The 71,585-nt window shown below is 52.0% G+C and overlaps 1 protein-coding gene across 1 annotated transcript; it reads left to right on the top strand.

Moving 5' to 3' along the window:
- The first annotated feature begins 32,178 nt into the window (after window positions 1-32,178).
- Window positions 32,179-45,032, top strand: LOC142071808 (class I histocompatibility antigen, F10 alpha chain-like). The gene is made up of 7 exons (XM_075127358.1): window positions 32,179-32,213; window positions 33,765-34,075; window positions 35,505-35,780; window positions 38,019-38,117; window positions 38,535-38,567; window positions 41,860-41,901; window positions 42,469-45,032. Exons 1-7 carry the CDS (start codon window positions 32,179-32,181, stop codon window positions 42,471-42,473), a joined length of 801 nt encoding a protein of 266 aa, XP_074983459.1. The 3' UTR covers window positions 42,474-45,032.
- The last annotated feature ends 26,553 nt before the right edge of the window (window positions 45,033-71,585 follow it).

Consider the following 71,585-nt stretch of genomic DNA (forward strand, 5'->3'; position numbering starts at 1 on the left):
ATATCAGGGTTGGAAGGGACCTCAAGAGGTCATCCAGTCCACTCCCTTGCTCAAAGCAGGACCAAACCCCAATTTTTACCCTAGATCTCGAAATGGCCCCCTCAAGGATTGAACTCACAACCCCGGGTTTAGCAAATGCTCAAACCACTGAGCTACCCCTCAGCTGTTGGCAACCAGGACAGACGGTGCTAATCCAGCGCCATGCAGGCCAGCTGCAGTAATCCCCAGGGGGTGCCCTGAGACCCCAGGGCAAAGGCCTCCAGCACCCCAGGCCCTGGGTTGAGGTGACCCTGGAACCAGGCCCCCTGGAGTAACATTGTGCCCAGTGAGTTCTCACCCCCAGGGCTCTGGCCCCAGAGGCCCACGCTTTGGGCTTCTCCTCAGCCAGGCAAACTTGCTTCTTCAGTCTCAGTTACTTTCTGTCCTGACGGCGATTCCTGCCTGTTTTCTGGCAGCCCCACAGGCTGCTAGGTGGGGAAGGAAGAGGGTGTTTCCGTTTGGGCCCTATTCTCAGTCCCTTCCTCGCAGACACTGTGGGCTGCCAGAGTTGCTGAGCCAATCTCCTCAGGCGCTCGGGGTGGGATGGGACATGGGGCAGATTCTCCAGTGACCCCTCGGCGACACTCAAGGAGCAACTCGAATGGGCTTTGCAGGACATTGAGGCTTTCTCAGCAAAAGCGGGGTTTCCTGCGAGGAGGGGCTAGCGAGGGAGGAAACGGGGTGGCCCTTGGGGTCCCAGCACTGCCCGAGAGGCTCCCATCTCTTCTCAGGGGAGGGGGCCAGAGAGGGGACAAAAGGCTAAGGAAACCTTAGCACCTGGGGAGGCTTTTGAAGAAAAGGGCTCAGCCGGAGTCTCCACGCTCCCTCGGCACTGCCAGCCTCCCCCGGGGACAGACTGTTCCAGGGCAGCTGCCCGAGGGAAATACTCAATCCCAACAGGCTTTGACCGTGTTCTTTCCAGACCCCCAGGGAGCACCCTTCCTCAGCCCCGCTCCATGCCCTGCTGATGGCAGCCGTGAAGGGTCTGACAACACCCACCCTGCAGAGATTTAGAGCCGCAGAGGAAGAGCTGAGGGCCATCGTATCTCTCCACGGAGACAAGATGGAGAGAGTAAGAGACTCCCGCAATGGGGCAGGGGGATGCTGCGCAGAGAGGGGGATGGGAGAAGTTCCTCTCCTCGGAAACCATTCCTGGGACACTGGCATGGGATTGGAAGGTTGGCTCAGCCCCTTGCCATTCATCGCTTGGCCACGGGGATAGGCGACATTCAAGCCCTTCTCCAAAGACCGCCTGCACGTGGCGCGGAAGTGCAGACTTAGTCCCTTCCTGGGCTTTGGCTTTCCTGGAAACGCTGAGACTAATCAATGAACAGAATCCTCAGCCTGAACTTCCTCCCCAACCTGCCTGTTCCTAGGGTTTCCTGCAGGTCATCCCTGTCTCTGTCCGAGTTCCTTCTTTCCAACAGTTCCCAGCGGGAAGTTAACAAATGGCCCCTCAATCAGCAGATTGATTTGTGCAGGGCTCTAACTCCTGCTAGCAGAACAGGTCAACAGAATCCAGCCACCCACCTTGGAGCTTCTGCTCCTTGTTCGAGAGAGGAAAGAGCAATGACCAATTCCTCACGGAAGAGTCCTAGGGGGTGGCTTGTCCCTTTAGGGTCTGCTCCCTGTGTTGCAAACTCTGCAGCAGGAGCCTGAAAGCCTGGCCCTATGGACTTGGGCTCCCAGGGCTGGCACTGAGGGGCCACAACAGCAATGCAGACTCTTCTGGGCTGGGGCTGGAACTTGATCTCTGAAGCCTGGGGAGGAGGGTGGCTTCAGAGCCTGGGCTCCAGCCCAAGTCACCTTGTCTGCACTGCTCTTCTAAGTGCCATAGCATGAATCCGAGATTAGAGACTGGGGACTTCGGAGACTGGGGCCGGGAGCTGGCTAGCCCCACCCAACTAGCCCTGCCTCCCATCTCTGCCATGGGCTCTGGGATACATCGGTCGAACCAGCTGGGTCTGGAGCAGTGCTTCTCAACCTGTGGCCCGGTCAGCACAGAGCTGCGCCCCTTTGGGACATCCTCAGGGACAAACAGGTCGGATTGGATGTGCCCCACTGTGGAACCTAGGTTGAGAACCACTGGTCTGGAGGAGCGGATTGTGCAAGAAAGAGCTAAAAGGAAGTTGCAGAGATGGAGGAAAGGCTCCTGGAGGGAAGCCCTTGAGAGCGGGGCTGAGAGCCGTTTGCTACGGCAGGGAAGGCCCTGGGACATCAGGAGAGTTAGGACTGTGCGCACTCTAAGGTTTTGTGCGTGTTTTTGAGCTTGAAGGTGCTAACCCAGACCTCAGGAAGACTGGGGTTCCTGGACTTGTCAAAGGCTCTTAGGGAGCAGCCAAGATAGGCAACCGAGGTCAGAGGAGGCTTGCAGGGCTGCCAGGAGGGTTTCCCTGGGAGGAGGCCACTCATCGATAAATCTATCCCTCAACTTTCTGGCATTCTTCCAGGTTGGAGACGTCGTGGGAGGGATCTTAATCTGGCTCGACAACAGCTGTGATCCCAGAGCCAGAAGAGCAGTGCTCAGGGCCATGGCCTTGCTGGCTCGCTCCCACCCCCAGGACGTGGTTCTAACCTGTGTGTCTCACACGCTCTCATCGCACAGGTAGGGAGCTGCTTTGTTATCTCCTCAGTCCAGTAGTTCTCCTCCTGCTCCTACTGAGAGGCCACAGGCCGGGAGGGGTCCGTGGGGCTCACACAGTTGGAGGGAGTTTCCTGCTGTGCAGAGAGCTGTCCACGCTTACGAAGAAGAGATGGCCAGGCCCAGCCACTGAGGAGCCAACCCCTCCTCCTACACTCCCCGGGATGGAGACATGCCACTTTTCTGGAGAATTCCAACATTGTCCTGATTTCTATGGGTCACCCCACTTCCTCTCAGATCCAGTACAGGGCCAATCAATGATTTGGGGGCTCACTCAACATCCCTGGCTCATGAGGTCTGGCTGCTCCTTACTGCAGGAGAGAAGGCAGAGATGGAAAAGGCCCATGAGGCCCATCTGTCTATCCCCTGGAGACCAGTGCAGGATTCTTACCTGTCGTCAGACCCCCCAGTTATTCCATGGCTGAGGAATTGGTGACAAAATGCACTCATCCTTATGGAGCGGTGGGGCAGAGGTCAATCTCTTAAGACAGACATTTACAGCCCTTATTGATCCAAAAGAAAATAAAAGAAAATCAACAAAAAAATCATCCCCACATGACCAGATCCTAAATGCAGTGCAGCAAGCAGACAGCCAGCATTAATAGCTCTGAGAAGGGGGAGTGCCTCTTTCCACCTCAATAGATTGTTAACTTTCAGTCCTGCTGGTTATTGCTGATCACTTGGAAGGGTCAGCCAGCTGAGGGGTTTGTAACACAACCCCCATGTGCCTCGGGGCCATGAAACCCAACTGAACCCTAGCCAGAGGTCAAAAGTCCAGCTTTCCTTGGCATCTTCTGCAATGCAGTTCTGCACAGACCTGAGAGAAATTTGTGTCACACTGCAGAGCAAATTGAAGAGCGGCAGGAAAGAAATGGAACTTCTTACCCAATTCAGTTATCAGAGGAATACAGTGTTGGTCTTCAGATTTCTTTGAGTGTTTGATTTGTAAACCTTTCTGAATTTCAGAATCAGGTCTGAATTTCTTGGAACAGCCACAGTGCTTTCCAGGGGCTGTGCTCAGAAGTTACAGAAACTCGGCAGCATTGGAACAGAAGTTCAGTCAAGCTTCCGGAAGACCTTGCTTCCAGGCCATTTGCCCTTGAGTTGTCCAACCTAGGTCTCAATGTCCTAGGGCTTCACCACCACGTCCGACCTTCCTCACCAAACTTGGAAGTCAAATGACTGGAAGTCTTTTGGATCCATCTGCAGTCTTCCTCTGCAGATGCCTGCGGGGACAAGCAGGACTTAGATCCGCAAGAATGGAGGAGGGGGATTTCAGTCCTACTTTCCTTCCATCTCTGTCACATGGGGCTTTACAATCTCCTCTTCCAAGCTCTTGAATCTTCTCAGATCAAGGCATGTGCTGACTCACTCTCTGACCCTGTCCACCACACTGCAGTAGAATTGAGCTGCTAAGAGACACTTGGCCAAACGCTGGGTCTCCGTTATAGCCCCAAACAGCCAGAGGAACTCCAATGATGTCAGGCAAGTTTCTCGGGACTGACCCAAGTGTAACAGAGCAGAATTTTGCAGTCTGCGGGTCACAGTTTGGTGGTCATTCTGTGGTCAGTACATGGTCACTGTCTTGGAAAGAGTGGGTTAGCTTTAGAAACAAGAACCCATTAGGGGAAAGGAATAAATACAACTTTCTCTGAAGGGACTTGCCCTGCCTTAGCCTCCCTGCACCAGTGGCTGTCTTCTCTGGTATTCCAAGCCTCTCCCTGGGGAGGGCAAGAGATGGCCAAGCAGGAAAGCTCTGACGTGTGTTTCTGAATTTGCAGATGTGCCATTGAGTTGTGGAAGGCCTTGGGTGAAGAACCACAGCTCACCAGGGAGGTGCTGCAGCAGCTGCTGGACAAGCTCCAGCAGAGACGCCGGGAGGAGACGAGCAGCCATGTGTCTCTGGCTGTAAGTGAGATTTGAGATGTCACCTTGCGAACCCGCCACCACAGGGAAGATGGTGCATCTGTGTGTGTGTGCGAGTTTCACCTCTTCTTACCTTCAGGCCATGGCTCCACCACACATTGAAGCCGACCTAACTTAAATGGGCAGACAGCCGCCACAGTGATTCCATCCCTGGTGTGTGTCCGCACTTTGCTGCTCGTGTCAGGAGTGCCCGTCCTCACCAGAAGGGCTTGTCTTGATTGTAGGGTCAGGGTGGGGCATTGTGGGAAGGCTCCTGAAAGCCAGTTGAGGAAAGCGACGTGGTGTCTGCACGGACGCTGCATCGACCTGACTGCATCGACCTGGACTCTCTGCCACGTGTGGAGGTGGAGTGACGAATTTGGCACCGAGGGGCAGTTCTGACGATGGGAAGGAAATTCCATCCTTAGGGGGATGCAGAGTGAGCGGCCTTGCGTTGACCTATCTCTGGAGTGTAGACCAGGTCTTAGTGTGTCCTCACCACTTCCAATCAAACCAAAGAGGGGTAGTAAAGTTTCCCCCAGGTCAAAGTTACACATCTGAAGTGGTTTATCTGCTGGTACCCTGGCTCAGTTGTCTTCTGCTCCAGATGGCCCTTTAGTGAACAGGTGCAGTTCAGGTGTCTCTTGGAAGTCTCCAAGTATCTGGCTCTGTAAACTGTGGCTAGAAATCTTCCCAACATGGCATCCTGAGAAGTCCAGTACTTTTGACTGGGCCAGAAACACTGGGCCTAGGAGAACGGATCTCCTCAGGATGGTTTCAGCCCTTCCAGTCATGGCTGGAAAGCCAAAGCACAGGCTCTGCACCAGAAAGAAATAATGGGGAATAACGTCATCCAGACTCTTCTCATCTTTCCATCCTGCTTCCGTTCCAGGAATGGGGGAAGGTTCAGGAGCCTCCAAATGTCCCCACCCCTCTCAGAAGCCAATACTCTTTTGTAATACGCTGGAGAGGAAAGGAGACATGACAAAGGGACAATAGCGAATGGCAATGGGGACAGGTGGCAGATTGGGAGAGCTGAGTGAAATTCTTTCCCCCCTCCAGGCAATGAAGACCATTTATGAGCTCCTTTTCCTACGGGGATACCGAGAAGCCATCCTGCAAATGTATCCCCAGCTGCTCATTCTCTGCGTCAGGCAAGTGCAGTACGTGATGGATCAGCACTTGCCAGGGACCTACATGGCCAGGCAGACATCCAGCCCCGAGGAGGGATGCAGCTGCCTCAGTCTCCTAAGGTAATGACTGAAAGGAAAAGGAAGAACAGATTTGTTGGGCTAAACACATGGGGGCTGTTCACGGCCATCAGTTGTTCGGGTGCTGTCGTTAGCCCAGGCTCAGTTGGGAGCAGGTCTCTCTTGAGGGAAAAGGGTTGAGAGCCGTGCGTTCTTGTGAGTCACACTCGCTCATCTGACGCCGTCCACAGCCCAGCTGCTTTCCCTACACACTCAGGCAGCAGCCATGTTTGTGCATCCATCCACGTCTGCCACCCGCCAAAGGGTCAGTGCGTTCATCAGTGCCTGCTGAGCAAATCCGTGGGCCTCTCTCCCCGAACGCGGACAGAGCCACACCGGCACCACATGGGGACAGGCCCCGCAGGACGTCAGCCTCACAGGCAGACAGGAGGAAGAGGGACCAGTTCATCTGGTTCTGTGGGCACAGTTAGGGGCTTCCATCTGCACGGGAAAGAGAGAGCGCCAGAAGACACCTCAGGTGGCGTAAACTGATGGAGCTTTGCTCGATTCCACCAACAAAGGATCTGGACACACATGCCCGCTTGAGTCCTGTTACCTGTCACAGTAAAGAATCAAGTATTCAACCATTGGGAGTGATGACACCAACCATTTGAAGAAGCTACAGTGTCCCTCACTGGTTCCAAAGTCAGTGAAACTGCAGTGTAGACAGGGTATCACACTGGATCGATCCTTGGGGAGGCTAGCTACTGCTGAGCATGCTGGGTGTCTCAGGACTTGTGCAGATTTGCCATGCTTGGGGCTGATCTCATTGCTTGACACTCTGTTTGTTTGTTTGTTTTTGTCTTTAGCACCTCAGTGGAGGCTGTGAAGACGCTTTTCTCCATGCCCGGCTACTGGAAGGAATTTGCCAGCATCCAGTTTCATCGGGGTTGGGACATGATAGCCTCCCGATATCACTACTCGCAGGGGGTTGGCCTGATTGCAAGGTAGGAGCTCAACGTTTCCTCTTCTTTGGGTCTCTCTTGGGAATGGGATTTCCGTGTGAAATAGTCCTCAGTTCCAGGCTGCCAGCTCAGCCCAGCAACTGGAGCTGAACGCTCTCTCCCCCTTGAGAATCAAAAGGGACTTTCTGTTCCATGTTCCAGAGCCATGATCGAGTTTGAGAACCCTCAGCTCCCTGCAGTTTTCAGAGAGGCAATCACCATCATCCAGAGTGGGAAGGAGGAGGAGCAGAGAACTATCGCCCTGGCTTTCTGCACTGAGGTGAGATTCATGAGTTGACAGGCAGAAGTGGGCTTTCTGGAGAGCAGCTCAGGACAGGAAGCTCTAGGCTACATTGTCAGCAGCTTAGCAGCCCTACCGCCAGCTAGCTCCTCTCCGCACATGGATGGATGCGGGGCATGGCAAAGAGAGGGAGGGAGAGACAGGGTGAGATTGCTCCTGGCTGGATGTGCCCAGATGGGGTTATGGGACAAGAAGCCATGTTTCTCCAGTGCCCCAAGGCCATGCTTCTCTCCTCACCTTTTCCTGGGGTTCTGCTTTTCTTCTGCCCCACGGCTCTCTCCATGGCACTCAATGAGGTCTGGAGATTCCCCTTTCCCTGGGGGCTTAGTTGTGACTTGTGCATTAGTCTAAATTTGGGGAAGGAACCAACTGAAACAGCAGCAATTGGCTCCCTACTCACCAGAGACTTTGCATAGGAGGAAGTGGCCCTTTGGGAAAGACGACTGTCCAGGGAACAGACCCCACAATAAGACCTCTGCTCCTCAACCTGATCTTCATTTGGCTCTTGCCAGTTTCTCCAGAGTCCTTCCATTGACACCATCCTGACAAGATCAGCCCTACAGGCACAGCTCATGGACTGGACCAAAGATGCAAATTCCATCATACGGAGGCTCAGTCTGCGAGGCCTTGGCAGTATTGTGTTCCAGCCAGAAAAGGTGAGAGCCGGGGATTGCCCAGGGGACCCAGGAAGCCAATGTCCATCAAATAGCTCAGAAATGAGAGGGAGAGCCACACACAAGCCTTCTTGTTTAAAACACAGCCCTCAAATGGTGGAGGTGCTTTCGGAACAAATCAAGGCATGCCATGCTCCCTGCTCCCGTGAGCTGAGCCCTGATTGCAGATGGGATGCAATGCGGGAGGCGGGGTGAGCAAAGACAAAGGTGACAGTGAGCAACTGGCACAGAGTGACAGGAGAATGACTTTCTGCCCCGTTGGGGGGCTGTGCCCCTCCGTGGTTTATCATCGGTGGCAGTGGTCCATCATGTGCTCCAGGTTGTCACCTGGGATAGTAATGAGCTGCCTTCTTCATTCCGGCAGGTGCAATTCTTACGGGCCCAGCTGCCAGCAATCCTGGCCATGTTTTGTGACAGGGATGGAAGGCGTGTCATGGAGGCCATGCATAAAGCTGCAGACATCATCCACCTCCTCAACAGGGAGGGGCTTGGCTCCATCTCCCAGGACATTGCTGTCAGCCTTCGCCCCTTCATTGATGACGTAAGGCTTGGAACCCGCAGAAGAAGCCCATTCCCCCGCTCCAGCTGTCTGTGATGCCCTTGTCTCTCTCTCCCCATCCCCTTCCTCCCGCCCCTCAGGCCTGCCATGGAGCCGCCAAGGAGTGCCCCCTCCATGGGTGGGGAATCTCCTGCTGAGCCACCTCCCTGTCAGAGCTCTTCTCTCCAAAGCTCAGCCTCAGTGCCATGCTCCCAGCCCCTGCTGCAGCCTGGCCTGGGGGAGAGGGGGCCTGGCACTGGGCAGATGACCAGCTGCCTGGAGAACACAGGCCCCCAAAGAGGTGGAGATTCTCAGCAGGAAAGAGGTGGGTCGGGAATGGCCCGGCTCTCAGGGGCACCCAAGAGCCAAAGAAATGCTGTCTTTTGGAGCAGCCAGTCCCTGCCAGGCTCCAGCAGCTGCTTCTCCCCTTCCCCACACCAGTCTCCAGCAGCCTTCCTGCCCTCTCCCCTCATCTTCTCGGGTTCTAGGATTCTGTGCTCTCCAGACAGAAACTGCCTCTGGGACACCCTGGGCTGCACTGTCCCGCACAGGGTCTCAGGCCCTGCACAAGATGTCCATGGCGCTGGCCTGGTGGCCTCCCTGCTCCCGCCAGCCCAGGTAGTTCACACAGGGGGACCGGAGCAGCGTGTGCATTACCACTCAGTGGCGTTCTGCTCTGATGCTGCCTGGCTATAACCGGGGGTCCCCACCCCTGTGTGTCATTGCCAGGAGAAGGGCAGTGTGCGCTCAGCTGCCATTGTACTGCTGGGCAACGTGGTGAGCAGGGTGCAGGACCCCGACAAACCCTTTGTGCAGCAGGAAATCATCCATTGCTTGCTCCCCCTGCTGCTGCATCTTGAAGACCAGGAGGAGAGTGTGAAACTGGTAAGTGCCACGGTCATTATTGCCTGAAGAGCAAAGAGCCAGTATCTCCTGGGGCCCCCACTCCAGTCATCGCCAGAGCCCCTTGCCCAAGCAGAGTCTTCTCCTCCCTGCTTCACTCCATGCTGGAGCCAAGCGCCTCATCCATCCTCACAGCACACAGCACAATTGGGAAGAAAAGCCTTCTTCTGGGAAAGAGGTGGGGCATAGCGTAGCGGATCCGGGAGTACTGCTGCTGGCCCCGGCACGGCCCAGGGCCTGCGTCCCCCTGAAGTGCAGGGCCCCCCAAAGCACGGGGCCCTGGGCAACCACCCCAAACCATCCAAAGGACAGGATGGCTCTGGCTCTCTCCAGCCAACTCTCCCTTTCCTCTCCTCAGCATACTCCTGTGGAGAACAAATGACAGGAATCTCCACTGGCAGGAAAAGCAGGAGAACAAGGGACGGGGAAGGTTCCATGTCCCCCAGACTATCCCTCTCTCAGGGAGAACCCTCTTGGTCTCCTCTTCTCTTGCAGTCATGTAAACTGACGCTCTTCCGCTGCGCAGTGTTCCTCAGGTGGGCTCATTTGAAGACCCTCTCCCACAGCTTGGCCTGGGATGGCTCCTCACAGCTCTTGAAGTGTGTCTGGATCTGCTTGGTAGGTGAATTCCTTGTGCCTTGAGAGTGCTGAATGGGGACTTGAGGAAGACCTTTCTAACTCCACACCCTGAGTACCCATCCGCTTCGGTCGGGCTGCAGGACTCTGTTCCAGGCTCTCTGCTGGCTCATTTCAGCAGGAGTTACAATCCGTTCACATTGTTGACATTTTTCTCCACAATTCTCCGACCTTCAAACTTTTGTCTTTTCAAATGAAAGCTGAGGTTCTGGAGAACACAATAGGAACTTCAGAGGGGTGCTGCTCTGGTGTATGGGTTCATATTGGCGGTTGCCAGGGCCTGGCTATATGCATTGGCTTTCCTGGACTATTTGCTGTGGGAAGAACATGTCATTTGTATATTGTGCATTTCTTCCTTCTTTCTTCCTAGATGCAGAACAACGAGAGCCACATCCCCAAATTCCTGTTCCAGGCCTTACAGTACCTGGAAAGCTCACAGACAACAATAAGACATTCAGCAGCCCGATTCATTGGTAAGCAGAGCAAATTCACTTGATCTTTTCTCAATGCTTCCTTCAGAGCCCTTTTCTGGACGGCTGCTCTGTTCCCTCCAACAGCACCAGAATCCTAAAACGGGGTGTGTGTGTGTGTGCATGTGTGTGTGAATTAACATGTATTCCAAGATGAAGGGAGCAGCTTAGCTGAATCGACTGCACCAACTTCCCCCGCCCACAACAATTCTTTGGCTGCGCCTAGGGGAAACCAGCAGGATGTGAATTCAATCTCCTTTGGAAATCAGCCTCTCAGTAACTTCTGGGCCTCTGATGCTTTCTGGAATATGCTTTGTGAACAGATGTAAGGAATGTCTGGAATTTCCCAAAGGTGTCTTGGGAGAATGGCTGCATCATTAGCAGTTTTCAGGAAAGGATCTGAAAAGCCATGAGAGCCATTGTATTCATTGCAAAAAGAAAAGGAGTACTTGTGGCACCTTAGAGACTAACCAATTTATTTGAGCATGAGCTTCATTTCCACGGTATGCATCCGATGAAGTGAGCTGTAGCTCACGAAAGCTTATGCTCAAATGAATTGGTTAGTCTCTAAGGTGCCACAAGTCCTCCTTTTCTTTTTGCAAAGACAGACTAACACGGCTGTTACTCTGAAACCTGTCATTGTATTCATTGTTTGTCTAGGAAATACTATCCACCATTACTGTGATTTGTTGTCTGAAACAGTGAATGAAGATGGAATCTCCCGCCTGTATGAAGGTAAGGAAATACCTCTGTGTGTTTGGGCCTCTGTGGGAAGCACAGGGGTGCAGCACAGGGCCTGAACACAGCTTTGAATGTGTCCCTCTCAGTCTAAGGACAGCGTTGAAGGAAGAAGGATGGTCACGCCAGCTTTCATCGTGGTCCCACAATCTGTGCATGGGAGCAGGGGAATTCCATCCCGAGCTCCTAGTGTAGACATAGCCTTAGAGCTGTGTGGGGAGACTGTCTTCATCAAGGTCAGAAAGTCTCTAAAGGAAGGCCTGACCCAACTGAAAAGGGCTGTTGGTATTAAGGATGATGATGATGACGATTCCCCTCTGTAGGGAAAGATTCATCACCTGCCCTCCCTGGAATGGAGTGATTGCAGGCCAGGGACCTTCACTCCGAGATTGGTTATCAGCTCCTAGGAAATCCCATGAGGGCACATGGGTAACATTTTACCCCGTGAGCTCTTCAGGAATGAAGGCACAGGGCCACAAAGCATTTCAGGAGACGTTAGGAGCCGAAATCCCTTTGTGGATCTCGGCCTAAATGTTGTATGGTTTAATGTGGCTGCCGCTGTCACTTTCCTGTTCCATCCAAAGAACAAGTGCCCCCAATCGTCTGTGTGTACGGGTGTGTGGAGGAGTGTCTGCCAGCAGAGGGGGAAGCTTTGCAAGAATGGGGTCTCCTCTCGGTCCAGGGCTATTTTGGGAGGAGCAGAGTTGTTGTTCTTGTGCCCTTAGACTCTTGGGGAGCTAATAGCAGGGGGCAATGGCCATCGGAAGTGGAGGTTTCCTAGGTACCAGTCACATCAGCATCACGGGGTTTTCAACCCATTTCCTCTTGGTTTCAGCTTTTCACGAAGTGCCTTTGAAATCAGACAGGACCACATGGTACATCCTCAACAGATATTATAAATGGTTGCAGAAGCTTGGAAATCTCGTGTCGGGTTCTGCATTTGACTAGGGAACCGGGACCGACACAGACAAGCTCTTTGTCCTGCTATGGTAAATACAACAGACGCTTCTCAACTTTTTGGTGTCCCTGGCCTCTGTTTGCCAGAAGCTGGGAATGCGGGACAGGGGACTGATGACTAGATGATTGCCTGTCCCTTCATTCCCTCTGGGGCACCTGGCATTGGCCACTGTCGGAAGACAGGATACTGGGCTAGATGGACCTTTGTTGTGGCCTTTCTTATGTCCTTATGTTTGGAACCGGGACTGAACAACGAGGTGGATAACAGCAGATGACCCAAAATTATGTTCATTAGTCGGGCCTAGAGAAGACTTGGAAGAAGCTCAAAGGGATCTAAGAAAGCCATGTCACTGGGCAGCACCATGGCAGATGAAAACCAGCGCTGACCAAGGCAGGGCCATACACATGGAAAGCAGTGAGGTGAACGACTCCTCCATAGCGCTGGTGTCAGAGGCCAAAGCACGGCTGGTTGGACCCAGTGGTTGGAGCAGTGGCTCTGGGGCCTTGTGCTCAGAGTGGTGGAGGCCGACCCGAGGGGAGCCAAGGGTTGGAGCCGGAGTCAGGAGTCAAGAGCAGGATTGGAGGCTGGGGAATAGGGCAAGGGCCGGATTAACGATCCCCGGCCAATGGGAGCTGCGGGGAGGCAGAGCCTACAGGCAAGATCAGCCCCCGGGACAGAGGTTCCCGGTGTGGTGCTCGTCGTGGTGACGTGGCTGGCGGGGATGAGGAACGGCAGCGTGAGGAGCCTCCTCGCCCCCACCCCAGCCAGGCAGAGCCGGCCCGGCCGCAACGCAGCACGCAGGGGTTTAGTGACTGCAGCCTGGGCCCCTCTTAGCCCTACTCCTTTCCTGAGTGCACCATTGCCCCACTTCTGCCCCATTCCCACACACTGGTACAGGGTACAACCCTGGAGCTGATCTCTGAAATCTCTCTCACTAGAAGGAAGACACTGCAAAGGCAGGACAACCCCACCTTTGGGCACCATGGAGGACATCTCATCCCACTGCACAGAGCCCTACATTCACACAGCTTCTCGCATGTGGTTCCCTCACTCATCAGAGCCAGGTGGAGAGAGGAAAAATTCTCCCAGACTCCCTTTTACCATTGCCAGCCCACAGGGTAGCAGAGGTTGCGGGGGGTTGGGTGCTCTCTTTAAGAAATGCCAGCTCTCAGGGAAGTTGCCAATGAGCATCAGCAAAGTGGGGTGGGGTTGTGCTGTGGAAAACTACCCTGCTTGAAGGTTTTGTTCTTCTCATTTGGGTTCCTGCCCTTTCTCCCTCTTCCAGACATCGAGAGGCCAACAGGAGCCAATTGAGCCCACCACTGATCCCATCTCTTGTGAGATGGCAAAGCAGCTTTGCATGGGAAGGAGGAGACAGAAGAGGCCGAGCAGCATGTGCCAGGCTGAACCAGCCACACAGAACCCCATAGTCTAGGTGGAGAAAGCCAAGCCCCGCCCCAGCCCTGCCAGACATGCTCCAACTGGAGCACCAGTGTGTAAGGGAGCAGCTCAGCTCACGCTAGGCAGACCGCTGAAAATGGAGGATGCACACTGTAGGCTCCAGTCCAGAAGCAGCTCAAGCCCCTGACTGCAGAGCTCTGAGGTGCCGAGACCCAGCCACGTCCCCGGGGGCCTGCAGATATGCAAGAGAGATCGGAGACTCTGGGAGTTTCCCACGCCGGGAACCCAGAGACCCCCAGCCCATGGCCTAGAGACATCTCCAAGGAAGTAACCTGGGTGAACTAGCCATTGTCATCCGCAGTGCTGGATCCCCACTGACTCAATGGCAAACACATTGGCCACGGACGAGGCCCTGGGCGAGGAGCCGGTGGAGTAACGAGGGCCTGGGTCCACCTGCCCTGGCTGCCATCCATCCTTTGGTGGCTGCCCACGTCCCCATTGACCCACTAGACTGCACAGCCCCAAGAGGAGGGGCAACCATCTTGCCTCTGAACTCTCAGCCAAACAGCCCTGCAGTGAAGGGCAGCTACACTGACTCCGGCCGTTGGGCCACACAGCATTGAGGGAGAGAGTAGCCATATTGTCCGTTGCTATCGGGCCACACGGGCGTAAGAGACAGGATAGACATATGGACTCTAAGCGTTGAGCCACACAGCCCCGACGGAGAGGAGGGCCGCACGGACTCTGGTCGCTGGGCCACACAGCCCCTACGGAGAGGGCGGCCGCACGGACTCTGGTCGCTGGGCCACACAGCCCCGACGGAGAGGAGGACCGCACGGACTCTGGTCGCTGGGCCATACAACCCCGACGGAGAGGAGGGCCGCACGGACTCTGGTCGCTGGGCTACACAGCCCCGACGGAGCGGGCGGCCGCACGGACTCTGGTCGCTGGGCCACACAGCCCCGACGGAGAGGAGGGCCGCACGGACTCTGGTCGCTGGGCCACACAGCCCCGACGGAGCGGGCGGCCGCACGGACTCTGGTCGCTGGGTCACACAGCCCCGACGGAGCGGGCGGCCGCACGGACTCTGGTCGCTGGGCCACACAGCCCTGACGGAGCGGGCGGCCGCACGGACTCTGGTCGCTGGGCCACACAGCCCCGACGGAGCGGGCGGCCGCACGGACTCTGGTCGCTGGGCCACACAGCCCCGACGGAGAGGGCGGCTGCACGGACTCTGGTCGCTGGGCCACACAGCCCCGACGGAGAGGGCGGCCGCACGGACTCTGGGTGTTGGGACACACACACTGCGTGGGAGGGCAGTCATTTTGACACTGGGCATTTGGCCAAACTACCCTGAGGCTTAGGGAAGTTATTTGATGTCAGCCATGGGACCTCACCCCTTCACTCCTCAGACATCGCTCATCTGTCACCATGAGACCGACCCCATGACAGAAGACTTTTGGGGTCAAGATGCAAACAGGAATCGAAACAAGGAGTGGCATGTGACCCCTCTAAGAGATCCTCCCACTCCTTTACCAATCTGGGGGTGTTTTATCTCCATGCACCTGCCTCAGGAATGGATTTGAGCAATTGGGGAATGTTCTGGGGCAGAGTGACCCATCCGGAAGTGGGTCACGTGACCCTCCAAGAGCTCCTCCCACTTGGGGTGGGCCTCAGCCCCTTAGGACCCACTAGAGAGGGGATTTCACCAAACAGGGTAAGTGCCATGGTGGGGTGACCTGCCCGCAAGAGGGGTCCATCACCCCTCCATGAAATCCCCGCACCGTCCTCTGCTAATCAGTCAGGATTTCACACACACGCTTTAGGCCATCCCAGAAGGGAAACGTAACGATCAGACTAGGCAGTGCCCGAAGGTCTAGGCCAGAAGCCGCCGATCTCTGGAGCTCCATGTTTGCGAGGCTGGCAGCATCGTCCTAGAAGTCGCAACACAACACTGCGGGGAAGAGCCCGTCTCGTTCCAAGGATGTCTTTTGAAGAAACCGTGGCCTAGACCTTCGGGCTATACCTGTTCTGGATTGGTACACATTTCCCTTCTGAGATGGCCTAAGGTGGGAGTGAAACCCTCGCCAACTGCTAGAGGGTGGCGTGGGGACGTTTTAGAGGGACCACGGGATCCTGTTGCGGGCAGGTCACTCCACTGCAGCACTTCCCTTCTTTGGTCAAATCCCCTCTCGGGGTGGTCCTACGGGGCTGATGCCCACTTCAATTGGTAGAGGACACAGGGAGGAGTTCTCAGAGGGGATATACAACCCCCTTCTGTGTGGGTCACCCTGCCCCGCAACATCCCCTGATTGGTCAAATCCAGTCTCCAGGCGTGTAAAATGCTGGTTGCCCCTGCGAAATTTTCCTAAAAGAAGGGAAGAAAGGCATGTACCTTTTGGGTTATCTGTCAGGTGGCCATCTTGGACTTGGGAAAAGAAGCTGGTGACCTTTAGCCATTTCCTCTATTAGTTTGGGTTGGGGAGCACACTCCCACGCACGGATTGAATCCGCGTAGATAGGGTCTAACATCCAGGCAGAGACGACGCAAAGAGGGATAGGGAGGGTTTTTAGTTAGGTCTACTCACCCGTTCCTGTGTCCATCATGGAGTCCCTCCCTGACGTCCAATGTCAAGAGAGCAGCAGCCGTCCATCGCTGTCCCTGCAAGAGAAGGGAGAGAGAACATCAACCTGACCTCCTGGGTGTAATTGTTTGGGAGACTGGAGCACTTCCAGAGTTCAAGTTTTGTTAATCCACCCCTTCTCTAGCATAGCCTAGTCCTTTTCCCTCTCGTAAATAAAGTCTTGTTTGTGTGCTTACCACTGCCTGGCGTTATTTTCTTGTGCTAAGGCAAGCTCTGACAGACTGGCTTTACAAAGGGGACCATGTGGGAAGAATTTACTGTAAGATTCCCTGCATCTTCTGAATGGGGTTTGGGTTCTGCCCTTTTGAAAGGAAGGAAAAATCTTTCCAGGTGATCCTAGGGGGCTGAAACCCACTGGGATTACTTAGTAATCTGTCCTCTTCACTACCATGTTTGTGACCCTCTGTGTCATAGGGAAGTAGCCCATGGCTCATTATGCATCTTTGGATTTAAAATGGACACGTGTGGTGTACAGACGAAGAAGGACAACTTTTCAAGTCCACTGTGCACAGAAATGGGATGGACACTTCAAGGATTGAATACAATGCTTTGATCTTCCATCTGTTCATTAAAGAAAGACAAAGGTGCAGATTTGGGAGGCTCGGCACTGACTTCCCCAGGATCATTCCTCTCCGCGTAATTCCCATGATAAATCTCCTCTCAAGGAAGAGCCTGAGGAAGTGTGATCAGGGGAACTACCCAGAGCACCAGATAAATCAGGGCCCTGAGCTGAGAAAAACCAAGCCTTGGAAAGAGGCCCAAGCAGCTCAGCCGTCTTGTCCTCTGCCGTCTTGTGTGTGTGTGCGACGTGCTGTGTGTTCCACGTGCAACGTGTCAGTGTCGTGTGTGTGTGTCTCAATGTCATGTGTGCCATTTTGTGTCATGTGCCATTTTGTATCATGTGTCATGTGGTGTGCGTCATGTGTGTGTGACATGTAGTGTGTGCATGCGTGTGACGTGTTGTGCGAGTGCATGTGCGTTGTGTGACATCTGCGTGACATGATACGTGAGACATGCAACAAACTGTGTGCGACTTTGTGTGTGTGTGACGTACGTGCAACGTGCTGTGTGTCATTCAGTGTGTGTGACACGTGTTGTCGGTCGTGTTGTGTGTCGTGTTGAGTGTGAGACGTGTTGTGTGTCATGTTGAGTGTGTGAGTGTGACATGTTGCGGGTCGTGTTGTGTTGAGTGTGTATGACATGTTGTGCGTCGTGTGTGTGATGTTTTGTGTGTGACGCTTTCCATGTCTTGTGTGTGTGTCTGTGTGGTGTGTTATTTTTGTGTGTCGTGTTGTGTGCCGTTTTGTGTCATCGTGTGTGTGTGACGTGTGTGCGTCCACGCGTTCGACGTATTGTGCGTGTCCGTGTGGGAAGTGCGAAGTGGGATGGGTCAACTTGCCGCCCCCTTCCCCAACACTTTAGCCCCCTGTCGTAAACATGACCCTCCCCCCTCCCCAGGGTGCTACTGACACTAAAACGACCTAAAAGACCCCCGACTTATCACTATTGGCTGCACCCCATTGCCACCCGCACTTCTATGCTGCTGCTGGCCAAACCCTCCCCCCAAAATCTAAACCCCACCCCCTACCCGGAACCCAACTGGAACCCTGACCCCATAACCTGCCCCCCAACTCGAAACCCCTGAACCAAAACTGTAGCCCAACCCTCACCCCAACCCGAACCTCCAGCTCTGAACCCAGCCCCCCGAAGCCTGACACCGCTTTAAGCCAGAGCCCAGTTCCCCATTCCCACCCTGGGCAACAACAGTGCAAACCACACCCTCCTGCCCCCCGCCCAGGAATCCTGCTTCTTACCACCCCTTCTTTGGAAATGAACCTTTTCTTCACTTGCATCCCACACACCTTCATTCTCCTTTGAGGGCTTATTTAGTGACAGGGGTCTACACAAGGCAACTCTTTGCTATCACAGCGTAACAGGACACAGAGAAGTGAAAACAGTGCAAACAACATTCCACGAGTTTTCAGGAGGTTTAAACACCCAATACAGTTGAACATTTAACAGTCGCTTTGATCTCTACTAACACACACATCCATTGGCCTGAATACACTCTGACACAAGCTGCTCTTTCAGCGTCACGCCTTGTACAAACATTACTGCAACAGCGTGTAGGGCAGCGTGACCCCCGGGGGTCTGTGAGCTGGTTTCAGGGCGTCCGCAGGACCCCGCAGCTTGGCCTCCCCGCCTGTTCCACCCACCGCCTGTGCTTCCCCGGAGGGATCTCCAGACTGTCAATGCTGCCCGGAGCTTCCCTTCCCTGCCAGGCCTGAGCAACCAGCGCTTGTAACCAGGCCACTCACAGCCTCCCCGCGGGGAGCGTATGGACACAAACCGGCTGGAGAGCAGTTAGGGCAGGAATCCCTGGAGACTCGGGGAGCACCTTCAGCGGATGAGGGTGACACACCCCGCAGGAGCTGAATTTCCCACTCGGGTCTAAGTCGTGCCCTGTGGATGGGGCAGCATGGTTGGGAGGCTCTGTTTGCTGCGGTGGATCCACTGGGGGTTGATGTCGTGGGGGTCGAGTGAAGACCCACTAAATTGACAGCAGAGCACTCTCCGGTCACCGTTGGGACTGCGCCGGGAACGGCAGGAGGAAGGTAAGTCGACCGAAGAGCATCTCCCGTCGACCCAGCCCAGTGTAGACACAGCAGTAAGTCGACCGAAGCGACGTCAAATCCAGCTATGTTATTCACGCAGCAGGAGCAGCGTAACTTAGGACGACTTCCTGCGGTAGGATAGAGTCATAAATAGAAAGGGAAGGCTAACCACCTTTAAATCCCTCCTGGCCAGAGGAAAAATCCTCTCACCTGTAAAGAGTTAAGAAGCGAGGAGAACCTCGCTGGCACCTGACCAAAATGACCAATGAGGAAACAAGATACTTCAAAAGCTGGCGGGAGGGAGAAACAAAGGGTCTGTGTCTGTCTGTGTGATGCTTTTGCCGGGGACAGAACAGGAATGGCGTCTTAGAACTTAGTAAGTAATCAAGCTAGATATGCGTTAGATTCTGATTCCTTTTAATGGGTGAGAAAATAAGCTGTGCTGAATGGAATGGATATTCCTGTTTTTGTATCTTTTTGTAACTTAAGGTTTTGCCTAGAGGGATTCTAGGTGTTTTGAATCTCATTACCCTGTAAGGTATCTACCATCCTGATTTTACAGAGGTGATTCTTTTTACTTTTTCTTCTATTAAAATTCTTCTTTTAAGAAACTGAATGCAAATTGATGAGGATTTTCACAAAACCTTCCCCAGGAAGAGGGGTGCGATGTTTTGGTGAGGATTTTTGGGGGAAAGACGTTTCCAAACGGCTCTTTCCTAATAAAAAACCCGGTTAGACTTTTGGTGGTAGCAGCGAAAGTCCAAGGGCAAAAGGTAAAATAGTTTGTACCTTGGGGAAGTTTTAACCTAAGCGGGTAAAAGTAAGCTGAGGAGGTTTTCATGCAGGTCCCCACATCTGTACCCTGGCGTTCAGAGTGGGGAAGGAACCTTGACAGATAGACACAGTGTGAGGCCTGAGTTTCCCCTGCAGTCTGGATGCTCAAACACCGGCTTGGCAACACAAGTCAGCAAGCCCAGGCCACATAGAGACAGGCTCAGTGTGCAGTGTGGACAGACCCGCAGACAACCCCAGTATTGTCAAATGAGGAAATCCTTCCTGTGTTTTGACTTGCTGGTAGAAGAGCCGAGTGACCTTGGAGCTCACCGAGCTTCACTGACCAACGCAGCGCTCCAGCACCTGAGCTCTCGGGCTCCCTGCTGAAAGAAAAGCTGAAGGAGCGACCAAGGTCAAAGAGAGGTGCTCGTCTTTGGCCCAGGGCAGGGAGTCCCACCCTCAAAGCGAGAACATTTCTCTCTTTGTCTGTCTGTGTTGGAGCAGGAGTGATAACACGTCTCCTGCATTGGCTATTTCAGAGAGTAGTTTCTGACTGTCTTCTCAAAGACAGGGTGCGAAACAGGCCTCAAACCTGACTGAGTGGAAACAAGAACGATGCAGCTCGACGGAGCCAGCTGAGACTTGAGATGTGCCCCTGTGCTCGAGTGAGGGAATGACCTGTGAGGGGACCGGAAACCTGACCGGCCAATTCTTAACTTGCACTCTCTCAGCATCTTTCCTCTGAGTGCCGTCACGGTAGCTTCAATACTCCAGCACCGGGCGCCCTGCCAGCTCTGGGCCCGACAAGCTTTCCTTGGGATTGGATTCTGGAGAGCAGGGGGGCAGGGAAGCAACAGGTGCATGTGGCTCCGTGGTGAGGTTTTCCTTGCAAGATGTGTGTGTGAGTCCGTGTGTGTCGGAAGCACTGAGTGTGGCAATGAGTAAGGCTTCCAATCCTCTGGCTCTGCCGGGAGAAGGGGCAATTCAGGCCATCCCTGAGCTGAGGGAGGGAGATGATTTTCTGACAGGGAGGGACGCCTCCTCCTAAAGGTGCTTGGCAGGCAGTCCTCCTTCCCAGGTGCGTCCCGACAACACCCAGTTGAAAAGGGGCCCTCCCCAGCCCTCCTCAGCGCGGTGACAATGAGCGAGTGAGGGAGCGTGGGGGAGAGGGAGCGATGGAGGGGAGGGAGATGGCGTGAGCGGGCCAGGACCATGGCAAGGGGGGCACAAGGGTGTTCAGTTTTGTTGGGTGTGAAAGTTGGCAACCCTAGATCCAGGGGCAACAACTCCAACCTCCAAAGAGGCTAGGCAGGGGCAAGTCATCAGCTTGGAGGGGAGGGGTGGGGGGGCAGTGACATCACCAAGGCCTTTTGCAGGAACTCAGCCCATTGGGCAAAGGTGGTGGGGAGGGGGTGACCTCACCGAGAGACCCCGACATCAGCCGGGCAGGGCCGAGGTGCAGGGCCAGGGCAGTCTCGGAGACCCACCCCCCCCGGCTTTGCAGCCGCACGTCTCCTTCTCCAGGTCTCCCCTCGAGGACGGGGAGAGAATTAGGATTCCCGTCTGTGAGCGTGAGGAGGAGCCTCTGTGGAGTTTTCTCCTTTCCTACCCCTGGTTGTGCCAGAAAACGAACGTCCCTTGGACAAGGTCAGAGGCTCCGAGAGGTTTGGAACCTGTTGGGTCTGATGCACCTGCTGCAGGCAGAATTCTCGGCACAGAAAACACTGGCTTAAGGGGCAGAATTTGATTTCCTACCTCGGACTGTGACCCTTGGAATCACTGGGGACCTGGGGGTTTATCCTTTTTGGTTTCCCTTTTGCTCTTTTCTCCCTCCTTTCTCCTCTTCTTTTGCTTCTTTTTTCCCTTTTCCCTGCTTCCCTCCCTCTACCAAGGAGGGGTGTGTGTGGAGTGTGGGGGGGGGGGGGGTTGCTCTCATTGTGGGGGGTCCTCCCAAAGAGGTGGGTGCGGATCTGAGAGTGATCCCCTCTGGAGATGGTGATGGGGCAGAGGGTTGGGGTGCGGGGGGGGCGGCGTTAGGGCTCCGTCTGGGGGTGTGGGGTTCAGGGTGGGGTTGGGGATGAGGGGTTTGGGGTGCAGGTTGCCCCAGGGAGAGAGGACTCACTCCCACCCAAGCCCTCTCTACCACAGAAGCTCAGGGCCAGGGGCGAGGCACCTCTCTCCTTGCCGCAGCACCTCCTGTGGGGCTGGTTTGGGGCGGCGTGAGGGGACAGGATTTATTTTTCCTAAGTCAGATGGGGGAAGGGAAGGAGTTACACTTCATTTTTTACCATGGAAACTGAGGTCCCGTCTAATCTGCAAGACGCTATGGAAATAAGACACCACATCACGTGGGGACCTCCCAAGAGCAGAGGGTGCGAGAACTCCAGCAACTGAGAGGGGAAGGGATTTACCGTCAGATTGTTTCAAATGCTGCATTCATCAGCTGACATTTAACAGCAATGCTCAGCTAACATCGTGGAGAAAGGAATTCTCTGCTAAGGATTCAAGGTGCCCCTTTGGCCAACTCCACCCCTTCCCTGAACGGAGTGTACTCAGAACAACCCCCCCCCACAACACACACACACACACACAGACACACAGAGAGAGAGAGAGAGAGAGAGAGAGAGCTGGGCGCCCAGCACAAAGCAAGGGAGGGGCTTGCTTGGCTTGTTTTACTTTTTATTTGGCAGCAGGGTTTTCAAAAAGCATTTCCTGCCCCTGTTCCCCATGGGGAGGAAGCGGATGGTTGTGGGGAAGGGAACCTCAGCATGGTAGAGCTGGGATTTGGGGAGAAGCAGAGGGAGGGGAGTGGGGGAGGAGGTGAAGGGGCAGTTGCAGGGGAGGGAGGCTAAAGGGGTCAGGTTGGGCAGCTGGGCGAGGGGTTCGGGGGGAAGGCTGAAGGAGGGCAGTTGGTTGTAGGGGGGGAAGACTGAAAGGGCAGCTAGGGAGGAGCCTGGGAAGGGGGGGAAGGTTGAGGGGACGATGAGGGGAGGGAGACTGGGGCAGTTGGGGGAGGCTGAAGGGAGTGATGGGGGGCTGAAGAGGTGATGGGAGGAAGGGGATATTTGGAGGGAGGCTGAAGGGGTGATGAGAAGGAGGCCTGGGGCAGAGAGACAGTTGTGGGGGCTGCTCATCCCCACGGGAGGGGAGGAGGAAGAGGAGCTGCCCTGGTATCAGAAGCTGCTTCTTTATTAGAACTTGGTCACTTCCCTGTTCCTGAGCAGGGTCCTGGGATCAAAAGTTTCGACAGGGAACTAGAGAGATTCGGTCCATCGATGGCGATTAGCCAGGATGGGCAGGGATGGTGTCCCTAACCTCTGTTTGTCAGAAGCTGGGAATGGGGCAACAAGGGATGGATCCCGGCATGATTCCTGTCTGTTCATTCCCTCTGGGGCACCTGGCACTGGCCACTGTCAGCAGACGGACACTGGGCTAGATGGACCTTTGGTCTGACCCCGTCTGGCCGTTCTTTGCTCTTCTGTTCTTATCACCTGCTCAGTGACATCTGCAAGTTGCTGCCCTCGCTCATCACCAGCATCTGCTCCCTGCAACCAAAGGCAAGGAAAATCCCCCCGAAGGGGGGAAATTGGAGGGGAGGGATGGGCAGAGGGACAAAACTGGGAGCGGATCAGGGGTTCAGACAGGGGGGCTGCTCTGCCAGATAGGTGCAGAAGAGAAAACCCTGAGATAGAGGGTGGCAGAGGGGATAACAGTTCCCACAGATCGGGGTAGCCATCAGCAGCTATTCCAAAAGAGGGTGTGGTGGACGGTTGAAGGACTTGTGTTCCTCACTGGATGATCCCTCTCAGCACCCCCTCCCCAGGGCTGTGGTGTTAAAGGCCCCGGGGGGCCCAATGCCCAGGGACCACAGCTCTTCTCTCGCTGACATGGTGGACTGAGCTGCCAGTGGAAACTTCATTCAGGGAAATAGTTTACACCCTCCCCCCAAACCCCCTCAGCATAACGCAAATGGATACTTTGATAAGTGTTGACCCAGTTTCCAAGAATTCCTGGCCAGTTTCCGACTCTATAACGTGTCTGCTTGGAGCCTCATAGGAGCTCCAAATGTGTCCTATCTGCTGTTCTGATTGCCTGAATTGGTCTCCCTGTCCTGAAACCCCCTGGATTTTTGCCGTTCCGCGTCTTTCATGATTGATTTCTAACAGTGTTATTTAGATGACACTGTCCAGTGGAGCAGGAACCCACCGGAGAGGTCGGAATTAGGAAACCCCGGTGATCCAATCCCCTGGCCCGAGCTCTTTCATTATTTAGCCTCAGGGAACCAACTTCCACAGGAGCGCGGGAGACAGCCCCACCACACCACCGTGCTTCACACACTGACCTGAAACATGGGGACCCTGGTTCAATCCTTCCTCCCTTGCAGACAGTGGGGGGTGATGCTGGCAGCACCAGCTCCTGCTCAGGCCTCCCTGAGCCACAGATCGAGCCCAAAGGCAGGCTTGCCTCGGTGGCAGGACAGAGCAGAGGGCCCAAGGGGAGTGTCTGGGACTCCCTCTTCAGGCTGTTGCCGTGCCTGGGGAGTGGACGCTTGGTGGGTGAAATCAAACTATCGAGCTCCCAATCCCCATGGGGTGTGTGCCCTGGTGTGTAACACTCTGCCCTGAGGTTGGTACTCACACCCCGAGCTACGCGAGGCAGCTGGACACAGCCCAGGTGAGTGCTGTGAGAGAAGGGTGGGGCTCGGACACCTCCCCCTCCTCAGTCTCTCCCATTCAAGGGCTTGGCTGGCTCCCTGCCCAGTGAGCTGGCTTTTGGGAGTTGTATTGTACGGTGACTGTGTGGCCCATGCGTTGTACGGGGAGTTTCGGCACCTAACTCCGCTGTGTGGATCCGTGTTGTTCCTGTGATTTTCTAGCTGTCTAAACCCATGGCCTGTGACGCTCAGCATTGCCACACCTCCGTCCCATCCTGGGCTGCGCCCTGTGTCACCAGTCAGCTCTCTGCAGAGCACAGCTGAGTGATTCCTGATTGACAGGGGTGTGTCCAGGACAAGAGACAGAGCACAGACTGGAAAGTGACACCTCTCAGCAAAGCCCAAACGCTGCTCCTAGAGGCTCGCTATTCCCTGTGGGTGCTGGAGGGGGACAATGTGATGGGATCCCCCTGAGGTGCAGCCTGGGACCAAGGGACCGCTGTGCTCCCTGAACCCTCTCCAGCCTGGGCTGTCTCTCCCAATGCCCTGCTTGTGACCAGCAGCACCCCAGCCAGGTGCTGTTATCACCCAGCTTGATCGCATGAATGCTCCCCGAGCCACTCCTGAGTCAAACAGGGAGGCACCAGCCGGATCCCCCCAGCTCCCAGCCCTGTATCTCAGGAGTAGACTCTGTATCGTATGAATTGCTTCCCCACTTCGTCAGTGGAAAGTGGCTCGACACCAGCCTTTGATAACTGAGGAATTTACCATACACTTCAGGGAAACTCACTGGTCAAGTTGAACAGCTCAACACGTTTATTGTCGACAAAATAGAGACTTTAAGTGGTATGAAGTGAACGGCAAAAAATCCAAGTAAGTTACCAAAGGAAATAAACACCTAAGTGCACAGTCTGAACTCTCAACCCTCCTAGACTGGGCAACAACGAGTCGAAGCCGTTTTTCTCCCCCTCCTGGATTTTGCAGTCCCTAGCACCCAGATTTCTCCCTTGGAATCTGGGCCAGTCCCCTCAGTTGGAGTCTCAAGTCTTCAATGTCTTTCTTGCTTGCAGTGTAGGTGGGGGAAGGAGAAAGGCCAAGCATGGGCCCCTGGGTTTGAGTTTGGTTTTTGTACCCTCAATCCCTGTGCTTGGGAAGCCCCAGGCCAGGCATGTCTGGGGTGGGGGTGGGGCATTGCTCAATCTCCCAGCAAGGTGGAGCAATTCCCTTGCTGTGGCCTCATGCAGGTGAATCATTGAATGGGAGCTTCCTTGCTGGGCAATGGCTCTTGATGGGTTGTATCACACCCCACCCAGGGGTTGCTGACCTTCCTTGCTGGTACCTCTGGGGAAGCTCATTTTGGGCTGATTCCACAACTTACAGCATGTTTCAGTGAAAACCGTCCAATTCTTCTCATTTCATAGGCATTGAGGAGACACAGATCTAGACAGAGAGAAGAGTGACTTTTGGCAGCTCCTCACCTTTCCCCTGATCCCTTGCATGGCATGGTTTACGTGTAACATCACAATTAAATCCAAGGTGAGGAATATGGGGGTTACAGGCCACTTAGAGGAGTAGAATTCGATGTTTGCATTTTGCATAATGAAAGACAAGGGATAATCATGTATTAAATGGATTGATGTATGATAGGATTTGACCATATTCTGCCCGCCACCCTTTCTGAGAGCAGGAAGGAACGGCCTCGCGTGCCATTGGTAAAGAGGCATCAGCCAGATTCTGATGTCTGAAGCTGATTTCAGGCAGGAATAGACCAGAACAGTCCTGGTCACCTTTTGTTTCAGGATAAGGTTTCATTATGGTATTTGCTCCAAGGTGTTGTTTCTTCTCTGCATTACAAATTAAGTTGTGTTTCTTCTCTGCATTGCAAACTAAGTTGCCTAAGGTTCTTTTGTAATCCCTTTAGAAATCATATCATCCTTTCTAAAATATTATCCTGTTTGAAAGTCTCCATCAAATTGTTTGGTGAGAGTGAGAAATGTGTGCATAGTTCAAAATAAAGGTGAAAAGCCATCACAAATGTGCAGATGGTCAAGAAGAAGTGAGAGACTTGGAAACAGCAGGAGACAATCAGAAAACATCCATTGTATCCGACGCTAAACATGTTAGCAGCATTGATGACCTCAAAGGTGAGGCAGGCACCCTGAATGCAAGACAACAAAGAAGAGGTAAGGATGTGACGCCAAAAAAAACATCAAATGATAATAGTGGAAAACCCGGAGATTAACCCCACTTGAGGACTAACGATTACAGAATGACATTGCAAAATCCATCGACGAAAGTGGGAATTTACAAGTCTAAAACTGGGGTGTTTTGCCATCAGACTCTGGGTTCAGTCCTGCAAAGCCTCGGAGCATGGGATCGCGACCGACAGAGCCCAGCTCCTCGCTTGTGTTCAATCTAACTGGCCATTAGATTGACAAGAGCTACAGCAAACTGGTAACTGTAAGACCATCTGCAGGACGTGTGTGTGTGTGTGTGTGTGTGTGTGTGTGATTAAATGCGTATGCTAAGAGTTGTATTTTCAAGAAATGCGGCATATTGCCTTTTCCCCTGAAAAGATCCAGTGTGCTTCTTATCAGCATAGCACACTCCCCCAAGGTGTAGAGTGTCACAAACACATCTCATGACTCTGCCCCAAACAACTGGAACTAGGACATGAATGTGGAAGAAACAAGAAGAATTGTGTTAATGGTTTATTTACAGTAACTGGAAAGCAGGAAAGTAAAAGGAGCTGAGAAGGAGCTTTCATAACCACAGCGTAGGGCAAGGGGACCCAGAGATTTTGAGAACAGTTTTCTCAATGGCACTAAAGCAACACAAATGGCCAGGAAGTAACCCAGGGAATTAATGAATTACCATCTCACTTGAAGAAAAGGAGTACTTGTGGCACATTAGAGACTGGGAAATTTCTTTGAGCATAAGCTTTCGAGAGCTACAGCTCACTTCATTGGATGCATTCAGTGGAAAATACAGTGGGGAGATTTATATACAGAGAGAACATGAAACAATGGGTGTTACCATACACACGGTAACGAGAGTGATCACTTAAGGTGAGCTATTATCAGCCGGAGAACGGGGAGGGGGGAACCTTTTGTAGTGATAATCAAGGTGGGCCATTTCTAGCAGTTGACAAGAAAGTCTGAGGAACAGTGGGGGGTGGGGGTGGGGAGGAATAAACATGGGGAAATAGTTTTACTTTGTGAAATGACCCATCCACTCCCAGCCTCTATTCAAGCATCAGTTAATTGTGTCCAGTTTGCAAATTAATTCCAATTCAGCAGTCTCTGGTTGGAGTTTGTTTTTGAAGTTTTTTAGTTGAAGAATTGCAACTTTTAGGTCTGTAATCGAGTGACCAAAGAGATTGAAGTGTTCTCCGACTGGTTTTTGAATGTTATAATTCTTGACGTCTGATTTGTGTCCATTGATTCTTTTACATAGAGACTGTCCAGTTTGACCAATGTACATGGCAGAGGGTCATTGCTGGCACATGATGGCATATATCACATTGGTGGATGTGTAGGTGAATGAGCCTCTGATAGTGTGGCTGATGTGATTAGGCTCTATGATGATGTCCCCTGAATAGATATGTGGACAGAGTTGGCAACGGGCTTTGTTGCAAGGATAGGTTCCTGGGTTAGTGGTTCTGTTGTGTGGTGTGTGGTTGCTGGTGAGTATTTGCTTCAGGTTGGAGGGCTGTCTGTAAGCAAGGGCTGGCCTGTCTCTCAAGATCTGTGCGAGTGATGGGTCGTCCTTCAGGATAGGTTGTAGATCCTTGATGATGCATGGGAGAGGTTTTAGTTGGGTGCTGAAGGTGACGGCTAGTGGCGTTCTGTTATTTTCTTTGTTGGGCCTGTCCTGTAGTAGGTGACTTCTGGGTACTCTTCTGGCTCTGTCAATCTGTTTCTTCACTTCAGCAGGTGGGTAGTGTAGTTGTCAGAACGCTTGATAGAGATCCTGTAGGTGTTTGTCTGTGTCTGAGGGGTAGGAGCAAATGCGGTTGTATCATAGAGCTTGGCTGTAGACAAGGGATCGTGTGGTAAGCCTCCAGCTTTCATCCAGACCACACCACACGATCCCTTGTCTACAGCCGAGCTCTACGGTACAACCGCATTTGCTCCAACCCCTCGGACAGAGACAAACACCTACAGGATCTCTATCAAGCGATCTTAAAACTACCTGCTGAAGGGAAGAATACCCAGAAGTCACCTACTCCAGGACAGGCCCAACAAAGAAAGGAACAGAACGCCCCCAGCCGTCACCTTCAGCCCCCAACTGAAACCTCTCCAGCGCAGCATCAAGGATCTGCAACCTATTCTGAAGGATGATCCCTCACTCTCACAGATCTTGGGAGACAGGCCAGTCCTCGCTTACAGACAGCCCCCCAACCTGAAGCAAATACTCACCAGCAACCACACAACAAAAACACTAACCCACGAACCGATCCTTCCAACAAACCCATTGCCAACTCTGTCCACATATCTACTCTGGAGATCTGGAGTACTGTGTCCAGTTTGGGGCCCCACACTACAAGAAGGAGGTGGAAAAATTGGAAAGAGTCCAGCAGAGGGCAACAAAAATGATTAGGGGACTGGAACACATGACTTATGAGGAGAGGCTGAGGGAACTGGGATTCTTTAGTCTGCAGAAGAGAAGACTGAGGGGGGATTTGATAGCTGCTTTCAACTACCTGAAAGGGGGTTCCAAAGAGGATGGATCTAGACTGTTCTCAGTGGTAGCTGATGACAGAACAAGGAGTAATGGTCTCATATTGCAGTGGGGGAGGTTTAGGTTGGATATTAGGAAAATCTTTTTCACTAGGAGGGTGGTGAAACACTGGAATGCGTTACCAAGGGAGGTGGTGGAATCTCCTTCCTTAGAAGTTTTTAAGGTCAGGCTTGACAAAGCCCTGGCTGGGATGATTTTGTTGGGGATTGGTCCTGCTTTGAGCAGGGGAGTTGTTGGGGATACTGGGGCATGGCCACTAGGTAACTTGAGGGGATGGAAGACCACGAGTGTCGATGAAGCCCCCTCGCACTAGGCCCAGGTGTCCTTGCCCCCCCCCCCGGCCTGGAGGCACTCACAGCAGCTCTGCATACTAGGTCCAAGTGTCCTTGCCCCCCCCCCCGGCCTGGAGGCACTCGCAGCAGTTATGCTGAGGATCTGCAACAATATGTTGCAGAGTCAGACTGCCTGAAACTAAACAAGGACGAACAGGGCAGATATGGAAGAACAATGCTGAATAAAGCAGCTTTATGTATAGGTTAACAAATGATACAGAGAACAAGGGAACTAGCTGGGAACTGGATTGGCTGGCTATATGGATACTTAGGGCAGCTTGCTATTGGATAGGTATGCTGGGAAAAAGGATGTATAAAAGCCTGTGTAACTTCCTGCTGTGGGTGCAGAATATGAGATCTTATTCTCCCTGTACCTTTTTGCAGCTGCAAATAAACTTTTCTGCTTCTCCACCCCGTTGTGATTATTGGGTGTAGCACACCGGGTAGCGAACCAACCTCAGCTGTTGTTTAGCCTCTTGGCACTGGGTGCCGGCAACAGGTTGGACTACATGACCTCCTGAGGTCCCTTCCAACACTGATATTCTATGAATCTATGATTCTATGATTCTAGGCATACCATCCTAGGACCTAATCACATCAGCCACACCATCATGGGCTCATTCTCCTGCACGTCTACCAATGTGATGTTTGCCATCATTTGCCAGCAATGCCCCTCTGCCATGTACATTGGCCAAACCGGATAATCTCTATGCAAAAGAATAAATGGACACAAATCAGACGTCAAGAATTATAACATTCATAAACCAGTCGGAGAACGCTTCAACCTCCCTGGTCACTCAATTTCAGATCTAAAATTCGCAATTCTCCAATAAAAATACTTCAAAAACAGACTCCAGCCAGAAACTGCAGAATTGGAATTAATTTGCAAACTGGACACTGTTAAATTAGGCTTGAATAAAGATTGGGAGTGGGTGGGTTATTACACAAAGTAAAAACTATTTCCCCATGCTAAGTTCCCCACTACTGTTACTCACATCTTCCTCTCAACTCTTTGAAATGTGCCATCCTGATTTTCACTACAAAAGGTTTTTTTCCTCCTGCTGAGAATAGCCCACCTTAATTGATTTAGTTGTCTGTCTGTTGTCTGTCTGTCAGTTGTCTGTCTGTCAGTTGATTTGTCTGTTAGAGTTGGTATGGCAACCCCCATTTTTTCATGTTCTCTGTGTATATATATCTTCCGACTGTATTTTCCAGTGGATGCATCCGATGAAGTGGGTTTTAGCCCACGAAAGCTTATGCCCAAATACATTTGTTAGTCTCTACGGTGCCACAAGTACTCCTCGTTTTCTTTTGTTTTTTGCTGATACAGACTAACACGGCTCCCACTCTGAACTAAATCATTACATCTCTCCCCAGAATCAATCTGTAAGCACAAAGAACACCCTGGACACCAGGCCTTTAAACGTTAGGAAACATCAGAGTTAAGGTGACGTGTACATACTTCGCGCAGTGCTGTTGTGCATGTGTGTTATGATACAGACTCACAAGTGTGGCCTTGAGGTCAATTCCCTGCCCCCCACAGCATCAATTTCCTCCAGACTCCCAAGGGAAGTGGTGCTTCCTCCATCCCTTGATGAGATGCCTTTCTCGAGTCTGCTTTGGTCCAAAACTCGCCACTGCGCCATACAGGAGGCCTATGATGTGTAGGGGGGCCAGATGAGATGATCTAAGAGTCTCTTCTGGCCTTCAAGTCTCCAAACCTCTGCAAAACCGAGTGCGGCACATTGAGCATCCTCTGATGGTTCCACGTGTGGCCTGCGTGAACCCTTGCACGACCACTGAGTGTGTGGGGGTGACCCAGGGGGAGCAGCTCAAACACGCACAGGAGCCGGCTCGGGGCAGGACATGAGCCCTGCAGGGCAGGGGTGGGGGTGGCAGTGACATCACAAGGGCCTTTTGCAGCACTCAGCTGATTGGTGAAAGGCGGTTGGGAGGCGGTGACCTCACAGAGAGTCCACGACAACGGCCAGGGAGGACAGGCTGCAGGGCAGGGGGATCTCAGAGACCCCCGGGGCTTTGCTGCAGGGAGTCTCCTTCTGGAGGTGTCTCCTTGAGGACTGAGAGAGAATTCAGGGTCTCGTATGTGAGCGCGAGGTGGAGCCTCTCTGGAGTTTTCTCCTTTCCCACTGCTCATTGAGCGAGAAGACAGACGTCCCTGTGGAGAAGGGAAGAGCCCCAGAGAGGTTTGGTACCGAGGCAGCCTGATCCGCCCGGTGCTGGCCAAATTCTCGACACGGAAAACAGGAGGTTAAGGTGGGACAATTTTCCCCCAGCTAGGCCTTTGTCCCTTCGAGTCCTTGGGGTTTGTCTTTTTTGGTTTCCCTTTTCCTGCTTCCCTCCCTCCACTGGCGAGGAGGGGGCTGCTCTGTAGCCTTCATGGTGGGAGGCCTCCCAAAGAGATGGGACAGGGAGCTTGCTCTGAGAGTGATCCTCACCGGTGACCTGAGCCATCCCTGGGCCATCTGGGGAACCCTGAGCCACCGCCAGAGTCTCCACGCTGATTGGCTGAGCAGGGGGTCTCGTGGCAGGGAGGAGATTCAGGACTTTGTTGTTCTTGTTCAAGGCCCAGCAAATGAGCCAGAAAAATTATCTGCTTGGTGAATTGTTCTCCTTCTCGCTGCTGATTGTCTCTGAGCCGTTCCTGGTTCTCGCTGGTGTTCTCCTTCTTCTAAAACACTTGCTGAAGAATCAGTGTGAATGGTTGTTGGTCTGTAGCTCATTCCAGGTCCGTTTATTCAGTGTGTGAAACTCCAGACTGATGGTACGTTTGAAAGTCAGGACACCTGGGTCCTGTTCCCAACTCTATCCCGACAGGTTGTGTGATGGAAGACAAGGCCCTTCGCCTTTCTCAGCCTTCGCTTCTCCCTCTGTCAGTTGGGGAGAACAATCCTCTCACACCTGCCTCCCAGTGCAGGGAGGCTAGGTGTAACTCATTCGGCCAAGCATCCGAAGTTGGTGCTTTGCCGTTCCTAGATTGAGCTGGAGGCACGGGGAAGATGGGGCAGGGAAACAGAGGGACCCTGGGGATTCTGTGAGGTCATTAAACCAGAGCAGAAGTTAGTGTGGGGGACAGATCTCCTGTACCCCTTCCCTACAGGGACATGCGGGTAATGTGAATGGAGGAGGTGGGGGACCAAGTCACCCTGAGGATCCTGCAAAATTAATACAACCAGAGCAGGAGAGAGTGGGGTATAGACACCCTGAACTCTCTCTCTTCTCCAGAATGACCCTGATTACCAGAACTGGGGGACTCCTCAGAGAGCAGAAGAGAGCTGGAGGGGATAGACCTCTGCAATATGGACTATATGGTGGATAGAAAATTGGTCCTCGAGCCGGTTTTGTTCAATATCTTCATAAATGATCTGGAGGATGGTGTGGATTGCACCCTCAGCAAGTTTGCAGATGACACTAAACTGGGAGGAGAGGTAGATACGCTGAAGGGTAGGGATACGATACAGAGGGACCTAGACAAATTGGAGGATTGGGCCAAAAGAAATCTGATGAGGTTCAACAAGGACAAGTGCAGAGTCCTGCACTTAGGACGGAAGAATCCCATGCATCGCTACAGACTAGGGACCGAATGGCTAGGCAGCAGTTCTGCAGAAAAGGACTTAGGGGTTACAGTGGACGAGAAGCTGGATCTGAGTCAACAGTGTGCCCTTGTTGCCAAGAAGGCCAATGGCATTTTGGGATGTATATGTAGGGGCATTGCCAGAAGATCGAGGGACGTGATCGTTCCCCTCTATTCGACATTGGTGAGGCCTCATCTGGAGTCCTGTGTCCAATTTTGGGCCCCACACTACAAGAAGGATGTGGACAAATTGGAAAGCATCCAGCGGAGGGCAACAAAAATGATTAGGGGACTGGAACACATGACTTATGAGGAGAGGCTGAGGGAACTGGGATTGTTTAGTCTGTGGAAGAGAAGAATGAGGGGGGATTTGATAGCTACTTGAAAGGGGGTTCCAGAGAGGATGGTTCTAGACTATTCTCAGTGGTGGCAGATTACAGAACAAGGAGTAATGGTCTCAAATTGCAGTGGGGGAGGTTTAGGCTGGATATTAGGAAAAACTTTTTCACTAGGAGGGTGGTGAAACACTGGAATGCGTTACCTAGGGAGGTGGTAGAATCTCCTTCCTTTGAAGTTTTTAAGGTCAGGCTTGACAAAGCCCTGGCTGGGATGATTTAATTGGGGATTGGTCCTGCTTTGAGCAGGGGGTTGGACTAGATGACCTCCTGAGGTCCCTTCCAACCCTGATATTCTATGATTCTATTAATATCCAGAGTACTCCCTCTGGGGTTGTGCCACCCTGCACTCCCTACAGGGAACATACAAGAACAAGCAGCAGTGAGGTGATCCTTGAAGGTTGTGAGCTCTCTATAGTGGGGGGTCTTTAGTGTACAAAGACCCAACAGATGGAGTGTGGGCCCCCTGCGGGTTTGGGTTCCCTCCTGAAAGGAGCTGGGAGGGTTTAGGACCCAGCAGCATAAGTGGGAACCCCATTTCTCAGGGGAGGGAGGGCCCAGTAGCAAGGGGAGGACCCAGTGGTCTACCTGCAATGGGGTCTTGGTGAGATTTCAGAGAGAGGCTGCTGCTGACCCTCAGCTGTGTTTCAGGGTTTCACATTATCCAGACGATATACGGCTGTGATCTCCGGGAAGACAACACCACTCAGGTGTTTTACCAGGATTCATATGATGGACGCGACTTTCTTACCTTCGATAAGGAGACCGTGACTTGGGAAGCAGCAGACATTGGGGCTCAGATCTCCAAGAGGAGGTGGGATGCTGAAGTACTTGACAACCAGCGGTGGAAACGCTACCTGGAGGAGACATGTATTCCCTGGCTAAGGAGTTCTCTAGAGTACGGGAAGGAGACTCTGCAGAGGAAAGGTAAGTTGGGGGACAAGCCCCACCCAAGAGGTCAATACAAGTTACATCTCCATTCCCCAGCCCCAGTTCCAAAATGGAGCAGGGCAGTAAGGGGCAATTCAGCGAACCTTGCACCAGGGATGGGTGGGGAAAGAACCCCTTCCCCACCAGCACTGCTGGAAAAAAAGATAAGAAATTGAAAATGTTAAAAGCAGCTCACTGTAGAGAAGCTGATCAAATGAGCCCAAATTTGCAGCACACATTCTAGCTCTTCCCCTGGTGTGACACAGTAGTTATCAAGGCAATCTGCCAATGCATGTGCATGTTAGAGCACTTTACTTAATTATGGAAGAGCCACCACTTCTCTGGACACCAGCTTCATTCACCATGTAATTCTTCCTCATTCACTGTCTGCACCATCATATTTTCTTGTGTTACCCCCAGCCCCTGTGTTCCACCAATGACCATAGCTTTGTTCTTGTTGCCTTTGTCCAAACTTCTCCCACAGTCATTTATGTGCTTTCTTCCATGCCATCCCCTACATGTGGAATTGCCCTCCCCATACTAATCTGGAAGAAGGCACCCCTTGTCCTTAAAGTTTTCCCCCTCAAGACCTACCTTTGCTGCAACACCCTCTTACTTATTCCTTGATTCTTTTATCAATAAGACATCTGATAATCACACTCAAATTTATCAAAGCTTTTTCAGTAAAGATTAATCAGCACAAACATAGAAGGGAAGAGGTTAAATGCTTTACCACTCCGACTCAGGAGGACAGTTGCAGCGTAGTCTGCTTCAAAATGTTAACTCGCTATTACCCACATATGTACCTTGTGTGTTACCATGTACACACATTTCCCAGATTAGTTAGCATCATTACACACCCTAATCTTTCCCTTCCCAAACAGTTTGCACTTGCTGTTCAAAGTTACTTGAAATTTGTACCCAGTTTTTTGCAACATACTAGTTACTTATTTCTCTCAGGAACCTCAGCAGAACATTATCTTTTCAATTGCCATCTTTACAAATGCCAAGAAGTAAAAGCCATACACAGCAGTCTAATGTATATTTCAGTGCCAACGGGCTGGGAAACTGATTTTTCAACATAAGAGTAAATGCATTTGAAATCCATAATATTGGGGTAAATAGATTTGGTAACAACCTAAAAGAAATTAGCCAATTAATATTAGTTAATTTGAGGGGCAATTTAGCACTGTCACTTTTTGTTTAATGGGCCCTTTCCATCTTTAATTGGTCATTTTATCTAGTTCATTTTTTTGCTCCCTGGCCAGGGCAAGATTCTTCTCTCTTTCATATCCAGGGACTGAGAGGAGATGGGCACAAACCTAGCACATGATTGACACCTGTATCTGGAGCTTAGTGAAGCCTTTCAAGGTACTTGTGTCACTGTGGTTGAAAATAACTAACTTCAATTTCTTCTTTTTCCCAGTGCGCCCAACAGCTAGAGTGAGCGACAGGTCATCTCATGATGGCCTTATCACCCTCTCCTGTAAGGTCAGTGGGTTCTACCCCCGGGACATCACCGTGACCTGGCTGAGAAATGGGGAGAGCAGACAGCAAGAGACCTACTCTGAAGGCATCCTACCCAGTGGGGACGGGACCTACCAGACCTGGGTGACAATGGAGATTGATCCCAAGATCAAAGGCCATTATTCATGTCACGTGGAGCATGAAAGCCTATCAGAGCCACTCTCCGTCTCCTGGGGTAAGGCATTTGTGTGTGTGTCTCTTTTTTCCTTGTGGGAGAGGGGGAATCCATTAAACTCAACCCCTGAAAAATTCTCATTTGGATTTCTAGGCTGAAGCTGGAATTTCCTCAGGGTCTGTGAGGCCCTGTCCCCTTTGGCCCTGTCCCTCTGCATCAAGTTCTTGTGCTAGAGTTGGGACCCACAGTGCCTGGGGCTCATGCCTTGCTCTCCAGTTTGCTGCCTCTGGGGCTGTTCGATACATCTCAGCAATACACTGTCTCTGAAGGGAGAAGATGAGTAATCGGACATTAAGGCCTGAAGGGACCATTCTAATCATCTGATCTGAGCTCCTGCATAGCCCAGGGCAGGGGGGAATCACACCAGGGACCCCAGCATCCAGTCTGGTCATCTGTGAGCAAACTAGAGCTCATCCTTCAGAAAGAGATGCCCATTCCAGATGTAAAGTCTCCAAGGGATGGAGAATTTACCACATCCCAGGGGAAGCTCAGATCTGCCCCTTATTTCCAGACAGAATTGGTCTTGCTTCAGCTTGCAGCCCGGTGTCAGAGAAAAACACAGTTCTCACTCTCAGGTTGGGTGCAGCAAGTCAGATACACTTTATTATCTCAAGCAATTGCACAGAGGGAGAGAATGCCCTAGGACACAGGGTTTCCCACACCTAGGCAGGTCTCTCTACAGATAAACAATTAGAGCAAGTATTTATACCTTTATTACAGACAATAATAAGCAACAGCTGCATATTGTTTATACATATTCCTTCATGATATCTCATTTTGCTCAATTTCTCTTATAGTCTACGTTCTATTCTTATCTAATACAAGGTCACAACAGCCTCTTTCACAGTTCTTTTCCACTCGCTTCGCACTATCCCCGCTTCTACAAATCTTGCGTTATTAAAGCTAGAGTTAGCCTGACTTCTGTTCATTTCAGAGGCCTGCATCCAAATTCCCTTTATATACTTCCACATCGGTCTCAACTTCATGCACTTGTGGTCCTGCCATGAGTGCAGGGGACGGGACTAGATGACCTCTCGAGGTCCCTTCCGGTCCCCTGATTCAGCAGGTTCTCAGAAACACGGCTCTATGGGCTCTTCATTCTTGCCCATGTGGCCAGAGAGAGAGGTTTAATGTTGGGAGCAGCTTGTTTCTGTGCGCAGTGATGCTGGAAGGGAGGTATGGCCTTGGAATGGAGCGAGGAGGCAGATTAGAGCCCTGCATCACGGGGGAGAGACTCCTATGCCCCTAGCACAAGAAAGTCTAGGAATAATTTATTACAGATGGAGCTCCCTTCCAGCCATCTTTTTGCTTGGTTAATTGGGATGGGGAAAAATGCAACATTTGGAAGTGCAAACGATTTCTGAGCGGGCAATGTGCACCGGGACTCTCGTCAGCAGACGGTTTCACATCACGATCCTGCTCCCACGTCCCTTGCCAATTTTTGTGTCATAACCCACATTTCCTTATTCTCTTCGAAATATTTTTCTTTTTGCTGTATTATCATGTGGCTCTTTCAGACAACAGGAGAAGCTGATTAATGAAACTGAAAGTGTATACAGAACGTGGGGTTTAACAGGTTTATATAAACCAAAAACAGTATTAATATTTCTATCCTCCCCTCTTCACTTCCTGCCCCCTCAAAAAACACGCATTGTGTCTGTAACTCCATTCATGGCAGGGAAATCCAGAGCTTTGAGGTCAGTTTCCAGTTTGGCACCAGATTCCCACAGTGGGACTGTTCCATTAGTCATAAAAGTCAGCGTTGTCAAGGGGGGTTAGGGGCTGGGAGCCAGGACTCCTGGGTTCTGTCTCTGGAAGGGGAGTTGGGGTTAGTGGGTTAGAGCAGGAGGGGCTGAGAGCCAGGATTCCTGGGGTCGATTCCTGGCTCTTGCACTGCCTCACTGTGTGATCTTCAGCAAGTCTCCCCCCTTTCCCGTGTAGGGATGATACTGACATCCATGCTCTCCCACAGTTCTGAGGATTGGTTAATGTTATAAAAGTCTTCGAGTTTAAGTGCTAAATATTTATTATGACTTGAAGTGGTAGAGACTGTGTCCAGGACTTCCTATGGTGGGGTGCAATGCATGGTGGCTGCAGTGGAAGGGGTGGAGGGTTGCAGGACTCAGCCCTAACTTGGGGAGCTGACTGACGGATCCCTGCAGTGGGATGAAAGGGGGATTTTAGAGGTGGGGGGAGGGGGATTTTTCCCCATTGATCATTCTTTCCATTCCATTTCAGAACCAAATAATCTGATTCCCACTGTGGCTGGAGTTATCACTGCAGTTGTCCTGGTTGGTGCTATAATCGGAGTAGTCGTCTGGAAAAAGAAACGCCCAGGTAAAGAGCCTGGGATGGGGGGATTCTCTGGACTTGCCGGGCCCTGCACACCCGCCTAAGGGCAACAGCAGTACAGGAGCCTGTGTCAGTCCGGTGTAACTGCCCCATTGCAGGACTGAGCTAATGACCCCCAATGGGAGCTGCTGGAAGGCCAGACCCAGAAACTGGGTGTGGGTTACAGTTTAGATGGGGCTAGGTTTTCCAAAGAGCTCAGCACCCAGTGCGCCGAGGTCTTTGGAAACAGTCTCATTGTGTCTTTCTCTCCTGCCAATTGTGAGCGCCTGGGACCTTGAGTCCATTACTGAGCTCCAGGGGGCTGTGCTGGGCCAGGGGCCTGGTTTCTGAGCTGTGGACACAGATCGGAGTCGGTTCCTGCCTTGGGAGCTGCATTCACTGAAATTTGCCTTCTCTCTGCAGGGAAGAAGGGAGACGGCTATGCTGTAGCTCAGGGTAAGTGACAAGAGACCCATCGCCTCTTTTCAAGTGGCCATCTCTGAACAGCCATCAGTATTTGCTTGTGGATTTTAGCCTGGAAGCACTGACAGGAGATCCTCGCTCCCACTCATAGGCCTTGTCTACACTGAGGATTTTAGGGAAATCTCCAACTATTGCTCTAGTACCATAGAATCGTAGGACTGGAAGGGACCTCAAGAGGACACCTCGTCCTGTTCCCTGCACTCATGGCAGGACTAGGTATTATCTAGACCATCCCTGAGTAACCTGCTCTTAAAACCCTCCAATGAGGGAGATTCCACAACCTCTCTAGGCAATTTATTCCAGTGCTTAACCACCTCTTCCAGTCCTCTCTCCCATCTTCCATGACTTTTCAGAGCTATTGACTCAGATATCTCCTCTGTCAGTTCCTTGACTATTCTAGGATACTTTTCATCAGGCCTTGGTGACTTGAAGACCTCTAACTTGTCTAAATAATTTTTAACTTGTTCTTTCCCTATTTTAGCCTCAGATTCTACCTCAATTTCACTGGTGTTCACTATGTCAGACATCCAATCGCTATGACACGTTTGGGTGAAAACTGAAACAAAAAAGTCATTTAGCCCTTTTCCCATTTTCACATATTCTGTTATTGTCTTTCCTTCCTCATTGACTAATGGGCCTACCTTGTCCTTGATCTTCCTCTTGCTTCTAGTGTATTTGTAGAATGTTTTCTTGTTACCCTTTATGTCTCTAGCTAGTTTGATCTCGTTTTGCACCTTGGCCTTTCCAATTTTCCCCCTACATACTTGTGTTATTTGTTTACAGTTTTCCTTTGTAGTTTGATCTAGCTTCCACTTTGTGTAGGACACTCTTTTGATTTTTAGATCATTGAAGATCTCCTGGTTAAGCCAGTGTGGTCTCTTGCCATCCTTCATTTCTTTCCTGTGCAGTGGGATAATTTGCACTTGTGCTCTTGATAATGTCTCCTTGAGAACTTTTCAACTCTCCGGAATTGTTTTTCCCCTTAGACTTGCTTCCCATGGGATCTTACCTTAGTAAACTCAGGGAGCTGCTAAAGTCTGCCTTCTTGAAATCCATTATTTTATTGTGTTGTTTTCCCTCCTACCATTCTTTAGAATCATGAATTCTGTCATTTCATGATCACATTCACCCAAGCTTCCTTCCACTTTCAAATTCTCAACCAGTTCCTCACTATTTGTCAAAGCCAAATCTAGAACAGCCTCTCCCCTAATAGCTTTCTCCACATTCTGAAAGAAAAATTGTCTCCAATACATTCCAAGAATTTGTTGGATAATCTGTGCCCTGCTGTGTTGTTTTCCCAGCAGAGGTCTTCTTCAGTAGTGTAGAGTGGCTGTAGACACATGTTCTCTAACCTTGCTCCGAGGAAGTCCTAGATGATACAAGGGTTAAAAACACCTGAACCCCATCTCCTCAATTGCTCCACCCCTGCTCTCTCTGGTGGAACTGCATGGCTTGCGGGCATGGGTCCCAATTTTAGTAGTGTAGACAAGGCGATAGTCAGGAATGTATACGGTGGTTTTGGGCTGAATTATTATCCCCCTAGAGCTGTGCTGTGTGTGGCTGAGTGTGACCCTGAAGGTGTCTGACCTGCTTTTAATGTTACACTTCTTTTGACTTACCTGAAAGTTGGTTTGGTGCTTGTGAAATCTGGGCCTGATCCAAAGCCTGTTGAAGCCAATGGGAGTCTTTCCACTGACTTCAGATCAGCACCACTCTGTCGCCTCGATGACCACGTGTTCAAATCCCCTCCTCAATTGTCTCCTGTAATTAGCTTTACCAACAGGACCAAGACTAAAAATTATGGGAGATATTTACATACATTATTGACTGCATCTGAGGCCCTCTAATATCTGGTATGAAGAGCCAGTATAAAGTGCACAGATCTGCCGGGCCCTGCTAGGGTGTAGTCATCCAGGTCTCTCTCTATGCTCTCAGGGATCCCCCAGCAGGTAACGGAGGGGGTTTGAGAAGTGCCAACAAAACCTCCGCAGAGCACCACCCTTTCTCCTACAGCTGGCCCTCAGTCGTGCCTCCTTCCCTCCTCCTCGTTACTCCAGAACAACAGAAATTCACATGCAAGAACTTTGTTAATGGGGAGTTGAGGTGGCAGGTGCTCAGCCCTGCCCTGGGCTCCCTGTGTCCTTTCAGAATGGGAGTGTTTAATTCCCAGAAGTCAAAGGTTGGCAAACCAGGATATGCAGAGATATTATGGCCAAATTCACAGCCATAAAAAACGCATCACGGACCATGAAATCTATACAGATTTCACAGGGGAGACCTGCGTTTCTCTAACAGGGGGTCCTGACCCAGAAGAGGGTTGTGGGGGGCGGAGGGGGTTTGCAAGGTTATTGGAGGGGATCACAGTATAGCCACCCTTACTTCCGTGCTGCCTTCAGAGCTGGGGAGCCAGAGAACGGTGGCTGCTGGCCAGGCACCCAGCCCTGAAGGCAGAGCCCCCCCCAGCAGCACCCTAAACGTAAGGGTGGCAATGCTGTGACCCATCGACAATAACCTTGCTGCCCCCCCAGCCGCTTTTTGGGTCAGGACCCTACAGGTACAACACTGTGAAATTTCAGATTTAAATAGCTGAAATGATGAAAATGACAATTTTTTACATCCTGTGACTGACATTGACCAAAACCGACCATGAATTTGGTAAGCTCTTAATTATGATGCTTCCCACGCAACTCAAACTCTGCCCCAGTGGGTCTGGGAATAGGAACAAGGAATAGACCAGCACCATGCCAAACCAAACTTGCCCTTGTCTGTGTGCCCAGCACCGCCCCAAATCTGCATTCCTCTTCATACCGTCCACATTGTTCGGTGCAGCGCCATTGATTAAGGCGGGAATTGCTGTTCATTGGCGGGGGGAGGGTGACGTCTGTGGTCTGCGTGAGGGACCCCTCTGGGGCACAGACCAAAGGAGGCAGAGTTGAGGTTGTTTAGCAGGAGTATCCTTAGCCCAGCATCTCCTGCTTTGCCCGCCGTTGAATGTTGAGTAGTCTGGGCTCCCGTTCTGACGAGGCATGAAGAGCACAGAGCAGTGCTGTCCCCCTGCAGTGGTGACGTTTTTCGCACGTGAATAATGGAAATCCTGGGCAGCTGCCCTGTAGACTGATCTGTGCACCAACCAGCTCACTGCTCGGGAAGAGTCAGGTGATGACTGTTCCCTTTGGATAGGAGTCCCCGTATCTAACAACTACGCTGAAACCCTGTCCTGTGAGAGACGCTAATATACTCTCTCTTCTCCGCCTCCTCTGCACAGCAAACGACCAAGGATCTAGTGGTTCTGACCTATCTGCCCAGGGTAAGTGAGGGGGGCTCTAGCCTAGGGGTTCACTGCTCTCACTGAGGCCTCTGGAGAGAGAGACCCAGTCCAAGTCATTGGACCCTGAGTCTCCCTGGCCCATCCCCTCTAGCAAACCAGCCCCAAGGAGCAGAACAGGGGAGTTTGGGATCTCTTATTTCCCTTTTATTCACACTGGGGGTGCAGGAACAGGTTTGCAGCCAAATCCCCCTTGTTTTCGCTGCGATGACTTTAGGTGTGAAAGACGCTAGTGAGAGGGATTTCTCTGTGGCTGCTGGTACAGCGTGGGCTGAGCTCAGCTTTTGCAAGGATAACTCCAGCTGCTTCAGAGAACAGTCTCCAGTGCACTGCAGGGAGGAAGCAGCAGGGACAGAGCCCAGCCCTTGGGGCTCCAGGAACCCGGGTCTCTGACCCTGGAGCTACAAGCTTTGTCAGCGGGGTTAGAGATTTTATCCACTGAACCCTGCAGCCACTAGGGCGACCGCCCCGACCGCAGCCTGCACTGTCATTGCAAAACATGATGGCAGGTTCCCTTTGACAGACGTTGCCTGTGTTTAACTTCTGCAGCTTAACTGAGCCTGGTGGAGTCCGTGCTACGGCCTGAGGGGACCCCCGAGAGGAAGACGGATGAGCTCTGCTCTGTCTCCCTACAAGAACCAGTCAACCCCTCCCTAGCTTTTCTCTGGCAATTGGAGGGTCCCGTGTGGGATTTCTGGCCTCATCTCTCTGCTCACTGAACGACGTTTTGCTTTCCAGATGTCATAGTTTTCTGTAATAATGTTTTATTTGCACAAAATAATTTCCAAAATTTTACTGGATTAAAATCTCTGTTAGTCAGAGTTCAGTGTTTGCCCCATTCAGTGTGGGCACGCCGTGCTCTGGCTGCGCGGTGCGGTGAGCTAGGTCTGTCAGCAGTAACTGCTTGTGCATCTGTGGTGGGGACGGCTTTTTTTCCTGCCGAATTTCATGATTATAACACGGTAAATGGCCGGGTCTACTCGCAGCTGTTCGCGCTGCTGCCATCATCAGCTGCGGACGTCTGTTGGACAGGAATAAGTGTCTGCGTTTAGTTTGTAAGTGCCTCTAATGTCCTTTTCACCATTCATAGAGCCATAGAAATGCTGGGCTAGAAGGGCCCTCAAGAGATCATCAAGTCCAGCCCCTGATCTCAGGCAGCACCAAGTTAACCTAGACCATCCCTGACAGGTGTTTGTCCAACCTGTCCTTAAAAACCTCCAATGATGGGGATTCCACATCCTCTCTAGGCAACCTGTGTGACGAAGTGGGGATTTTCCTAACGTTGCGTATGTATACTGTGTGCCTCAGTTTCCCCCGTGTGCTGCATGTCTAACCCAGGTGGGAGGTGGGGTGTCTGTTGTTGTAGAGGACCAGGTGTGACCCAGTCTAGCAGCCTGGACCCCAGACCATGGCCTGGGCACTTTGTAACTTAGCAACTGATGGACCTGAAGGCCCATCCCAACTTGGAGCCAGCCAGTTATGGGCAGCGGAGAGAACAGAGAGCTGAAGAGAGAGTCACCTGGAGACCTGTTTGCCCGGGAAAGAAGACAGATGGAAGTGGGGCCTTGGAGGTGATATGGGGTGGGCCGCAGAAAGGAGGATTCACTTCTGGTCGGGGAACAAAGAGCGGCCTGAGCCCACCTGGATGGGGACAGACCCTGATGAACGCCCCTGAGAAGGTCTTGTAATCTGCTCCAGACGTACAATAAACCCTTCTGTGCTGCGCTGGCTGAGAATCGCTGCAGGCTCAAGAGAGGCAGGCATGCTGGAGGCTCAGACGGGCGGTACTGGGAGGCGGAGGAGAAGCCTACAACTTAAACCCTGAGCAAAGAGTGTGACCTCATGTAGGCTCAATACTCTGAAAGGCCGGTTCCCATACGGAGCCAAGAGGGCACTGGCCTGTGAGTCTGTGACAACCTGTCCCACACTGAACTGTCCTTAGAGCTAGAGAGTTTTCCTAATGTCTAACCTAAATCCCCCGTCTCCTACTGTCAGTGCACCTGGAGAACACTTGATCACCGTCCTCTTCAGAGCAGCCCTTAATGCCGGGGTAGATAATTATTTTTTGTCAAGGTCCAAATTTCTTGGTCACGATATAGCCACGGTCCAGACTCAAGAGAAACATTTTTCACACCACAAGTGCCCTGTTCAACGACCGCCTGCAGTGCTGTGAAATGTGCCCAGGGCCTATATTGTTTCTATTCTTAGTGCATTAAATGAAAAATAAAATCAAGCCATAGTATAGCCTGAAAATAACCTCCAAGAAAGATAATGAGGAGTCTGGTGGCACCTTAAAGACTAACCGATTTGTTTGGGCATAAGCTTTCATGGGCCCACGAAAGCTTATGCCCAAATAAATCGGTTAGTCTTCTTGGAGACCCCAGGGCATGGCCACTAGTTAAGTCGAGGGGATGGAAGGCAATAAGGGTCGAGGAAGTCTCCCTGCTGAAGGCCGAAGGGCTTCTTCTCAATGCCCCTTAATAGAATTTAGGCCTGGCTGGTTTGAGTAAGCTCTTTTGCTCTTAAAACAATGTTGCAGCCGCAGATAATGCCTTATAGTGTAAGGTTTGCTGACGCCAAGTTAAAGATAATAGGAGAGAGAACTACAAGGCCAGGCAGGACGTGCTGGTTGTTTAAGTTGCTAGGAATGCTTGTTAGCGGTTGCAGGAAGTAAACATTGTTGTAACCCAGATAAGGAAGGCAGAGTATTTGTGTAAAGTTTTAATTGGCTGATGTGTAGTGCAGTAGCATTAAGGAATATAAAAGTGTGTGTAATGACCTGCTCTGGGTGCAGGATTTGAGATTCTATTCTCCCTACACTTTGTTTGCAGCTGCAAATAAACTTTTCTGCTTCTCCACCCCGTTGTGATTATTGAGTGACGCACACCGGGTAACGAACCCCTGCTGTTGTTTGGCCTCTGGGCACTGGGTGCTGGCAACAGTCTTTAAGGTGCCATCGGACTCCTCATTGTTTTTGGGGATACAGGCTAACACGGCTCCCCCCGATACTTGTCTCCAAGAAAGATGTAATTTATCTGAACCGTTGAGAAAGTGTTTAGAAAAATGTCAAATAGATGCAACTATTAGCATTAAAAATACTTTCAGGCAACAGGTTTAAGTTTTGTGTGAGTTTTGTCAAATACGGTTATTGTAGGCGTATCTGCACAGAGAGAGAGAAACAGATTCAAAACTTTTTCAGCCGTTTGTGGTTTATTTACCATCAGTATCAGAGTTTGAAAGAAACACTTAGTACACCTGAACTCTTCATCATTTATGATTCAAGCCTTTCCACTAACAAACTCCCACCCACCACCACTCCCAGATCCTTCTCAGCACCGCTGCTGCCGAGCCAGTTTGCCTCATTCTGTATTTGTGCATCTGGTTTTCCTTCCCTACGTGGCGCACCTCACATTGGTCTTTGTTGAATTTCATTTTGTCGTCTGTTGCCCAGTTCTCCAGTTTATCCAAGTCCCTCTGAATTTTAGCTCTATCCTCCAAAGTGCTGGCAACCTCCTTCCCCCCACCCCGCAGCTTTGTGTCATCTTCAGCATTGATCAGTCTGCTCTCTGTACCTACATCCAGGTCATTAATAACGATGTTAAACGCTGGAGCCAGAACAGATCCCTGGGGAACCCCACTTAAGACCACCTCTTTTGCCCTCACAGTTTACAGCTCTCTCCTCCCCCTCGGGGTGCAGTGACCCTCTACGGGTTAACAGGACCTTTTTCCAGTGAAAGAGCCTTTATGACACTGTGAATATTCTGAAACATGTACATGTATTTGTTAGCAATCAGCAGCTGATCAGCAGAATGCACTCACCGAGCATCTAATGCTCACCACTCCCAATAAAGCAGACAGACCTCTCCTAATGGCCAGTCAGCGTTGTGTCATCTGGGGCTCTGGCTTCTCCACAGTCTGGTCATGCAAGGGATAAAAATCCGAGCCATTCCAGTCTTGAGCCGAATCCCCGAGTTACGTTCCAATGAGCTTGTTTTCTCACCCTCCGGATCGAGTTAAAATGAGAGTTCTTCTTACAATACCTTCTTCGCCAAGTGTTTTACTCAAAGCATGACTAGACGTCTCACCAATCATAACCCCTCATGGGCTAAAGCAATTTCTCTAGCAACAGCAAAAGCAACTTATCAGCAGAAGCAACTTTTAACTCAGACTCCCACGGGCGCCCAGTCAGAGCCTTGCAGACACGCCAGGGCAGCGGGTCCGTCCTCCCTCCCGGTCCAGTCGCTCTGTGACGTTCCTGGGTCTGTCCCGGGGAGTGATGCTGCAGCTGCCCCGGCATTCCTTGTCCCTGCGCTCAGGAGCACAGCAGGGGAGCTGCCTTGTTCCTTCCCCCGTCCTGGGGCTGCCTGGACCCACCGCAGGCTGGGGAGGGCAGCAGGTGAGAGACACAGATGGCCTGGAGACCCCTCCCTGACCAGCCTCCACAGACTGGGCCAAGCTCCTCTGCCTGTCCCATGCAGCCTGCAGGGCTTGCTGGGTTTAACTCTCACCTCCGGGGTGAGACTGGATCGTACCACAGTGTAACAGGGACGTGCTGGTGGCTCCTCCCTGGGGAATTTGGGTGCTTGGTGCCCAGGGTTCATCTCTCCTGGTGGCAGAGAGCACAGGAGCAGCCAGTGCAAACTGTATAGCCTTCCCCTCTGCTCATGGGTGGCTGGGCTTAAAGATGCCTCTGAACCAGGCACCTTCACCCAAAAGGGAGCTGATTCCTGGCCCATTGCAGGGCGTGAACTGGCATCAAACAGCTCACTCTGGGCAGGGCCTTGTACCCTTCCCCACCCCTATTTCTCCAGAGTTGAAAGGTCAAAAATCCCCCTCAAATCTTCCTTTAAGAGATGATTAGCGTCTGAGCTGCGTGGACAGCGATTTGCACTAGTTGGTGTGTGGACGGGGGGCCTGGTGTTGGTTGGGGAGCTCCCTGTCCATCTCCCCCACCCCGGAGCCCACTCCAGGCTCATCCATACCCCCCTGCGGTCTCCCAGGAGCTGGGGCTGCCTCCTCTCAGCTCTTGCAGCTGCTGTGATCCGGTGTAGCTTCACTCTGTTGTGGCCGTGAGGACGACTGTGCCGGTGTCAGGCAGCCCAGGGGCTCTGGGTGAGGGAGCGGCTGACAGGGGATGTTTTGATCTAGAACAGGAGTTCTCCAACTTCACTGCACCATGACCCCTTTCTGACAACAAAAACTACGACATGTCCCCAGGAGGGGGGGCTGAAGTCCAAACCTGCCTGAGCCCCACTGCTCTGGGTCCGGGGGTTGAAGCCCCAGGGCTTCAGCCCCAGGCAGGGATCCTGTAACCTGAGCCCCATCACCTAGCACTGAAGCCCTCAGGCAAGTATAAGCCAGCCTGGTGACCCCACTAAAATGGAGGTTGTGGGGGGTTGGGTGCTCTCTTTAAGAAATGCCAGCTCTCAGGGAAGTTGCCAATGAGCATCAGCAAAGTAGGGTGGGGTTGTGCTGTGGAAAACTACCCTGCTTGAAGGTTTTGTTCTTCTCATTTGGGTTCCTGCCCTTTCTCCCTCTTCCAGACATCGAGAGGCCAACAGGAGCCAATTGAGCCCACCACTGATCCCATCTCTTGTGAGATGGCAAAGCAGCTTTGCATGGGAAGGAGGAGACAGAAGAGGCCGAGCAGCATGTGCCGGGCTGAATCAGCCACACAGAACCCCATAGTCTAGGTGGAGAAAGCCAAGCCCCGCCCCAGCCCTGCCGGACATGCTCCAACTGGAGCACCAGAGTGTAAGGGAGCAGCTCAGCTCACGCTAGGCAGACCGCTGAAAATGGAGGATGCACACTGTAGGCTCCAGTCCAGAAGCAGCTCAAGCCCCTGACTGCAGAGCTCTGAGGCGCCGAGACCCAGCCACGTCCCTGGGGGCCTGCAGACATGCAAGGGAGTTCGGAGACTCTGGGAGTTTCCCACGCCGGGAACCCAGAGACCCCCAGCCCATGGCCTAGAGACATCTCCAAGGAAGTAACCTGGGTGAACTAGCCATTGTCATCCGCAGTGCTGGATCCCCACTGACTCAATGGCAAACACATTGGCCACAGACGAGGCCCTGGGCGAGGAGCCGGTGGAGTAACGAGGGCCTGGGTCCACCCGCCCTGGCTGCCATCCATCCTTTGGTGGCTGCCCACGTCCCCATTGACCCACTAGACTGCACAGCCCCAAGAGGAGGGGCAACCATCTTGCCTCTGAACTCTCAGCCAAACAGCCCTGCAGTGAAGGGCAGCTACACTGACTCCGGGCGTTGGGCCACACAGCATTGAGGGAGAGAGTAGCCATATTGTCCGTTGCCATCGGGCCACACGGGCGTAAGAGACAGTATAGACATATGGACTCTAAGCGTTGAGCCACACAGCCCCGACGGAGAGGGTAGCTGCACGGACTCTGGTCGCTGGGCCACACAGCCCTGGACAGAGGGGGCGGCCGCACGGACTCTGGTCGCTGGGCCACACAGCCCCGACGGAGCGGGCGGCCGCACGGACTCTGGTCGCTGGGCCACACAGCCCCGGACAGAGAGGGCGGCCGCACGGACTCTGGTCGCTGGGCCACACAGCCCCGACGGAGAGGGCGGCCGCACGGACTCTGGTCGCTGGGCCACACAGCCCCGACGGAGAGGGCGGCCGCACGGACTCTGGGTGTTGGGACACACACACTGCGTGGGAGGGCAGCCATTTTGACAATGGGCATTTGGCCAAACTACCCTGAGGCTTAGGGAAGTTATTTGATGTCAGCCATGGGACCTCGCCCCTTCACTCCTCACACATCGCTCATCTGTCACCATGAGACCGACCCCATGACAGAAGACTTTTGGGGTCAAGATGCAAACGGGAGTCTAAACAAGGAGTGGCATGTGACCCCTCTAAGAGATCCTCCCACTCCTTTACCAATCTGGGGGTGTTTTATCTCCATGCATCTGCCTCAGGAATGGATTTGAGCAATTGGGGAATGTTCTGGGGCAGAGTGACCCATCCGGAAGTGGGTCACGTGACCCTCCAAGAGCTCCTCCCACTTGGCGTGGGCCTCAGCCCCTTAGGACCCACCAGAGAGGGGATTTCACCAAACAGGGTCAGTGCCATGGTGGGGTGACCTGCCCGCAAGAGGGGTCCATCACCCCTCCATGAAATCCCCACACCGTCCTCTGCTAATCAGTCAGGGTTTCGCACACACGCTTTAGGCCATCCCAGAAGGGAAACGTAACAATCAGACTAGGCAGTGCCTGAAGGTCTAGGCCAGAAGCTGCCGATCTCTGGAGCTCCATGTTTGCGAGGCTGGCAGCATCGTCCTGGAAGTCGCAACACAACACTACGGAGAAGAGCCCGTCTCGTTCCAAGGATGTCTTTTGAAGAAACCATGGCCTAGACCTTCGGGCTATACCTGTTCTGGATTGGTACACATTTCCCTTCCGAGATGGCCTAAGGTGGGAGTGAAACCCTCGCCAACTGCTAGAGGGTGGCATGGGGACGTTTTAGAGGGACCACGGGATCCTGTTGCGGGCAGGTCACTCCACTGCAGCACTTCCCTTCTTTGGTCAAATCCCCTCTCAGGGCGGTCCTACGGGGCCCACTTCAATTGGTAGAGGACACAGGGAGGAGTTCTCAGAGGGGATATACAACCCCCTTCTGCGTGTTTCACCCTGCCCCACAACGAACCCTGATTGGTCAAATCCAGTTTCCGGGTGTGTAAAATGCTGGTTGCCCCTGCCAAATTTTCCTAAAAGAAGGGAAGAAAGGCATGTACCTTTTGGGTTATCTGTCAGGTGGCCATCTTGGACTTGGGAAAAGAAGCTGGTGACCTTTAGCCATTTTCTCTATTAGTTTGGGTTGGGGAGCACACTCCCACGCACGGATTGAATCCGCGTAGATAGGGTCTAACATCCAGGCAGAGACGACGCAAAGAGGGATAGGGAGGGTTTTTAGTTAGGTCTACTCACCCGTTCCTGTGTCCATCATGGAGTCCCTCCCTGACGTCCAATGTCAAGAGAGCAGCAGCCGTCCATCGCTGTCCCTGCAAGAGAAGGGAGAGAGAACATCAACCTGACCTCCTGGGTGTAATTGTTTGGGAGACTGGAGCACTTCCAGAGTTCAAGTTTTGTTAATCCCCTTCTCTAGCCTAGCCTAGTCCTTTTCCCTCTCGTAAATAAAGTCTTGTTTGTGTGCTTACCACTGCCTGGCATTATTTTCTTGTGCTAAGGCAAGCTCTGACAGACTGGCTTTACAAAGGGGACCATGTGGGAAGAATTTACTGTAAGATTCCCTGCATCTTCTGAATGGGGTTTGGGTTCTGCCCTTTTGAAAGGAAGGAAAAATCCTTCCAGGTGATCCTACAGGGCTGAAACCCACTGGGATTACTTAGTAATCTGTCCTCTTCACTACCATGTTTGTGACCCTCTGTGTCATAGGGAAGTAGCCCATGGCTCATTATGCATCTTTGGATTTAAAATGGACACGTGTGGTGTACAGACGAAGAAGGACAACTTTTCAAGTCCACTGTGCACAGAAATGGGATGGACACTTCAAGGATTGAATACAATGCTTTGATCTTCCATCTGTTCATTAAAGAAAGACAAAGGTGCAAATTTGGGAGGCTCGGCACTGAGTTCCCCAGGATCATTCCTCTCCGCGTAATTCCCATGATAAATCTCCTCTCAAGGAAGAGCCTGAGGAAGTGTGGTCAGGGGAACTACCCAGAGCACCAGATAAATCAGGGCCCTGAGCTGAGAAAAACCAAGCCTTGGAAAGAGACCCAAGCAGCTCAGCCGTCTTGTCCTCTGCCGTCTTGTGTGTGTGTCACGTGTGATTTCGGTGTCGTGTTGTCTGCCGTCTTGTGTGTCGTGTGACATGTCGTATGTCCTATGTCGTGTCGTGGGCGTGTGAGACGTCGTGTGTGTGTATGTGAGACGTCGTGTGTCTCGGTGTCGGTGTTGTGGGCATGTGAGACGTCGTGTGTGTGTGGGGGTGTGTGTTGTGTTTCTTGGCGTGTCTGAGAGATGTCGTGTCCCGTGCGTGAGCGCGTGAGTGTGTGTCGGCACGTATGAGAGCCGTCGTGTGCCGTGTGTGTGTGTGTCGGCGTGTGTGAGAGACATGTTTCTGTGTGTGAGGCGTTGTGTGTCATGTGGTATTGTGTGTGTGTGAGACGTGGTTGTGTGTGTGTTTTCTTGAGGGTTTTGTTGGTGTGTGACGTGTTGTGTGTCAGTGTTGTGTGTGATTTTTGTGTGTGTGACGGGTTGTGTGTCGTGTTGTGCGTGTGCGACATGCAGTGTACGCGTGACATGCAGTTTACGTGCGACGCGCAATGCGCAACGTGCCTGCGACACGCAATGTGTTCTGTGAGCGACGTGTGACGCGCTGTCTACAATGTGCGACGTGCTGTGTGTGCGACGTGCTGTGTGTTCCACGTGCAACGTGTCAGTGTCGTGTGTGTGTGTCTCAATGTCATGTGTGCCATTTTGTGTCATGTGCCATTTTGTATCATGTGGTGTGCGTCATGTGTGTGACATGTAGTGTGTGCATGTGTGTGACGTGTTGTGCGTGTGCATGTGCGTAGTGTGACATCTGCGTGACATGATACGTGAGACATGCAACAAACTGTGTGTGCGACTTTGTGTGTGTGTGACGTACGTGCAACGTGCTGTGTGTCATTCAGTGTGTGTGAGACGTGTTGTGGGTCGTGTTGTGTGTCGTGTTGAGTGTGAGACGTGTTGTGTGTCGTGTTGAGTGTGTGAGTGTGACGTGTTGTGGGTCGTGTTGTGTTGAGTGTGACATGTTGTGGGTCGTGTTGTGTTGAGTGTGTAAGACATGTTGTGCGTCGTGTGTGTGATGTTTTGTGTGTGACGCTTTCCATGTCGTCTTGTGTTGTGTGTGTGTGACGTGCTGTGTGTCGTGTTGCGTGTCTTTCTGTATGTGTGACATGTGTGTAGTTTTTTCTGTCTGGGTGATGTGGTGTGTGTCGTGTTGTGCGTGTGTGAGACGCGTTTGTGAGTGTGAGGTGCGAGGTGCTGTGCGTGCGACGCGCAAGGTGTTGTGTGTGACCGTGCTGTGTGCTATGTGCATCATGCAACAGGCGGCGTGTTGTGTGTGTGTGTGTGCGACGTGCAATGTTTTGTGTGTGTGTGTGCTACATGCAGCATGCTGTGCGTGTGACGTGCGACGTGTGTGTGAGACGTGCTACACGTGACATGGTGTGTGTGGCGTACAATGTGTTGTGTCTGTGTGTGCGACACACACCACATCACACACAACACGTCTCATGACACCACAACCACACAACACACACTCAACATGACATACAAAACGGCACACAACTCAACACACAAAACACAACACACAACATGTCACACAACACTACACACACACACCACACACACACACACACAACACGAAACACAACACAGCACACACACACTGAACACAAGACTCTGCATGACACACAGCACACACACAAGACATCACACACACACAGACGTGTCTCACACACACACGTGGGCAAACGTGGCTGGTTGCCGTCAGGGTCTGCGTCTCCCTGCGGGTCCAGGGGCCTGGCTGCAGCTCCCGCCCCAGCCCTCCCCCCGGGGGCGTTGGCTGCTGCCCCTTCCCGTGTCCCGGCCCCTCCGGCCTGGGTGTGGGGCTGGTGGCTGGTCTGTGGAAACGCCTGTGGGATGCGGCTTCCTTCGAGTTCCCAAAGGGTTGGTTGGACTCGGGCACGAGTCTCCTTTCCCGTGCGAGAGATCCCGGCGTCACCTTTCCACCACGTCCTTGCCAAGGCTCCCTGCGCAGCTGAGCCGGGAGGGTTTTTTCACCTGTGTTTTTCTCCACCATCCTGCCTGCAGAGGGAGAGCTGCATTCGGGTCTCACTGTGGTGTGTCGGTCAAGGGGTCGGATTCTCACTCGGGGCGGGAGAGAGTGCGGAGAAGACCTTGGAAAGGTGAAGTCGGGGGCAGGACTTTTCAGGTGCCTGTTTTTGTGGGGGTTTGTTGAATGTTGTTTTTTGCTGAACTGGAGAGAAAGGTTGTTGGCTTTTCAGCCTGAAGGCTTGTTCTGTCCAGCAGCCCAAACTGCCAGCCTTGTTTCACCTCTTTAATGTTGGACAGTGTTGCCGGCACCCAGTGCCAAGAGGCTAAACGACAGCTGGGGTTGGTTCGCTACCCGGTGTGCGTCACCCAATAATCACAACGGGGTGGAGAACAGAAGTTTATTTGCAGCTGCAAAAAGGTCCCAAGGACACCTGGGCCTAGTGCGAGGGGGCTTCATTGACTCTCGTGGTCTTCCATCCCCACGAGTTACTTAGTGGCCACGCCCCAGTGTCCCCAACAACTCCCTCCTTTGAGAACACTCAACAACCTTGGCTCTGAGTTTTCTCACTTGGGCTACTTATTTCTTTACAATAGGACTTTGCATAAGCACTCTGTGATAGCCCTGAAGAGAAGGACTTATTAACTTTTGCAAAAGGGCCCTAACCCATGAGACTGCACAGCATAATACCAGTAATACAAGCAATACAGGAAAGAGAAGTATCAAAAGCAGGCTAAATAAACCACCCAGCCAAGATGACAAACCCCAGCCTGAAAACAAGGTTTGCAACCAATCGCTCTCTGGGGCAGTGTAGGCAACCTGTGCTCCGGCTCGGGCCTGGGCCTCAGCCTGTACCACCTTTTCATAGATCTCATAACTGCTATCATTGACATATACACAACAGCGGGGCCCGACGAGGGCACAAACCCCTCCTTGGGATGCCAAGAGATAGTCCAAAGCCAGCCTGTTTTGGAGGGAAAACGTCCTGAGCTGCTGAACCTCTTTATTTAATGTTTTTACTGCTGACCCTAAATCACTAACCGAGTCCTCTGACTCTAAGGCCACCTTCTCAAGTACCATTTGCAGGCTTACAGGATAGCGGCCTATGCCTGCCATGGCTGGCCTGGTAAACAGTGGTGCTGTTCCCAGTACAGAGCACCCTACAAGCTTCTCGGTTGTGAGGGGATTCTTCATCTTGCCCTCCAATGCCGTAGTCAGTCGCCGCAGGGTCTTTTCTCGTGACTCAACAGAGGTGTCTCGGGCATTTCTAATCTTTCCTTTGGGCAGCGTGGCAGTTATGGAAAGATGAGGAACTCCACGAGCTATATAACAGCTACCTGTCCAGTTGGCTGGCAGCACCTTGTAAGCCTTTCGGCCACATACAAAATAGTGACCCTGTAGGGCCCAATAAGGACTGTTTCTTAAGGGGATTCCTGGGCTATTTAAGGCTGCTTTTCCAGTTCATATGCCCCTAGGGGGGCATCCCATCCTCCTGATTGGGTACAAGTGGGGGCATTTCTAACTGTGCCGTTCAAATTACACTCGCCATAGGGACCACTACAAACCCACCATTGGCTTGCTACATTGGAGATATTAACTGGACGGCAAGTTATATTTCCAAACCCTTTTTTTGTGGTAAGATTATTTGTAAGAGTTTCCCCAAAAGGAGAGGAACCATTACACCCACACTGCTGGCCTCCCCTGTTGGTCTTTATCCAATACCCTTCAGCCCACTGTGTAAATAACACAGGAGCTTTTTCCCACAGGACGCCCATAGTGATCAGATTGGCTTTGGGTAAAACATAACACTCCCTCAGTGAGTACTGCAACCGAATACTCCTGGTCCTGAGAGGTGGCTGTAAAGGGGTCTTGTTCCAGATCGGCAAGTCCTTTCTTTCCTGCTCTTTGGGGGTGGCTTATTCTGCTAGGGTCAGGGGCAGCATGTCAAGGGGCATTCCCGTTTTGGGGGACAGTGGAGTCGGAGCATATACCCATCAATCAGTCTGGTTTGTTAAATTAGCAACATGGTGCGCAAGCAAAACAAAGGAGTTATGCTCCCGATATGCATAGTTTGGAAATACCAATAGAGAGAATAACAATGTTACCCAATTAATTATCACCCGAGTCTTCCCAACCCAGGGTCTCCAGTACCTGGGTGGGCCCATTTAGCATTAAGGTGCCCGCTATTTGTGTCTCTTAAACAGTAGCTTTAGCCCGAGATCGTCACTAGATGAGGAGTCAGCAGGTTGGACGGTCCACTGTTCCGCTGATGAGGGGGCGGGTACTGCCTTCAGACGAGAGTGATGGATCCAGTTCTTGTGTCCCTCGGTCTTTGCCGCTGTATGGGAGACCAGCAGGACGGTATAGAGTCCTTTCCACTTTTCCTGGAGAGGCTCATCTTTCCAGGTACGAACAAGCACGGAGTCACCGGCTGTAAGGAGTGGACGGGAGAGTCCAAGGGGAGAGGCTGGGAATCCTTGGTATACCTGTGAAGAGACAAGAGAACAGCAGACAGGGAACACATATACTGAGACAAAAAACCATTACCCAGCTCCCATTCCCCTGACAGAACCGGGGTGCCATTCATAGGCCATGCCCATTCAAACATAATTTCAAAGGGACTAAGCCCTAATCTACCCTTTGGGAGAGCGCGGACACGGAGCAGGACGAGGGGCAAAGCATCAGGCCATCGCAGTGAGGCTTCTTGGCACACTTTTGAGAGATGCCGTTTAAGGGTCTGATTGATAAGCTCCACTACCCCACTGGCTTGCGGTCTCCAGGGCGTATGGAGTTTCCAGGGGGTCTGTAAAGCATGTGAGATGCTTTGAATGATTTTTGACGTGAAATGTGTCCCGTTGTCAGATTCCATCCACTGGGGGAGTCCAAAGCGAGGAATGATCTCCTTAACAAACTTGAGGGCCACTGTTCTGGCAGTGCAATTACGGCATGGGAAGGCTTCTGGCCATCCGCTGAACCGATCCACTATGACAAGGAGATATTTGAACCCTGGGGTCCGGGGAAACTCAGTAAAGTCTATTTGCCACACTTGTCCGGGGCCCGGAGTGGGTTCCAGGGCAGCTGGTGGCACAGGATGTCCCGGTCGGGGATTATTCTTTTGGCAGACTAAGCAGTCCGCTTGTACCTGGGCAGCCAGGGGTTGGAGTCCGGAAGTGATAAAGTATTTTCCCATTAGCTGGATAAGTGCTTCCCTGCCAGCATGAGTGGTTTGATGTAGTTTCTGCAGCACCGGCCGGATCAGGCCCTTTGGTAAGAGGACCTTCCCTTCTGGGGAATGGAGCTATCCCTCCTTTTCCCGGAGACCGAGTTTGTCAGTTAGCTGTCTCTCCTCCCCAGAGTACTGAGGGGTTGGAAGCTCCCCTCCTGATGGGATAAGGGCATGCATATGGGCGTTCTCAGCCTGAGGGGATGGCAGGGTGGCAGCATGCTTAGCCTCTCTATCTGCCCGAGCGTTACCTCTGGCCACATCTTGATCCTCCCTTTGATGGGCTTTACAGTGTACCACCGCCACTTCCGAGGGAAGTTGTACGGCTTCTAGGAGCCAGAGGATTTGGGGCCCATACTTGACTGGGGAGCGTTGGGCTGTCAGCATTCCCCTTTGCTTCCATAGGCCAGCATGAGCATGCAGCACACCAAAAGCATACTTTGAATCAGTAAAAATGTTGACCCGCTTTCCTTTTGACAGTTCAAGTGCACGGGTCAGGGCTATTAGTTCGGCCAGCTGGGCAGAGGTCCCAGCAGGCAAACCTTCAGCTTCCACAGTGTCATGGAGGGTCACAACAGCATAACCCGCCCTCCTTTGCCCATCTATTACAGTACTGCTACCATCAGTGTACCACTCATAATCTGCATTTGGGACGGGTGCATCCTTTAAATCCGGACGGCTGGAGTACTGGGCATCTATGATCTCTAAACAGTCATGTTCCTGTTCCTCTGTTTCTGGCAAGAGGGTGGCTGGGTTAAGGGAGGGGCAAGGCTGTAAGGTGACTTCAGAGTTCTCTAACAGCTTAGCCTGGTACCGAGCAATGGAGCCTGGGTGAGCCAAAGCCCTGCCTTTGCAGCCAATAAGGCTCGGACCATATGGGGAGTATAGATTTGCATAACCCCTCCCAATGTTAGCTTCTCCGCTTCCTCAAGCAACAGGGCAAGTAGTTGCGACCGCCCATAAACATGCCGGCCAACCCTTTGCAACCTGATCCAGTTGCTTAGAAAAATAAGCCACGGGACGTCTCCATGCTCCTAACAGCTGTGTGAGCACTCCTAGGGCCACCCCCTTTCGTTCGTGTACATACAACTGAAACGGCTTCGAGAGATCCGGCAGGCCCAGTACCAGAGCTTCCATCAATTTTCTTTTCAGGATTTTAAATGCCCTGTCAGCCTCTGGGGTCCAATAGAAGGGGTCATGATCTGCTCCTTTTACACTGTCGTACAGGGGTTTAGCCCACAGTCCAAACTCTGGGATCCATATCCTGCAAAAGCCTGCCATACCCAGAAATGCCCTGAGCCACTTACGATTACTTGGGGTAGGAACTTGACAGATAGCTTCCTTTCTTTTTTTTTTTTTTTCGCTTGAAAGCTGTCGCTCCCCTTGCCTTAGCTGTAACCTGATTCCTCTTCACCTCAGACAACAGGGTTCTCAGGAGGATATTACAGTCATCTCAATCCGGCTTGTGACTACTGAGGCACCCCTCAAAGACTGAAATAAACCAGCTTGGGTTCATGGAGAATTCCCCAGCCTGTCTTTTAAAAGCTGCTAGGTCTATTGGATTGAATGGCACATGGGTGTAAACTTGCATAGTGGTAGCCTGACGTCCGTCTGCCCCTGGGCAAGCCACAACAGTCTTGGTAATCAAAGGATAGAGTCCCACTGAGGGGGCAATCTCTGTAACCCGAGGCATCCTACCCTTATAAGGTGGGGGTTGGGGGCCGAAGGGGACATCGGCTCTGCCATTACAGTGGGGGTGGGGGTCTGGGGACTAACATTAGCTACTACCGAACCAGTCGGAGTCAAATTACAGCTCTGCAGAATTACAGCTCTGTTCTGTTTCTTCAAGCCATAAACGTTTGTGCATACAAATGTTCATTCCATTTACCCATTCACTGACAAAACAAAACTAATTGGAGGATCATGTGGTAATTAATTGACCCTCCTGGTGGCCACCACTCCTGGTCCTCTAGTTGATATTGAGGCCAGTCAACTGTACAGAATCGTTTTAATTGGCTCTTAGTCATCGGATCCGCACCAAATACCTTCCAGATTGCTAGAATGCATTCTAGGAGCGTACACTGTGCCCTAGCCCCCGAGCTCTGTCCCTGTCCCATACCTACAGAGTAACTCTGGGCATCCCCAGGTTCCAACAGAGCATAGAATCCGGATTTCAAAAGGTTCCTACCTTATCCAAGGGACCCGTTCCTCACCGTCGTCCGCAGCTGCTCCTCCCCCATGTCCAAGGGACCGGTTCCTCACCATCATCCACAACTACTTCTCCACTATATGAGTGCGTTGCACCGTCGTGCCCTCTGGGGTCGATCAAATCGCGTCTCCTCCAAGGCCCCCGATGAACTCACCAGTGCACGCTGGGCGTCGGTTCTCGCCGCAATCCTCGACCTCCAGGAGGGGTCCGGACAAGGCTAAATAGCAGCCTCATCGCCCACCCAGGGATGCCAAAAGCTGTTGCCGGCACCCAGTGCCGAGAGGTTAAACAACAGCTGGGGTTGGTTCATTACCCGGTGTGCTTCACCCAATAATCACAACGGGGTGGAGAAGGAGAAAAGTTTATTTGCAGCTGCAAAAAGGTCCAGGGAGAATAAGATCTCAGATCCTGCACACAGAGCAGGAAGTTACACAGGCTTTTATACATCCTTTTTCCCAGCATACCTATCCAATAGGAAGCTGCCCTAAGTATCCATATAGCCAGCCATTCCAGTTCCCAGCTAGTTCCCTTGTTCTCTGTATCATTTGTTAAACTATACATAAAGCTGCTTTATTCAGCATTGTTCTTCCATATCTGCCCTGTTTGGCTTTGTTTAGTTTCAGGCGGTCTGACTCTGCAACATATTGTTGCAGATCCTCAACATAACTGCTGCGAGTGCCTCCAGGCGGGGGGGCCAAGGACACTTGGGCCTAGTACGCAGAGCTGCTGCGAGTGCCTCCAGGCAGGAGGGGGGGCCAAGGACACCTGGGCCTAGTGCGAGGGGGCTTCATCGACACTCGTGGTCTTCCATCCCCTCGAGTTACCTAGTGGCCATGCCCCAGTGTCCCCAACAACTCCCCTGCTCAAAGCAGGACCAATCTCCAACTAAATCATCCCAGCCAGGGCTTTGTCAAGCCTGACCTTAAAAACTTCTAAGGAAGGAGATTCCACCACCTCCCTAGGGAACGCATTCTAGTGTTTCACCATCCTCCTAGTGAAAAAGTTTTTCCTAATATCCAACCTAAACCTCCCCCACTGCAATATGAGACCATTACTCCTTGTTCTGTCATCTGCTATCACTGAGAACAGTCTAGATCCATCCTCTTTGGAACCCCCTTTCAGGTAGTTGAAAGCAGCTATCAAATCCCCCCTCAGTCTTCTCTTCTGCAGACTAAACAATCCCAGTTCCCTCAGCCTCTCCTCATAAGTCATGTGTTCCTGTCCCCTACTCATTTTTGTTGCCCTCCACTGGACTCTTTCCAATTTTTCCACCTTCTTCTTGTAGTGTGGGGCTCCAAACTGGACACAGTACTCCAGATCTCCAGAGTAGATATGTGGACAGAGTTGGCAATGGGTTTGTTGGAAGGATCGGTTCGTGGGTTAGTGTTTTTGTTGTGTGGTTGCTGGTGAGTATTTGCTTCAGGTTGGGGGGGGCTGTCTGTAAGCGAAGTCTGGCCTGTCTCCCAAGATCTGTGAGAGTGATGGGTCGTCCTTCAGAATAGGTTGCAGATCCTTGATGCTGCGCTGGAGAGGTTTCAGTTGGGGGCTGAAGGTGACGGCTGGGGGCGTTCTGTTCCTTTCTTTGTTGGGCCTGTCCTGGAGTAGGTGACCTCTGGGTATTCTTCCCTTCAGCAGGTAGTTTTAAGATCACTTGATAGAAATCCTGTAGGTGTTTGTCTCTGTCCGAGGGGTTGGAGCAAATGAGGTTGTACCGTAGAGTTTGCCTGTAGACAAGGGATCGTGTGGTGTGGTCTGGATGAAAGCTGGAGGCTCACCACACGATCCATCGTCTACAGCCGAGCTCTACGATACAACCGCATTTGCTCCAACCCCTCAGACACAGACAAACACCTCCAGGATCTCTATCAAGCATTCTTACAACTACAATACCCACCTGTGGAAGTGAAGAAACAGATTGACAGAGCCAGAAGAGTACCCAGAAGTCACCTACTACAGGACAGGCCCAACAAAGAAAATAACAGAACACCACTAGCCGTCACCTTCAGCCCCCAACTAAAACCTCTCCAGCTCATCATCAAGGATCTACAACCTATCCTGAACGACGGCCCATCACTCTCACAGATCTTGCGAGACAGGCCAGCCCTTGCTTACAGACAGCCCCCCAACCTGAAGCAAATACTCACCAGCAACCACACACCACACAACAGAACCACTAACCCAGGAACCTATCCTTGCAACAAAGCCCGTTGCCAACTGTGCCCACATATCTGTTCAGGGGACACCATCATAGAGCCTAATCACATTAGTCACACTATCAGAGGCTCGTTCACCTGCACATCTACCAATGTGATATATGCCATCATGTGCCAGCAATGCCTCTCTGCCATGTACATTGGTCAAACTGGACAGTCTGTACGTAAAAGAATCAATGGACACAAATCAGACGTCAAGAATTATAACATTCAAAAACCAGTCGGAGAACACTTCAATCTCTTTGGTCACTCGATTACAGACCTAAAAGTTGCAATTGTTCAACTAAAAAACTTCAAAAACAGACTCCAACCAGAGACTGCTGAATTGGAATTAATTTGCAAACTGGATACAATTAACTGAGGCTTGAATAGAGGCTGGGAGTGGAAGGGTCATTTCACAAAGTAAAATTATTTCCCCATGTTTATTTCTCCTCACCCCCACCCCCCACTGTTCCTCAGACTTTCTTGTCAGCTGCTGGAAATGGCCCACCTTGGTAATCACTACAAAAGGTTTTTCCCCCCCCCGTTCTCCTGCTGGTAATAGCTCACCTTAAGTGATCACTCTCGTTACCGTGTGTATGGTAACACCCATTGTTTCATGTTCTCTCTGTATATAAATCTCCCTACTGTATTTTCCACTGAATGCATCCAATGAAGTGAGCTGTAGCTCACGAAAGCTTATGCTCAAAGAAATTTCCTAGTCTCTAAGGTGCCACAAGTACTCCTTTTCTTCAAGTGAGATGGTAATTCATTCATTCCCTGGGTTACTTCCTGGCCACTTCTGTGACTTTAGTGCCATTATGAAAACTGTTCTCAAAATCTCTGGGTCCCCTTGCCCTACGCTGTGGTTATGAAAGCTCCTTCTCAGCTCCTTTTACTTTCCTGCTTTCCAGTTACTGTAAATAAACCATGAACACAATTCTTCTTGTTTCTTCCACATTCTTGTCTTAGGTCCAGTTGTTGGGGGCAGAGTCATGAGATGTGTTTGTGACACTCTACACCTTGGGGGAGCGTCTTATGCTTAGAAGAAGCACACGGGATCTTTTCAGGGGAAAAGGCAATACACCGCATATGTTGAAAATACAACTCTTAGCATACGCATTTAATCACACACACACACACACACACACACGTCCTGCAGATGGTCTTACAGTTACCAGTTTGCTGTAGCTCTTGTCAATCTAACGGCCAGTTAGACTGAACACAAGCGAGGAGCTGAGCTCTGTCGGTCGCGATCCCATGCTCTGAGGCTTTGCAGGACTGAACCCAGAGTCTGATGGCAAAACACCCCAGCTTTAGACTTGTAAATTCCAACTTTCGTCTATGGATTTTGCAATGTCATTCTGTAATCGTTAGTCCTCAAGTGGGATTAATCTCCGGGTTTTCCGCTGTTATTGTTTGGTGGTTTTGTTGGCTTCCCATCCTTAGCTCTTCTTTGTCGTGCATTCAGGGTGCCTGCCTCGCCGTTCAGGTCATAAATGCTGCTAACATGTTTAGCGTCGGATACGGTGGATGTTTTCTGATTGTCTCCTGCTGTTTCCAAGTCTCTCACGTCTTCTTGACCATCTGGATATTTGTGAGGCCTTTTCACAGTCATCAGAATCTGGCTGATGCACCTTTACCAATGGCCCACGAGGCCGTTCCTTCCTGCTCTCAGAAAGGGTGGCGGGCAGAATATGGTCAAATCCTATCCTACATCAATCCATTTAATACATGGTTATCCCTTCTCTTTCATTATGCAAAATGCAAACATCAAATCCTCCTCCTCTAGGTGCCCTGTAACCCCCATATTCCTCACCTTGCATTGAATTGTGTTGTTACCTTGCACGGCATGGTTTCCATGTATCCGGGGAAAGATTAGGAGATACCAGCAAGGAAGGTCAGCAACCCCCGGGTGGGGTGTGAAACAGCCCATCCACAGCCGTTGCCCAGCAAGGAAGCTCCCACTCAGTGATTCCCCTGCCTGAGGCCACAGCAAGGGAATTGCTGCACCGGGCTGGGAGATTGAGCAATGCCCCCCCCACGATTCCCCCCCCCAGACACGCCTGGACTGGGGCTTCCCAAGCACACGGGCTGAGGGGGCAAAAACCAAACCCAAACCCAGGGCCCACGCTTGGCCTTTCTCCTCCCCCCACCGACACTGCCAGCAGGAAGGACACTGAAGACTTGAGACTGCAACTGAGGGGACGGGCCTGGACACACAACACGTCGCACTTCACACACACAAAATGTCGAATCTCGCACCCACAACTCCTCGCACGTCACACCCACAGAACATATCGCACGTCGCGCACACAGCACGTCGCACGTCGCACACACAAACACGTCTCACACACACACAAAACACGACACACAACCCGTCTCACAGACAGAAAACACGACACACACCACATCACACAAAACACGTCACATGACACCACAGACACAACACCACACACACACTTAACACGACACACAAAATGGCACACAACACACACAATACGACAGACAACAGATCACACAACACACCACACAGACACACACACAGAACATGTCACACATCGCACCTCACACACAAAGGTCACATGTCACACACAACACGCCGCACGCCGCATGTCGTACACCGCACATCACAATTCGCATGCACACACAGCATGTCGCATGTCGCACGTCACAGTCACGCACACCACACAGCTCACGTCACACGTCTCACACACACAACACGTTGCACGTCGCACATCACACACACAAAGTGCTGTGCATCACACACAACGTCGTTCGTCACATGTCACGTGTCGCACGCCCACACAGCACATCGCATATCGCAAATCAAACACACAGCACTTCGCGTTTCGCATATCTCACACACACAACACATCCCACACACACAGCACGACACACAACACTTGTGTGTGTGAGACGTGTTTGTGTGCGTGTGATGTGTTGTGCATGTGTTGTCTGTCGTATAGAGTGTTGTATTCAGTGTGTGTGGGACGTGTTGTGTTGTGTGTGTGTGTCTGTGTGGTGTGTTGTGTGTGTGATGTGTTGTGTGCAATGTTGTGTGTTTGTTTTGTGTTGTGTGCCGTTGGTGTGGTGTGTGTCGCACGCACAGAGACAACACATCTCACCTCAGACGCACAGCACGTTGCACGCTCACATAGCACATCACACACACAGTACATTGCGCATCGCACATGTCACACACACAACATCACACAAACACACAGCACGACACACAACACATGTGTGAGACGTATTTGTGTGTGTGCGATGTGTTGTGTGTGTGCTGTGTGTCGTCCAGAGTGTTGTGTTCCGTGTGTGTGTGATGTGTTGTGTTTCGTGTTGTGTGTGGTGTGGTGTGTGTGTGGTCTTTTGTGACGTGTTGTGTGTGTCATCTAGAGTGTTGTGTGACGTGTTGTGTGTGTGTCTGTGTGGTGAGTGGTGTGTTGTGTGTGTGTGATGGGTTTTGTGTCGTGTTGTGTGTCATGAGACGTTTTGTGTGTGACATGGTGTGTGTCGCACGTACAGAAACAACACATCGTACGCCGCACGCCACACGCCGCACACACAACACGTCGCACATCGCTTGTCACACATTGGACATAGACACACAACACGTCGCACATCAGACACACACATACACACAAAACGTCGAACGTGGCACACACAACACGTCGCACGTCACGTCACTCCCAGCAAGTCGCACTTCACACATGTCCCCCATGTGTCACACGCGCACACACAGCACGTCGCATGTCATGCACAACACGTCGCGTGTAGCACGGACACACAACACGTCGCACGTAACACACACAAGATGTCACGTGTTGCACATCACACACAAACCATCGCATGTCACAGGCACATACACAACACGTCGCATGTCGCATGATGCACATTGCACATAGCACGGACACACACAACACGCTGCCCGTTGCACGCACGCACAGCACGTCGCACGTCACACTCAAAAACACATCTCACACCACACAAGCCATGTCACACAGACACAAAACACTACACACGTCACACACACAACACAGAATACATCACACAGACAGACACAAACACACACGACACACACCACCTCACGCACAACACATCACATAACACCAAAAACACAACACCACACACACACTCAACATGGCATACAACATGACACAACACGTCACACAGACAGACACAAACACGACACACAATGTCACACACACACTACACAAAACACGTCTCACACACACACCACGTCACATGTCACCACAAACACAATACCACACACACAATCCACACAACACTCTAGACGACACACAACACCACACACAAGACATCACACACACACACACACAACCCGTCACACACACACATATCACGACACACACATGACACAGAAAACGACTCACACAGAAACACACACAACACAACACACACAGAAACACATCACACGTCCCACAAAACATGTTGCACATTGTCACACACACTCATGTAAGCATGTCGCACATTGCACGCCGCATGACACACACAAAAACCTGTCACACACACAAACACACACACAACACATCACACACACAATGTCTCATGCACACACACACGACACACAACCCGTCTCACACATACAGACACATAACACGACACACACAACACGTCACGCACACAAAACGACACACAACATGCCACACAGACAGACACAAACACACATGACACAGAGCTTGTCACGCACACAGAACACTACACAAAACACATCTCACAAACACACACCATGTCATATGACACAACAAACACCACACACACAATCTACACAACTCTAATTGACACACAAAATGACACACATGTCACACACACACAAAACGTCTCACACACACACAAAACACGACACACAACCCGTCTCACACACAAACATAACATGACAAACAGAACACGACACACACCATGACACACACAGAAACACATTTAATGTCCCACACAATACGTCACATGTTGCATAGATACATACAACACATCGCACGACACACACACAGAAAAACATCATACACACAAAAACACACAACGCGACACACAACAAGACACAAAACACATCAAACACACACAACATGTCACACATATACAAAAACGTTTCTCTCACACACAAGACGACACAGAACACATACAATACGACAAACATAACATGAAACACAACACACACAACATGACATACAACACGTTACACATACAACACATTGCATGTCACACGTTGCATGGACACACACAACACATCATATGCCTCAAGCTGCACAAACAGTTAGCACATGGCACATCGCACGTTGCACGTCACACACACAACACGTCGAATGTCGGACACACAACATGTCGCACGTCGCACGCGCACACAGCACATCGCACATCGTGAATCAAACACACAATACGTCGCACGTCGGACAAGCACACACACAACGCGACACACAACACAACACGACACACACAACATGACACACAATATGTCACACACACACCCACACACACCACGTCACACACAACACATCACATGACACCACAAACACCTCACCACACACAAACACACACTCAACACGTTGCACAACATGACACACAACACATCTCACACACACACACACACACAACATGACACACAACACGTCACACAGACAGACAAACACACATAACATGACACACAACACATCACACACACAACATTACACAAAACACGTTTTGAAGGGGGATGGACGTCATCGTTGCAACAAGGCACCTGCTATGGCCAAAAACACTTTCGCCCTGTGCGCCCTTCCAGACAAGTCTTATGTCCCAAATACTTTGGGTCTTCCGGGATAAGTCCCCGAATAATCAAGGACCTTGACCAAAAAGGTCGTCACGTCTAAAAAGGAAGAAAGGTTGTCGTTGTGGAGACCATGAAACAAGCCCTGCAACTTCTGGACACGTATCCCGACAGTCCACAGGGTGCACGTCAAGGGACGTTCAAAGCGAGACGGGCGTTCTTTTTGGGGAGACTAACCCCCATTGCGCTGACCAGGAGAAGGGGGAAGTGGGAACCTGCAGCGCCATCTAGTGGCCAAAGGAGAAATCGCCGGCTTCTGGACCTGTGTGCACCCTTGGTTCCGTTCACATGGAAAGCTGTGTCACGCCAGGTTGGGAAAACGGGGTTCTGCTGCCCGACATCATCCTCTGGAATGACTCAACCCGACAGGACACGTCCTACGATACACTGCTCCGAGTGACGCTCTCAAACAGGTCCCCACAGCTCCCAAGTCTCCCCCCTCCGGGAGGCAGGGGTGAGAGGATTGTTCTCCCCAACTGACAGAGGGAGAAACGAAGGCTGAGAAAGGCGAAGGGTCTCGTCTTCCATCATACAACTTGTCGGGATAGAGTTGGGAACAGGACCCGGGTGTCCTGACTTTCTAACGAACCATCAGTCCCGAGTTTCACACACTGAATGATCAGAATAAAGGGACCTGCAATGAGCTACAGACCAACAACCCCAATGACTCAAAGGGACAAAGGCCAAGCTGGGGGAAAATTGTCCCACCTTAACCTCCTGTTTTCCGTGCCGAGAATTTGGCCAGCACTGGGCGGATCAGGCTGCCTAGGTACCAAACCTCTCTGGGGCTCTTCCCTTCTCCACAGGGACGTCTGTCTTCTCGCTCAATGAGCAGTGGGAAAAGAGAAAACTCCAGAGAGGCTCCACCTCGCGCTCACATACGAGACCCTGAATTCTCTCTCAGTCCTCAAGGAGACACCTCAAGAAGGAGACTCCCTGCAGCAAAGCCCCGGGGGTCTCTGAGATCCCCCTGCCCTGCAGCCTGTCCTCCCTGGCCGTTGTCGTGGACTCTCTGTGAGGTCACCGCCTCCCAACCTCCTTTCACCAATCAGCTGAGTGCTGCAAAAGGCCCTTGTGATGTCACTGCCACCCCCACCCCTGCCCTGCAGGGCTCATGTCCTGCCCCGAGCCGGCTCCTGTGCGTGTTTGAGCTGCTCCCCCTGGGTCACCCCCACACACTCAGTGGTCGTGCAAGGGTTCACGCAGGCCACACGTGGAACCATCAGGGGATGCTCAATGTGCCGCACTCGGTTTTGCAGAGATTTGGAGACTTGAAGGCCAGAAGAGACTGTTAGATCATCTCATCTGGCCCCCTACACATTAGCAGTAGCGAGTTTTGGACCAAAGCAGACTCGAGAAAGGCATCTCATCAAGGGATGGAGGAAGCACCACTTCCCTTGGGAGTCTGGAGGAAATTGATGCTGTGGGGGGCAGGGAATTGACCCCAAGGCCACACTTGTGAGTCTGTATCATAACACACATGCACAACAGCACTGCACGAAGTATGTACACGTCACCTTAACTCTGATGTTTCCTAACGTTTACAGGCCTGGTCTCCAGGGTGTTCTTTGTGCTTACAGATCGATTTTGGGGAGAGATGCAATCATTTAGCTCAGAGTGGGAGCCGTGTTAGTCTGTATCAGCAAAAAAAACCCAAACAAACAAACAAAAAAACAAAACGAGGAGTAGTTCTGGCACCTTAGAGACTAACAAATGTATTTGTGCACATTTGATGGTGTGGCTGATGTGATTAGGTCCGAGGATGGTGTCCCTAGACTAGATATGTGCAATGGGTTTGTTGCAAGGACAGGTTCCTGGGTTAGTGTTTTTGTTGTCTGGTTGCTGGTGAGTATTTGCTTCAGGTTGGGGGGCTGTCTGTAAGTGGAGACTGGCTTGTGAGATTGAGGGATCGTCCTTCGGAATAGATTGTAGATCCTTGATCCTGCCCTGGAGATCTTTTAGTTGGGGGCTGAAGCTGATGGCTGGTGGTGTTCTGTTCCTTTCTTTGTTGGGCCTGTCCTGGAGTAGGTGACTTCGGGGTATTCTTCCTTTCAGCAGGTGGGGATTGTAGTTTGAAGAATGCTGTCATAAATATAAAGGGAAGGGTAAACCCCTTCAAAATCCCTCCTGGCCAGAGGAAAAATCCTCTCACCTGCAAAGGGTTAAGAAGCTAAAGGTAACCTCGCTGGCACCTGACCAAAATGACCAATGAGGAGACAAGATACTTTCAAAAGCTGGGAGGAGGGAGAAAAACAAAGGGTCTGTGTCTGTCTGTATGCTGCTTTTGCTGGGGATAGAACAGGAATGGAGTCTTAGAACTTTTAGTAAGTAATCTCGCTAGGTATGTGTTAGATTATGATTTCTTTAAATGGCTGAGAAAGGAACTGTGCTGAATGGAATGACTATTCCTGTCTGTGTGTCCTTTTTGTAACTTAAGGTTTTGCCTAGAGGGATTCTCTATGTTTTGAATCTAATTACCCTGTAAGGTATCTACCATCCTGATTTTACAGAGGGGATTTCTTTACTTCTATTAAAAGTCTTCTTGTAAGAAAACTGAATGCTTTTTCATCATTCTCAGATCCAAGGGTTTGGGTCTGTGGTCACCTATGCAAATTGGTGAGGATTTTTACCAAACCTTTCCCAGGAAGTGGGGTGCAAGGGTTGGCAGGATTTTGGGGGGAAAGACGTGTCCAAACTACGTTTCCCAGTAAACCCAATTAGAGTTTGGTGGTGGCAGTGGAGATCCAGGGACAAAGGATAAAATTAATTTGTACCTTGGGGAAGTTTTAACCTAAGTTGGTGAAAGTAAGCTTAGGAGGTTTTCATGCAGGTCCCCACATCTGTACCCTAGAGTTCAGAGTGGGGGAGGAACCTTGACAAATGCTTGATAGAGATCCTGTCGGTGTTTGTCTCTGTCTGAGGGATTGGAGCAAATGCGGTTGTATCTTAGAACTTGGCTATAGACAACGGATCGTGTGATGTGGTCTGTATGAAAGATGGAGGCATGTAGGTAAGTATAGCGGTCCAGGATAGGGTGGTGTTTATGTGACCATCACTTATTAGCACTCTAGTGTCCAGGAAGTGGGTGTCCTGTGTGGCCTCTCCTTCTGCCCCTCCACTCCCACGAACATGATACAGTTCTGCGGTGACTTGGAACCTGACTTTCCACGTCTCCGATGGAAGGAATATTTCCAACACACCTCTGAACAACACACTAATCCACAGAGACCTTCCTACCAACACGAGAAAAAGAAGGATTCTGCCTGAAGGTCGAAACAGCAGACTGGACTTCAACTCGAGTGCTTCAGCCGACAAGCACGGGCTGAAGTGGTCGAAAAGCAGCATCACTTGGCCCATAACCTCAGCCGTGCAGAACACAACACCGTCCACGGCCTCAGGAACAACTCTGACATCCGAATCAAAAAGGCTGACAAAGGAGGTGCTGTCGTCATCATGAATAGGTCGGAATATGAACAAGAGGCTGCTCGGCAGCTCTCCAACTCCACATTCTCCAGCCCATTCCCCTCTGATCCCACTCAGGGTGACGAAGAGAAACTGCACCATCTGCTCAAGAAACTCCCTGAAAAAGCACAAGAACAAATCTGCACAGACCCGCCCCTGGAACCCCGACCAGGGGTCTTCTATCTGCTACCCAAGATCCATAAACCTGGAAATCCTGGACGCCCCGTCATCTCAGGCATTGGCTGGGGTGCTGGTCGCTCAGGGCCAGAGGAGAGAGTCGACACAGCCAGATACTCCTGCTGTCTGGATGCCAATGCCTGAGAGGATTTCATCGCAGTCTCTGACGAGGGGGTTCAGGCTCCAGAGCTCTGCTCTGTTTTCCCAGCCCTGTGCAGGGGGTTGTTTCCAGTTTCAGAAATGGGACAATGTTCACACACTCCCAATGGGTCTTTGCATGAATCAGGCCCTAACCCAGGGGCAGGCAAACTTTGGCCTGATGCCGAATCGGGTTTCAGAAATTGTACGGAGGGACAGTTAGGGGAGGCTGGGCCTCCTCCAACAGCAAGACATGGCCCGGCCCCCGCCCCGATCTGACCCCTGCTTCTCGCCCCCGGACGGCCGCCCCGGGCCTCCGGCCCCATCCAACCCCTCTGTTCCCTGAGGGGCTCCAGATCCCCCTGCCACTAACAGCCCCACACTGCCCCATCCAACCCCCCCCTCCTTCCTGTCTGCCACCCGGACCTTCTGCCACATCCAACCACCCCTTCTCCCTGACCGCCCCGGGACCTCCTGCTGCCATTCAACCCCCTGTTCCCCGCCCTCTCACCACCCCGACCCCATCCACCCCCCAGCCCCTGACCCCCCGAACTCCCCTGCCCTCTACCCCACCCCTCCCCTGCTCCCTGCCCCCTGACCGCGCTGCCTGGAGCCCCAGGACCAGCCGCCGGGCCGCACCGCACAGAGCCCCGGGGTCAGCCAGGCTCGTCGCCCCGCTGCCCGGAGCATGGGCCAGCGGCGACGGGAGCGGAGGCTGGGGGGGGGACGGCAGGGGCATGGCCGGGGGCTCTCCAGAACGGCTCAGAGCCCCCGGCCCCCCTTCTGCCCCCCCCCGCTCCCCACATGTCGCAGCCACTCCACCCAGCTGAGACACATCACCCCACAGACCCCTCCCCTCCCTACAGCCCCCCACAGCCATGCTGTGTCCCCCTGGGGGCTGCCATGGTGCTGCCCCTCCCAACCCAACCCAACCCAACAGCCGCAGCCATGCCATTGACCCAAGTCCCCGATCCAGGTCCCCTATAGCCTCTCCCTCCCCCACATCCCTGCCAGACCCAGTCCCCATCCCGACAACCCAATCGCCCCCTGTCCACAACCCCCCCTTTCCTCCTCCCACAGCACCAATCCATCCCCTACCCTCCCACAGCTCCCACCACACAGACCCCTCCACCTCCCAGCTGGGCCCCTCCCCGCCCCCTGCCACCCCACCCACCCCGTCAGACACCCGCCCCCGCTGGTCCACCAGGGTTTCCCCAAGACCCACCAACAGCTGTGAATGGTGTGGGGGAGAAGGTGTTGGTATTCGGTTGTGTATTGGGATTTTGTGTACGTGTCGAGGCTTGTGGGGGCTTTGTGCTGGGAGAGAAGTTGATCCCTGATTTGGGGCCGGGGCTTCTCTGACTCGGGGTCCTATGAAGGGAGCCAGCCAGTCAGGCCGTGGCACAGGAGCCAGCAAACAGGGCTGTAAACAGGGGGGTCTGAGGGGGAGTTTGTCTTGTGGTGCTTGTTTGGGGTTTGTTGTTGCTGTGGGGGGTGGGGTTTGGGTGTTTCCCAGGTGAACAGGATTTAGGTGGGAAGGTGATGACAGACACGGAGGCAGCGGTGGGAGTGACTCATGTCGTGGAAGACACAATGGAGATGACTGGCTGTGGAAGTTGCCGTATGTCCATGATCCTG

The sequence above is a fragment of the Caretta caretta genome, chromosome 4 (genome assembly GCF_965140235.1).
Source record: "Caretta caretta isolate rCarCar2 chromosome 4, rCarCar1.hap1, whole genome shotgun sequence".
Classification (NCBI taxonomy): domain Eukaryota; kingdom Metazoa; phylum Chordata; order Testudines; family Cheloniidae; genus Caretta; species Caretta caretta.

Excerpts from the sequence above, each read along its gene's own strand:
- LOC142071808 (XM_075127358.1), top strand. The coding sequence starts at position 32,179 with ATGGGGCAGGGAAACAGAGGGACCCTGGGGATTCT. Across the intron at positions 32,214-33,764 it reads AGAGGGACCCTGGGGATTCT|AGAGAGGCTGCTGCTGACCC; the intron begins GTGAGGTCATTA and ends GTGAGATTTCAG. Across the intron at positions 35,781-38,018 it reads GCCACTCTCCGTCTCCTGGG|AACCAAATAATCTGATTCCC; the intron begins GTAAGGCATTTG and ends ATTCCATTTCAG.